At 44.5% G+C, this 60948-nt stretch overlaps 2 long non-coding RNA genes and 1 pseudogene across 2 annotated transcripts; 2 read left to right on the top strand and 1 right to left on the bottom strand.

Annotated features, from left to right (window-relative positions):
- Window positions 1–3619: 3619 nt before the first annotated feature.
- LOC148006763 (uncharacterized) lies at window positions 3620–10195 on the top strand. Its single transcript, XR_015676921.1, has 2 exons — window positions 3620–3670; window positions 8559–10195. It is a non-coding gene; the product is annotated as an uncharacterized LOC148006763 (long non-coding RNA).
- A 962-nt stretch (window positions 10196–11157) lies between these two features.
- On the bottom strand, window positions 11158–35337 carry LOC147996539 (uncharacterized). The gene is made up of 3 exons (XR_015678322.1): window positions 34558–35337; window positions 32938–33009; window positions 11158–12852 (listed from the first exon to the last, which is right to left on the bottom strand). It is a non-coding gene; the product is annotated as an uncharacterized LOC147996539 (long non-coding RNA).
- An 894-nt stretch (window positions 35338–36231) lies between these two features.
- Window positions 36232–36537, top strand: LOC147996540 (large ribosomal subunit protein eL31 pseudogene; annotated as a pseudogene).
- Window positions 36538–60948: the final 24411 nt, after the last annotated feature.

Here is a 60948-nt window from a genome sequence, read left to right on the forward strand (position 1 = left end):
ATACAGTAATCTGGGTTGGCATTTGTGTTCTCTTAGGGTATGTATAACATCAGTCCAGGATCTTCTGGCCTTCATAGTTTCTGGCGAGAAGTCTGGTGTGATTCTGATAGGTCTCCCTTTATATGTTACTTGACTTTTTTCCCTTACTGCTTTTAATATTCTTTCTTTATTTTGTGCGTTTGGTGTTTTGACTATTATGTGACGGGAGGTGTTTCTTTTCTGGTCCAATCTATTTGGAGTTCTGTAGGCTTCTTGTATGTCTATGGGTATCTCTTTTTTTAGGTTAGGGAAGTTTTCTTCTATGATTTTGTTGAAGATATTTACTGGTCCTTTGAGCTGGGAGTCTTCACTCTCTTCTATACCTATTATCCTTAGGTTTGATCTTCTCATTGAGTCCTGGATTTCCTGTATGTTTTGGACCAGTAGCTTTTTCCGCTTTACATTATCTTTGACAGTTGAGTCAATGATTTCTATGGAATCTTCTGCTCCTGAGATTCTCTCTTCCATCTCTTGTATTCTGTTGGTGAAGCTTGTATCTACAGCTCCTTGTCTCTTCTTTTGGTTTTCTATATCCATGGTTGTTTCCATGTGTTCTTTCTTGATTGCTTCTATTTCCATTTTTAATTCCTTCAACTGTTTGATTGTGTTTTCCTGGAATTCTTTCAGGGATTTTTGCGATTCCTCTCTGTAGGCTTTTACTTGTTTATTAATGTTTTCCTGTGCTTCCCTAAGTGTGTTCAGGTCTTTCTTGAAGTCCTCCAGCATCATGATCAAATATGATTTTGAAACTAGATCTTGCTTTTCTGGTGTGTTTGGATATTCCATGTTTGTTTTGGTGGGAGAATTGGGCTCCGATGATGGCATGTAGTCTTGGTTTCTGTTGCTTGGGTTCCTGCGCTTGCCTCTCGCCATCAGATTATCTCTAGTGTTACTTTGTTCTGCTATTTCTGACAGTGGCTAGACTGTCCTATAAGCCTGTGTGTCAGGAGTGCTGTAGACCTGTTTTCCTCTCTTTCAGTCAGTTATGGGGACAGAGTGTTCTGCTTTCGGGCGTGTAGTTTTTCCTCTCTACAGGTCTTCAGCTGTTCCTGTGGGCCTGTGTCTTGAGTTCACCAGGCAGCTTTCTTGCAGCAGAAAATTTGGTCTTACCTGTAATCCCGAGGCTCAAGTTCGCTCGTGGGGTGATGCCCAGGGGCTCTCTGCAGCGGCAGCAACCAGGAAGACCTGTGCCGCCCCTTCCGGGAGCTTCAGTGCACCAGGGTTCCAGATGGTCTTTGGCTTTTTCCTCTGGCGTCCGAGATGTGTGTGCAGGGAGCAGTCTCTTCTGGTTTCCCAGGCCTGTCTGCCTCTCTGAAGGTTTAGCTCTCCCTCCCACGGGATTTGGGTGCAGAGAACTGTTTATCCGGTCTGTTTCCTTCAGGGTCCGGCGGTGTCTCTGGCAGGGGTCCTGCCGCTCCTGGGCCCTCCCCCACGGGAGCCCAGAGGCCTTATACAGTTTCCTCTTGGGCCAGGGATGTGGGCAGGGGTGAGCAGTGTTGGTGGTCTCTTCCGCTCTGCAGCCTCAGGAGCGCCCACCTGACCAGGCAGTTGGGTCTCTCTCTCACCGGGTCTGGGAGCAGAGAGCTGCTGCGGGCCGGGATCCGCGGGTGTGGGACTTCCGGTAAACACAGAACATGCCCGGTCCTAGAGAAATTCTGCTTCCGTGTGTCCCAAGCTCACCAGGCAGCTTTCTTGCAGCAGAAAATTTGGTCTTACCTGTGGTCCCGAGGCTCAGGTTCGCTCGTGGGGTGCTGCCCAGGGGCTCTCTGCAGCGGCAGCAACCAGGAAGACCTGTGCCACCCCTTCCGGGAGCTTCAGTGCACCAGGGTTCCAGATGGTCTTTGGCTTTTTCCTCTGGCGTCCGAGATGTGTGTGCAGGGAGCAGTCTCTTCTGGTTTCCCAGGCCTGTCTGCCTCTCTGAAGGTTTAGCTCTCCCTCCCACGGGATTTGGGTGCAGAGAACTGTTTATCCGGTCTGTTTCCTTCAGGGTCCGGCGGTGTCTCTGGCAGGGGTCCTGCTGCTCCTGGGCCCTCCCCCACGGGAGCCCAGAGGCCTTATACAGTTTCCTCTTGGGCCAGGGATGTGGGCAGGGGTGAGCAGTGTTGGTGGTCTCTTCCGCTCTGCAGCCTCAGGAGTGCCCACCTGACCAGGCGGTTGGGTCTCTCTCTCACCGGGTCTGGGAGCAGAGAGCTGCTGCGGGCCGGGATCCGCGGGGGTCCCACTTCAGTTTTTGTACTATTATCTTACCCTTGGTATTCTCTGGGATCAATCTTCCTAATTTCCTTTACACTCTGTGTTTCTAACAGCCCCCTTATTCCTACGATATTATTACATTTGTTTTAATTTCTAAGATTATTTGGGCAGTTAATTCTAGCACATACATAAGTCCGTTTATTTATTTATTTATTTATTTTTGCCACCTGGCATTTGTATTCTTCAAAACGCTCCTTCTCCTCTTCCCTCAAGGCTCGTTGTGTACCTAGACTTACCTGTGTCTCTACATAAACCTGAGGAGTATGTGTGTGTGTGTGTGTGTGTGTGTGTGTGTGTGTGTGTATTTGTGTGTCAGATATAGAAATAGATACAGATATAGATAAAATACAGACATTGATTTATAGGTTATTGGAGGAAAACAGTTGGGTCCTCTCCCTCTGAGTTGTGTTCTTTGGAAAGCTAGCTACCCCCATTTCAATGGCTTTTACTCTGTGGGTTAGAAGACAAGAAAGACCAGGTGCTTAACTTGAAACAGCACACCCCCTTAGTGCCTTGGAGTCTCCTGCTGTCTGCTGATGTTTAAACTGAAAAGAAAATTATATGAATTCTAGGTTTAAAAATATAAAATGAAAAGAGTTAACCCCAAAAGGCCACAGACCCAGGGCTAAGCCCTGCAGCCAAGACTAGCAGGCCATAAAGATAAAGGAGCACAGGAAACACTGTTCAGGCAGGACTGACAAGCCATAAAAAAAAGGAATGCAGGAACCAGCCTGAGTTAATGGGACTGATTCATGGGACGTCTGGCAGGAAGACATCCCCCCCCAGCTCACTCAGGGCCATCCTCCAGACCCTGATAAGCCCCTACTTGTGCTTTTCAGCCATTGTGTCCTACAGAGAGTATTCCAAGAAACCGGACAGCCCAAGCCTAACCAGAGGTGTTTCAAATACAAATGCTCCATCAGTTTTGACAAACGTTTAAAAATAATGAGGACCTGAAGACCCTACCCTTCTCCTGATTTAGTAGCTCTGTTCCAGGAACCAGGGGGCCATAAAACCTTCTGGCGTCCCCTTATCTCCTGGAGCCATAAAACAATCCTGTAACTTGTGGTACATTCCCCTTTGACATCCCCCATCCCCTGGTGCTCACAGCCTCTGCCTTTAAATACTCTTTTTCCCAGCCTCTCGGGGTCGACACCTCTGTCTCCTGCGTGGGATATGTGTCGGCCCGGAGATCTCTGTAATAGGTCTCCGTAATAAACCTCGCCTTTGCTTATTACATCCAAAATGGTCTCTCTGTGTCTGGGGTCCGCGATTTCCCAAGACTTGAGTAAGGGTCTCTCTGCGTGGGATCTTTCATATTTATGGGGGCTCGTCCGGGATCTGCGCGACTACCCCAGACTCCGAAGACCCCTTGGAGGTGAGTTGGATGTTTGTCTGAGTGTTTCTGTGTGAGCGGCGCCGCATTCGTCAGTCTGTGTCTGTCTCTGTTTTGGTTCCGCCGTGTGTGTATATATGTGTGTCTTAGTACTGGTCAGTGTTAAGAGGGCAGATGGGTATTCCTGCCCTGTGGTAAGAGGGCAGATGTGTGTTCCTGCCTTGTGCTGAGAGGGTGGATGTGTATTCCTGCCCTGTGGTAAGAGGGTGGATGTGTATTCCTGCCCTGTAGGAGAGTGGATGTGTATCCCCACTCAGTGCAGCTGCCTTTGTGGTCCGTGAGGACCCCCTGGCTGCGGAAGGGGGGACGCCCCGGGCCCGCAAGGCTGCAGCCCCTGGAAGACGTTCCACGGGCGGAGAACAGTCGGGAGAGCCCGGCTATGGACAGTCAGGAGGACCTGACTCTGGTTTTCTGGAACAAAGGAGATGGAATGCTCCTTTTACCTAGGCGGGAGTGGACGAGGAATCCCACTCCGTCAGAGGTCGAGTTCGGCTGCCTATTTAAATATAGGCACGGACAAGTGTGCTTAGTCGTTAGGACAAGAGGACACTCTGGAATCCTGTTGGGAGGTGGAATCAGATGGTCCATCTCATCCCAAAAGCAGCTAAGGTTAAGCTGCAGTTTGGGCCACGTACTGAAGGTACCAGGCATCTGTGAAAGTTGGTTATAAGATGCTTTGTCTTGATATTGTTTGTCTGGCTTGTTTTCTGTGGTATTGTCGAGTGTCTTTTTGGCTTTTGTTTCGTTTTTGAATTTTGGACTGACGACTGTGTTTGAATTTTGGACTGACGACTGTGTTTGAATCTTGGACTGACGACTGTGTTTGAAATCATGAAACTGTTTGCTTTGTTCGTCAAAGAGTTTTACTTGGTCCTCTTGGTGCTTAAGTTAAAAGTTAAAAATAATTTGCTTGAGAGAAATTGTTTTCTGCCAGGGAGTTTTGTCTTTCTCTCTTGAGCCTCCTCCCCAAGGAGAGAGACCCCTCCCTTTACTCCCTTTGACCAACCTAGCTGCTGTTAACAGTTGTGTAAACAGACATTAACAAAAGCCTTGAGGAAGAAACCGCTCATAAATAAAAAAGTTCCCCAGATTAGGCCTCCGGTATGAAACAAGTATAGTGAGTAAGAAACTTAATTTTATGGACCCCGCTCTAGTGGCGGTGTGTTGGTTGATAGCCAACGTTAAGTTTTTAAAACATAGTGTTTTATCTGTGCTTGTGCTCGCAACACACAGTAGGGGGGAGCGAAATTAGCTGCGGAGCTGCTACAGCGAGCATGGGGACTTCTCAAGTCTCACCCAATTTTTCTGGCTCTTCAGGAGCTGTTTAAAAGAAAAAGGTTTAGGATAAAAAGAAACACTACAAAGAGATTTCTTAGTGAATTGCTACACCTTGGTTTGCGATCTCTGGGAATCTCATGGTGGACAGCTGAGATAAGCTGGAAAAGGATTTAAATTTTGCTTAGAAACAAAGAATCTTAAAGGTGGAGTTTCAGCCGGTATGACACTTAGTGCATAGCTGCCTAAAAGATCAGAAATGCTGTCAACAGGCTATAAAAAAGGGACAGGCTGTGTTAGAAATGCTACATGAAGAATGATCTAAAAAGGCTAAAAGTGAGGTGGGAGAGGACTCTAAGAAAAACAAGAACAAGAAAAGAATTTCTGCTTTTAGTGGCCAGACCTTCAACTCTTGCTCACAGAAAGAGAGTGCTCATTAGGAGAAGTTCTTTAAGGAGCCTGCCTTATCTGCTGGCCCTATTCCAAGAGAGGAGTCAGTCTCCAGCATTAAATTACTTTTCTCACTGGTCATCATTAGCATGGAGAATGCCTTTGATCCTATCCCCACAGCAGCCAGTTCCTGCCCCTATGGTCGAAATGTCCCAGGTTGGGGGGCAGAGAAGCCCCTAAAATAGTTTCAAAGAATCTACAACAAACTGTAAAGAACTTTGTTTTGTTTTGCCAGTTTGAATTTAGAATTCAGGCTTTGGCTGTGGCCGAGGTCAGGATTAATGTTTTCGTTTCCATGGGCCCTTAGCCCACTGAGACAGTTTGGTAAAGGACTACTACTACAGTCCTGATATTCAGAGACATGGAGAGAGCTATAGTTTTTTTTTATTAAAGGTTGGTACTATAGTATTAACAATCTCTTTATTAGATATAAGAGACAAGAAGCCCCAGGTGAACTGGTTACAATTCTTTTGTCAGCTGCTTAGTATCTAACACTCAGGTTCTATCGTCTCTCCATCCTTTTATTATTAGTTGTTACTGAAAGCCTAGTGCCATTTAGAGGATGGGTCTCTTGAGCGATAAAGCCACTGAGCTGACACTAAAGGAAGGTACTCCTTAAGGGAAAATCTAAGTCCAGAGAGACAACCTGTAACAGATAGACTGCCCCTCTGCTCACTTCTCTGTTTCACAGACACAAGGTCTTTTTGTCCAAGAAAGCCTCCTGGCTTAGCTGTGTGACTAAATGCTATTTGCCCTCTTCAGTGGACCTCTATTCTCAAGATTCCCTTGTTTTCTCACCATCCCATTTGAGATGCTTGTTAGTAACTGTTACAGGTCTTCTTTACCACCGAGGAAAGACAAAATCCTACTAGAGGCCAGAAAAAGTGTTCCAGAGATGGATGGAAGGCCCTCACTTCTGCCTGCTCTTTTCAGACGCCTAAAGGTAGGGAGTGCCAGGTCTGCCGCCAGGCTCCAAGGGTGGGTCTCTGAGGGGCTAAAAAATGCCCCACCAATCTGGCTAAGATAAAGAAAGGATATAAAGAAAAAGTTACAAAAATTTAAAGGGTTAAGTTAAGTTGCTGAGAGTTAATACAAGTTACAGAGAAAGAGGTAAAAAGAACAGAAAGCTAAAAAAAAAAAAGAGACAAAAAGAAGAGGAAGTTAGAGAGATAAAGAGAGATAAAAGACGAGAGAGGAACATATACTGGCCACAGTAGTTAGAGAACCTAGGAAGATAGTACCTGGCAACAGAAGAGAATTCCTGACTAAAGATCAGTGTGCCTAATACGAAGAAAAAGGATATTGGGTCAGGGACTGCCCCAGAAAGAACAAGAGGGGACACTGGAGAGCCTCTTGGTGCTGGCTATACACAGAGATAGAAGGGAAGCCCGCCCAGTTGTTTTGTGGATACAGGGACCCAATGCTCTGTGCTCCTATGCCCCCCTGTGGGCCAATATCCAAAGACCTTGAGTGCAAGGAGCTACTGACAACGAACAATACTTATGGACTGCCCGAAGAACAGTGGACCTTGGCGTGGGCCGGGTAACCCACTAGTTCATAGTCATCCCTGACTGCCCCCATCCCTTGCTCATGAGAAAATTGCTCTCCAAATTGGCTTGCGTGGGCTGAAATGGCTGGATGAGGCCATGTGTATACATATCTATAGACTGTGTATGTGGAGCTTAAGACCTGTCTCAGTACACCAGTAACTGATGCTGGGAGTTGAATGGCTTAGTGCTTTTCTGCCTGAAACACACCGTTCCTGCCAGCATGGCACTAACAATTATCACCCAATCCAGGACTTAAACTGTGATAGAGTGGCTGATAGAGTGTCCCTAAAGATGGGACCACTGGTCAGCTGCCATGGACTAGATTCTCCACCAGTTGGGGACAATCTGGTCACCTTGCTGCCCAATCCGGACCTGGAGCCACCACAGCACGAGTGTCAAACACTGACAGAAGCACATGGGTGGAGGAAAGACCTCTGCGACTGGCTGATTGACCCCTGCTGAAAGCCGAGGACCTTGTCCACAGATGGGAACAGTTCTCTTCATGAATGAAGGTCAGAGACAAGTGGGTGCTGCCATGGTGGACAACACAATGTCATCTAGAATGGCTGAACCTCTACCCCCCCAGCACATCAGCGCCACAGATATCTTTGCCATCTCTTAGATGCCCTGATGAAGCCAACAACTGTGAGTACTATTCATTGCCCAGGAAAACAGGAGGGAAGAGATTCAGTGACATGGGGCAGTGACAAAACAGATAAAGTGGCTCGGGAAATGGCTATACAGGAGCCTATCCTGGTTACAGGCCTGCAAGAGACAGCCACTGAGAACTAGGATTAGACTAAGGGATGGCCTCACTTAGAAAAGGCCCAAATTGCTTAAAAGATAAAGGACAATGGCACACTTGAGGGGAAGCTATACTCCCCAGAGAACAAAGAAAAGACTCACTTTGCCAAATAAAAAAATAGACTCATTTAAGAGATAAGAAGTTTGTCCAAATAGTTAAAATATATGTAATAGACTTTAAGATTTTAGCCAAGAGAGACAGTAAAAAATATAAGATATGTCAGTAAGTGAATGCTTAACAAACAAACAAGACAAAGAGACCTAGAGAGTTTAATAAAAAGTCGAAGTGAACTTCACTGAGATAAAACCAGAAAAATATAATCTCCTAGTGCTTGTAGATACTTTTTCAGAAATAGACAGAAGCTTTCCTCACCAAACGAGAGACGGCCTCTGCAATCATCAAGAAGATACTGAAAGAAATCTTCCCCAGGTCTGGAATGCCCAAGGTAATCTGGTCAGACAACGGCCCTACTTTCGCCGCCAAGGTAAGCCAGGGTGTGGCCAAGTATTTAGAGGTCGATTGAAAATTACATTATATCTACAGACCTCAAAGTTCAGGACAGGTAGAATAAATAAATAAAAATTTAAAAGAGACCCTGAACAAATTGACCATGGAGACTGGCACAGACTGGGTGACACTCCTTCCCTCTTGCTCTCTTCAGAGCAAGAAATACCCCTTCCAGACTCAGCTTTACCCCCTTTGAGATCTTATATGGGGCCTCAGCTCCTCTGACTGTATTAGATGATGTTACTGAACCAACATGTCATAGTAATAATGATTTGTGTGCCAGGCTAAAAGACCTACAGGTGATACAGAAAGAAATCTGCTCACAGCTGACAGCAGCCTATGCCCCGGAGACCCCTGAGACATCCCATCAGTTCCAGGTCGGAAGCAGCTACACTGAGCCCAGACACTCGATCCTCGCTGGAAAGGACCATACCTGGTGCTGCTGACCACCCTGACAGCCGTCAATTCTCAGCCCTCACCAGCCGTGTACTAGCTGTTAGGGCTGAGAGCTGGGACCTAGAGGGAAATTCAGTCATGTTTGTCCTGGGTTCTATCAAGATAGGTGTGGGATAGGCTTGATTTCTATTACAAATGATGTAACATTACATATGTTAATACTCCTAACACTTCTTGGGACTGTGCCTCAGGGATCACAACCTATATAAGTTTAGAAGTTCTGAAAGACAGTCATGACCTTGGTATATAGGTTTAGATAGTGTCCAGATAAAATCCTGATGCTAAAGACTTTTTAGCTGACCTCCAAAAATACCTAACCTCCCTCTCAGAGGTAGTCCTTCAAAATAAGAAAAGATTAGACCTGATATTCCTTAAAGAAGGAGTCTGTGTGCTACACTGAAAGAATGTTGCTTCTATACAGACCATTCAGGAGTAATTAAAGACTCCATAAATAAACTTAGAGAAAGGTTAGACAAAAGACAGACAGAAAAACACATCAGAGATAGTTCGAGAGCTAGTTTAGTAGATCTCCCTAGATGACTACCCTACTCTCTGCTACAGCTGGGCCATTATTAATAATTTTCTTGGTTTTAGTTTTTGGCTCCTGCGTGACAAACAGGTTAATTGCTTTTGTTAAAAATCGAGTGGGTGCTGTGCGGTTGATGGTTGTGAGACAACAGTACCAGTCAGTTAGGACAACTGGTGAGACCAAATACGAGACTTGATATCAAAATTCTAAGATTAGAATTATTTAGTAGGAGAAGACGGGAATGAAAAGAAAATTATATGAATTCTAGGTTTAAAAATATAAAATGAAAAGAGTTAACCCCAAAAGGCCACAGACCCAGGGCTAAGCCCTGCAGCCAAGACTAGCAGGCCATAAAGATAAAGGAGCACAGGAAACACTGTTCAGGCAGGACTGACAAGCCATAAAAAAAAGGAATGCAGGAACCAGCCTGAGTTAATGGGACTGATTCATGGGACGTCTGGCAGGAAGACATCCCCCCCCAGCTCACTCAGGGCCATCCTCCAGACCCTGATAAGCCCCTACTTGTGCTTTTCAGCCATTGTGTCCTACAGAGAGTATTCCAAGAAACCGGACAGCCCAAGCCTAACCAGAGGTGTTTCAAATACAAATGCTCCATCAGTTTTGACAAACGTTTAAAAATAATGAGGACCTGAAGACCCTACCCTTCTCCTGATTTAGTAGCTCTGTTCCAGGAACCAGGGGGCCATAAAACCTTCTGGCGTCCCCTTATCTCCTGGAGCCATAAAACAATCCTGTAACTTGTGGTACATTCCCCTTTGACATCCCCCATCCCCTGGTGCTCACAGCCTCTGCCTTTAAATACTCTTTTTCCCAGCCTCTCGGGGTCGACACCTCTGTCTCCTGCGTGGGATATGTGTCGGCCCGGAGATCTCTGTAATAGGTCTCCGTAATAAACCTCGCCTTTGCTTATTACATCCAAAATGGTCTCTCTGTGTCTGGGGTCCGCGATTTCCCAAGACTTGAGTAAGGGTCTCTCTGCGTGGGATCTTTCAAAACCAACTTTGGTTGCCTTTGGGAGGAAGCTTGGCTGGGACTGTTGCTTTCTGTTTAAAGTATATAAGCATGGCAGTATATAACCTGGTAATTTCCAGACATTATTCAGTCCTTAAACACTCTGTGTCTGTGTGTGTCTATGTGTTTGTCTTTATGTGTCTGTTTGTGTTTGTCTGTGTGTTTATGTGTGTTGTGTCTGTGTCTAAGTCTGTGTGTGTCTGTGTGTGTCTATGTGTGTGTTTGTCTTTGTGCATCTGTGTGTGTTTGTCTGTATTTATGTGTGTGTTTGTGTGTGTCTATGTCTGTGTGTGTCTCTGTGTGTGTTTGTCTTTGTGTCTATCTGTGTCTCTGTGCGTGTCTATGTTTGTGTCTAAGTGTGTCTCTGTGTGTGTCTGTTTGTGTTTATGTGTGTCTCTGTGTGTATTTGTCTGTGTCTGTCTGTGTCTATGTATATGTTTGTCTTCGTGTGTCTGTGTGTTTGTCTGTGTGTTTATGTGTGTGTTTGTGTGTCTATGTCTGTGTGTGTCTGTATGTCTATGTATGTGTCTGTGTCTGTGTCTGTGTGTTTGTGTGTGTCTGTGTGTGTATGCGTGTGCGTGTGTGCATAGAGTACATGTGCACAGGTGTGCTAATGCCTATAGAATCCAGAGGCCAACCCCAGGTGTCATTTCTTAGGCACAATTGCCCTTTTCCTTTTAAAGAAAGTCTCAAGTAGGCTGTGAGCCTGGAAATCAAACTCGTGTCCATAAGATACAAATAAGCATCTCATCAACGGAGCCGTCTCTTGGACCTATGCACTCTCATGTCACTCTAATACCCCAGATGGGCAGCACTTGATAGAAGTTAGACACAGAGTAATGAAAATCTCCTGTCCTCTTTCTTTAACTTTAGAAAGTGCTTTATTTATGTATAAATAATAGTTAGCATTCTGACCATAAATTTTACTTTCCAAAAGTCAGAGTTCCTTTTTGGTTGTTATTTTAAGGTTTTAAAAGAAAATCAAAAATGTTGGATATGATGGTGCATGCCTTAAATCCCAGAACTGGGGAGGCGAGGGCAGGTGGATCTCTGTGAGTTCAAGGCAGCCTGGTCTACAGGTGAGTTTCAGGACAGCCAGAGCTACACAAAGAGATGTCTTTTTAAAAAAGGAGAAGAAGAAGAAGAAGAAGAAGAAGAAGAAGAAGAAGAAGAAGAAGAAGAAGAAGAAGAAGAAGAAGAAGAAGAAGAGGAGGAGGAGGAGGAGGAGGAGGAGGAGGAGGAGGAGGAGGAGGAGGAGGAGGAGGAGGAGGTGGAGGAGGAGGAGGAGGAGGTGGAGGAGGAGGAGGAGGAGGAGGAGGAGGAGGAGGAGGAGGAGGAGGAGGAAAAGAAAGTCGAACACTAAACTTTGAAAGGCACCAAGATTCTTCTGCTTCTAAACCACTGCTGGGCTGGAAGGAGAAGTGAATCTTTTGGGACAGATGTCACAACTTGGCAGCTGAGCATCCTCCAAAGTAAAAACAGTAAAGGTGCCATTTAGGCCAAGTTTATCAACCCGGCCCACCTACACCATCACAGCTGCCTATTAGAACAGCCGAGGCAGGTCAGACAGACCAGCATAATCAACTGTATTGTACGCTGCCATTATGCAACTCTGAGAAGTTACTAAGCATACCCGTCCAGAACAAAAGAGACTCAGGTAGACATGAGAAAGGTCAGTTCCTCACCTGACCTCCATTTCAATAACCCCAATAAGCAGATGATCCCAATGCAAGGAAAATATTACATCATGTCCAATTTCACACTGGAAGACGGTCAGCTCAGCCATGTTTTGCTCACGGTTCATGTCTTCATCCACACACAAACTGTCCTGTTTGCCTGGCATAGCACAGTGAAGCAGAATGCTGAGCCGACACCTAACACCCACAAGGGGAGACTTTACAGCTTGCAACGTTTAGGGGGAGGCACGCTGAATCACCCTTGTCTGAGGGACCTTATGGGACTGACTAATCAATGACTTAGGGGCCGAAAGTCTCCGCTTGACTCCAGTGTGCACAGGGCTGGCTGCAGGCAACACGGTCAGGAAGCGTCCTCCATGTCCATTTTTTTTCCTCCAGCTGCTTCCCTTTGCCTGCAGGCGGAGCCCGAATAAGATGGACGTTCTGCTGGACCTCTTTAAGGTCCTGAACCTTCTGGAGCTCTTGGTTTTTCTTCAACCTGTTCATTCTGAATGTAGCCTGGTACTTCTGTTGGATCTCTTCAACTCTCTTCATTGCATCAATAGTTTGATTCCACAGCTCCCGCCGGTGTTTCAAATTCAAATGACCTATCCACGGCGAGCTCCAGCTACTTTACCTGACCTTGCGTGGGTTCCTCTCCTTCTCCAAGTTTTTAGGACACTTGGATTTGCAGAATCAGAACACCTTGCAGTCATTGTGGACGAACATCATGCCATTGCCTGGGTAGATTGACCCAGAGTAGAAATAACACTCCTCGATCCTCATGTTGACACCGCGTGGGACCCACCTTCCAGCCATGGAGCTTGAGAGGAAGTGGTCTCCTGTCCTCTTCTTAACCCTTCAAAGGCAGTATGGATTCAGTTCTGTAGATGAGGAAAGTGTCATTGAGAGGGAAAGTATGAGGGTTACTGCTCAGGGATCAGTGATACAAGGACTCAGTGCTATTTCTGTCACTCTGCTTTCTAACCTCCGCCACTCTGCTCCACCATGTTCCCTCCCAGAATGCTTTGCGCCAGCCACTGGCGTCTCTCTGAACTCTACCTAGGAGATGGAAATTCTAATTTTTCCCCAGGCTCTCACTGTTCTTCAGGCCCACACCTTTTCAAACTGAGGTCCTTTCTATCTGAACTTCACTACAGTTCACGCGGCCACATTCTCCTCCTAGGCTTTTTATCTGATATCAGATCATGGCAGTAACGCCTCAACTCTCAACTCTCACTCTCAAAACACCCTACCACCTAAAGCATAATACCTAAGGCCTGGCATGGCACGACTTTGCCCCAAACCAGCCATATTTCTGCCCACACTGTGTTCTTCTTACAAACCAAATACTTTATTGTTCTCCCACACACAATTTTGCAACTACAACTTTATAACTGACTATTGTTTCTGCATAAAATGGACTTCTTCTTTTCCTCATGATATCAATCGAACTCATTATTCAATACTTAGTATAAATGTCACCCATCTCACAAATCCTTCCTGCTACCCCCAGGCAGTCCTAGAGACTCTTTGTGAATTTAAATATACCAGTCATAAAGTATATAGCAATTAGAGTGTGAGTCCCTCAAAACTTGAGAAAATTATGCACTTCATAACTTGCCTCAATTATCACCAAAATGGAATGTTCCGTGCCCATTTGATGTGCATAAAAATATTCAAAACTATACTTTAAAAACTTGATTTAAAAAATTTTTTTCATGTTTATCATAAAGAAAATTTCATGGTTTTTCAGGACAGAGTTTCTCTGTGTAACCTGGCTGTCTTAAAACTCTTTTATAGACCAGTCTGGCCTCGAACTCCCAGAAAGCGCCTGCCTCTGCTTCCCAAATGCTGAGATTAAAGGTACGCACCACCACTGCTTGGCCTCCCTCGGTTCCTCCCCGATCCTCCCTATATCCCTACTCACTCAATTTCGCATTCTTTCTTTCACACTCTCTCTCTATAAATAAATAAATACATAAACAAACAAACAAATAAATGTATGCCAGGCAGTGGCGGTGCACACAAAACCAGAAATCAAAATAAACAAACGACTAATAAGACCAAAAGGCCCAAACGGAGCAAACCGAGGCAGAAGTCTACACGAACACCACCAATTTCATTTTATTGTTGGCCAACTACTCCTGACCACAGGTCCTCTTGAAGTGCAACATTCCATTGGAGAAAACTGATTTTTTTTCCCTTTGCCAATGGTTATCAACTGCTGATAGCGTCTTGCGTAGGGATAGGACCCCAAGTCCTCTTCCTTCTCTATCTGGCTTGAACCTGTGCAGGACTTGTGCGTGTTGTTACAGTCTCTGTGAGTTTTATGTGCATCATGCTCGAGCTCGCTGGCACTGGAAAGGGCTTTTGAACAGGACCCCATTAGCTCTAGGACCAACAGTTAGTAAATGGGACCACCACTCGAAGCTGAAAGCTTCTGAACAGCACAGGACACCATCATTTGAGCAAAACGGCAGCAACCTACAAAATAGGGAAAGATCTTTACCAACCACACACTCACTAGTTAATATTATCATCAATATTTATATCTAGAATATATAAAAAGCTGGAAAAAAAATCAAGAAAAATAGCCTAATTTAAAATGGGGTACAGAGCACAAAAGCTACCAAAAAATAAAATGGCTAAGAAACACTTAAAGAATACTTAGCCAGCAGAGAAATGCACAACAAAACTACGTTGAGATGGTATATTACCCCAGTCAGAATGGTCAAAATCAATAAAACTAATGACAGTGCACGCTGGCGAGGAGGGGAGGGGGAGCACTTGCCTGTGCAAGTACCAGTTGTTACAGCTACTGTCGAGAGGATTCCTAGGGTATTGAGGGGAAGCATCACCTGTCAATTGAAAGCTGATGGCCAATGAGCTGAGGCAGGATTAGAAGGTGGGACATCAGCAGAGAGAGAGAGGAACTCTGGGAAAAGTCAGGCATGGAAAGATGTCTGCCTGGACTCAGAGGAAATGGACGTATGAAACCGAGGAGAGATAACTAACCATGTGACCCATGTAGAATAGACTAAAGAGGTGATTGTATAAGTTATGAGCTGGTTGGGGAACAAGCCCCAGCTTATGGCCTAGGCATTTACTCGTGCATACACAGCCCCTGAGTTGTTATTTGGGAACTGGAGCATGGTTACAAACTACTAAGGAAATCAGTATGGAGTCTCCTCAGGAAGCTGGAAATGGGTCTATCTCAGCAAACAATTCTACCATTCATGGGCATGTACAAGAAGGACTCTACTGTAGAGATGCTTACCCATGTTCACTGAGGCTCTAGTCACAATCACCAGTCATAATTGGCACCAACCTATATACCTATCAACTGATGAATGATAATGAAAACAGGGTCCCTTACACAAGGAATATTAAACTGTTAAGAAAAATAAAGCTATGACATTCACAGGTAAATGGAGAGATATCATCCTCACAGGAGACCACCAGGAAAATGATTCTTCTTTTACAATGACTGATTACCCCCGGAACTCTCTGTGTCATTGAGAAGCTTTCTTTCCCCAAGTCTTGCCTGCATCATGTTTAATTAGCACTCATTTGATTGAGTTTTGTATGTCAATAAACAAGAGTTTAGGAAGTAAAAACAATGGAATAAATTTTATTTCATAGCTGACAGCATGTTTAATACCCTCTAGATCAAACCAAGGAGCTGTCAGAGAAGGAATGAGTCGGTGCGTTATTCTTATTTGGTATAAAATGCTGGTTTGGTTTGGTTTGGTTTGGTTCTGATTTGTTCCTTTCTCTGTTTTTGTTTGAGGTGGTGGTTATTGAGACAGGCTTTTACTATGTAGTCCAGGCTGACCTCGAACTCATGGAAATCATTCTGTCTCACCCTTCCAAGTCCTGGGGTAACAGGAATGCACCACCACACCTGGCTCTATGTTAAAACCTCTTAACTGATTAATTGCATACCTTTGACTAAAACAAACTAATTTTTTTTTCTTTTTTCTTTTTTCTTTTTTTTTTTTCAAAGCTGGGGACAAACTAATTTTTTTTAAAGACTATTACTCTCCGCTGACTTCCAAGTCTACTTGTAATTAAACCTCTGATCAGTCATGAATGTCTTAGACCCCTAAAGATTTTCTAGCCTGAAACCCATCCCTTTCAAGCTAATATCTGAGGTGATAAACCACTGAAAAGAGGGAAAATAAACAATGTCCTGAGGGAGTTAACAGTTTTCCTACTATTTCCGAAAATAGCATTGCGTGCTGGTCACCAACCAAGCCAGTGTTTTGGATTTTCCATAGCTGTATACATTCATTAATTTGACACATTAAGAATTGTCTGCTTCGGCTCTTGTGTCACAGTAAAACTGGAGTAAACTCTACATAGAAATATTTGGGGTAGAGAGTTATTTGTTTGTTTTGCTTCTTCAGTGTCTCGCTATGTAGCCCTGGATGCCCCAGAACTTGCCATGTAAGCCAGGCTGTCTTCAAACTCATGTATATCCACCTGCCTTCACTTGCTAAATACTAGAATTACAGGCATGAAGCACTGCACCCAGAGAGTCTATAGACTATTAAATAAAAATAAACAAACAAACAACCCCCTGAGTCCAATTTATTCTGGACTTCTTCTCTCCCCTGGAGCTGGGGACCGAACCCAGGGCCTTGCACTTGCTAGGCAAGCGCTCTACCACTGAGCTAAATACCCAACCCCTGCCAGCATTATTCTCATGGCTGTGGGGCTGTCCTCTGGGGTGTGATTGACCTTATAAGGGTCATACCCTTAATGAAAAATGACTCTTCTTACCCTTGGAGTCATTAACCGTCATTAGCTTCTCGGTTCAGGTGAGAACTTGTGAGCCCATCTCCCTCTTCCTAGAATGCTGACTGGCTTGATCTGGTGCTGGTCAGGTTAGGCAACCACAGCTATTGTGAGTTCCTGAGTACCAGGTCTTGAGATGTTGGTAAGATACTGATGAGTTCCTCCTGTCCCCAACCTCTGGCTCTTACAGTTTGCCCCCTTTTCTGAGATGGTCTCTGAGCCTTGGGGTAGGGGTTGGAAGCGATATGGTTGTCCCATTTGTGGCTAAGCACTATACTGACACTTATTCTCTGAGCACAGCTCATTGGTGAGTTTCATTGTGAACCAATATCGACAGAACAAAGGAAGTTCTTGGATAAGGTCTGAGCCACACTTGTCTATTGGTATACAGAGAGAAAGCCTCTCTTTTGCCTGATGTATTCTAATATTCAGTCTTCTAATTATGTTCCTTCTTTCTTTTTCATTTGTTGACTCTTTAAACTCTGAGGTTCCAGTTTGGTTCCTTTCTAGGATCCATGTTACTTTGTTAAATTTCACATCTGCGTTTCATATAGGAGTTGTGTGATTTCGTTGAATTATCAATCATCGAATGTACTTTGATGCTTTCATTTTTGAGCTATTCTTTTGGACAACTCATCAGTTTGCTTTCCTTTGAGATTCGGTAAAACCATGTTGCCTTGTGTCGTCATGCTCTGCATATCTCCACACTGCTGCATGTACATCTGACAGTGCAGTGGCTTGCACTGAGAGGTGGTTTTCCGAGTTAAAAGCTGACCTGATGGATGTGTCTTTGTGTAATGTTTTGAGGCTGTGGTACCAGGCAGATACTCAGTGTGTGTGCCTTAGCTTTTTTAGCTGTAACCAATGGTAGTGATGTTCACAGATGGTCCAGCGACACAGACAGCAAGACCGTGGCTTTACAACACCAAGTGTGATACAGCAGTTTTGCTGATCGATCTGGGTACAACTACACAGATGAGTGTGTGGGTGTAGGACCTCTGTCCAGATCCAGCATGTTGGGAAGGGGTGGGGCCATCCCACTGTGTCCAGGTAGACTTGTCACTTGGTAATAGGGCAGGGTTTCTGATAGCATCTGAGTGTCACAGAGGAACTAGGCCGCATTACTGGAGCCAGATGAAATGACATTCCGTGGCCAACAGTTGCATGGGTGACTCTGTGGTGTCTTCAACTGCTGAGTTTCTCAGGATAGTCTGCCTGTGTGTTCTGAGAGGAGGCATTTGAAACTGTTTCTTGAAGCTTCGGAGAATGGTTAGAACCATGCAAACACTTTTTGGATGCATCATGGAGCCGGGACACTGAGGGCTGTCTACCAGCTGTTTTTCAGGGTCTTGTATAGGCAAGTGTGGCCAAGCCATTCAGAAAACAATACCCAGGTGCTGCCCAGGGCCTTGAGGAAGTGAGAGCTTCTGCCTGAGGCTCACAGGCTGGTTCACAGAAGTATACTAGCTACTTCACGAGTCTTTATACATGTGTGGTCTCGATGGCACTGTGCAACTGGTTAAAGGGAGGTCTCAACTTAGGTTGAGTTCTTTTTCCACAGTATCATGGCAGTAAAAAAAAAAACAAAAAAAACAAAAAAACAAAAACAAAAACCCCCCATAGTTTCCTGCTTTGAGCTCAAGGCCCTTGAGAGCCCCCCCCCCCACCTCCGTCCGGTTCTCTAGCAGCAAACATTGGCATTTTGTCTAGGCTCTGCCCCCAGTTACCTGGCAACATCCAGGTATGCCTGACTCACTATAAAAGGGGCTGCTTGCCCCCTCCTCTTTCTCTTGCCTTCTTGCTCTATCCTCTTGCTTTTGCGTTCTCTCTCTCTCTCTCTCTCTCTCTCTCTCTCTCTCTCTCTCTCTCTCTCTCTCTCTCTCTCTGTCTTTCCCCCACCTCTCCATGTGCTTGTGGCCAGCCTCTACGCCCCTACTCCTCTACTCTCTCTCTTTCTCTTTGCCTTTCTCTGTCTCCTGGTCCCTCAGGGAGAAGGGATGCCTTAGCATGGCCCTGCAGACACATCCCCTTCCCTGACACCTGTTTGCACATCCACCAAACATATTCCTTCTCTCCTTTATTTTTATAAAAACACAACAGCAAATATGTCAGATGTCAAACAACACAAGAGGGGACAGATGAACACCTGTATGAAGAAGTGCTCCTGGTTGAAGAGTAATCTTGAGAGACAGGTGTGTAAACGCTGTGTGTTTAGTTCCCTTTTTAATAAGGCCACCATAGATCTCTGTTTGGATAGTCTTTGGCACTTCTCATCATCAATGACAATCTGCCCCCAACACTCTGGTGAAATAATGTTTGTTCCTCCCTGTTTTCTTCTCCTTCGTAGTGAAGGAAGACGCAGCCTAGATGCCTCTCTAGTCATCCCCCTCGATAAAATTAATCCAATAGCGTAATTGTAATATTCAGAAACCTGTGCTAGTGACCATCTTTTTCATGATTCTCCTATAAATCTGTATCATGGCTGTTTTTCACATGTGTTCAAGATGGGAGTTTTGGGCAGGAGAGATTGCTCGGTAGTTAAGAACACCTGTTGTTCTTCCAGAGGATCCAAGTTTGATTCCCAACACCCACATGCTGGTTTACAACCATTCATAACCCCAGTTCTAGGAGATGCCAACGCCCTCTTCTGACCTCCAAGGACACCAAGCAAGCATGTAATGAGGCATAAAGATACAAAATAAAATGAAAGCTTTTAAGACAGGAATCCATTGGCTTGTGGCAGACAGCAGGAACTAGATTTTAGGTAAACATTTGAGTAGGCACTCAGTCCTTCTCTAATCCGTTCTTAATCCTTATTTTTTTAAGGTTTAGATTGGTCAGGCGATGGTGGTGCACACCGTTAAACTCAGCACTCATAAAGCAGAGGCAGATGGATTTCTATGAGTTTGAAACCAGCCTGGTCTACAGAGTGAGTTCCAGGCCAGCCAGGGCTACACAGAGAAAGCCTGCTGAATAACAATAACAGTAAACAAGCTTTAGAACAGTGGCTCTCAACCTTCCTAATGTCGTGACACTTTAGTACAGTTCTTCAGGTTGTGGTGAGACACAACCATAGAATAGCTGTGATTTTGCTGCTGTTATGAATTATAATGTAAATATCTGATATACAGGTTATCTGATATTTGACATGCCCCTCAGAGGGATCACAACCCAGAGGTTGAGAACCACTGCTTTAGTGTAGCATAATGAAGGTTCCTCTTGTTTGTTAACTTGACTAGAGTTAGAATCACCCAGGAAGCACACAAGGAAGGTGTCTATGGGAAGTGTTTCCAGAGATGGGACAAGACTCACCCCAAGCATGTCAGCACCTTTCAACAGGTAACCCAGATATTAAAAAGGTGGGGTTAAAGGCACGTGCCTGCATTTGCTTTCCTTTCTTTCCGACGAGTACGTCTGCCATGGCTGCTTTGATCTTGCACTGACATTGAACCACAACTCTTCAGCCTTCCAACACAGACCCAATGCTAGCAACTCTTCAGAGGACCTTGAGGTTTTCAGCAGCAAACTGCAACTGCAATCTAAAGTCTCTAGCTTCTTGGACTGGGCAGTTTGTAAGTTCTGTGCCTTTCCAGCATACAGATGGCTACATATGCACACACACACATGCACACGCGCACACACACACGCACATGCACACACACACACACACACACATGCATGCACACAGAGTCTATTGGGTCTATTCCTCTAAAGAACCCTGTCTGAAATATTTGCTTGCTCTGTAATAGGTCAGAGCGTTACTCTAAACAGAGAGTGACATTTATTTGATGCAGATATTTCTGGTTCATTTTAAAGGGAATTGTTGTTGACTTAATCCAAGTTAAGAAAAAAAGTCAACAGATTGTTGATGCAAAAAAAAAAAAAAAAGCTCTCTCTTCAAAGAGAATAAGAAATAATTTATTCTGGGGGTGACCTTGAGTGACCCTGGCCTGGGACGGTATATTCAGGTCTTCCTAAATGCAACATTCCAACACAGAGGTAGCTTTGTGGAGTGTTTATAGCATAGAACAAAGAGAGTTATAAAGGAAGGCAATTTGAAGATGTGATGGTGGGAAGATAGAACGAACAGTTACAGCAGGGTAGAGGAATCTCAACTATAGGCTTCAGCTTCATCTCGGAGCCTTCGTGATTCTTCCATTGATGGAGAATTAGGTTTTGTGTTAAGATACTACATACCAAAGGTTCTGTTAGAATGTTAGACCTGATACAGAGGTGGGCAAGGAATGGCTCCCAAGGAGGCTGAAGATAGACAAAAAGAAAATGTAGTCAGTCATCTTAGGGTTTTACTGTTGTGAACAGGCGCCATGACCAAGGCAACTCTTATAAAGGACAACATTTAATTGAGGCTGGCTTGCAGGTTCAGAGGTTCAGTCCATTATCATCAAGCCAGGAGCATGGCATAGCCCAGGCAGACATAGTACAGCTGGAGCTGAGAATTCTATATCTTCGTTTGAAGGCTGCTAGCAGAATATTGGCTTCCAGGCAGTTAGGATGAGGGTCTTCAAGTCCGTAGCCACAGTGACACACCTATTTCAACAAGGCCACACCCACCCCGGCAAGGCCACACCTTCTAATAGTGCCACTACCTGGGCCAAGCATACACAAACCACCACACTAGTCTGTCAGATCAGTAACATTCCAAACTCTCCCCAGTCATCAAAGTGTCCACCAGTCGATCAACCTGTGTAGACAGCTCACTGTATTCCAGTCCAAAGACCCTGTGAGTTTGGAATGCTTTTTACTCATATCCTCTAGAAATTTCTGCAGGAGGAATTATTTATTTAGTTTGGTCATTCTCTGTCTTTCGTAAGCCTCTGTACCAATCAAAATGATGCATCTAGAGCCGGGGGTTCTTGGTGAGCAGTTTGCTGTGTAAGCATGAGAGTCAACATCAACAAAGAAATCCTGGGATCCCAGCACTGGCAGGAAGATGAGAAAAGATCCACATTAAGTCTGAGGCAGGGGGTTGGGGATTTAGCTCAGTGGTAGAGCACTTGCCTAGCAAGCGCAAGGCCCTGGGTTCGGTCCCCAGCTCTGAAAAAAAGAAAAAAGAAAAAAAGAAGAAAAAAAAGTATGAGGCCAGTGTGGGCTACATAGATGCTATGTCGGAAGGAAGGAAGGAAGGAAGGAAGGAAGGGAGTGAAGGAGGGAGGGAGGGAGTGAAAAAGGAAGGAAGGAACAAAGAAAGAGCAAACTAACAGTTCATGCAAGACAATCACACAACCCTTTCCTTTATACTGCATGCTCAGAAATAAATAATTTCATTTAGAATTAAATGTCTTCTTTTTGGCCACCACAGTTCTAAATCTCTGTTACGGTAACACCTGCTTCTCTAAAAATGGGCAGTCTCTGGGCTCTTGATTTCTGAACATAAAATGAACAGGAAGCCACACCATGGTGCAAACTTCCGTTTAGCCCTTGGTGTGTGGTTAAAGAAGATCAGGACTTCTATAGCTCAGCTGCATAGAAAGTTTGAGGCTGGCTGAGGCTACATGCAACCTTGTCTCCAACTAACAAAATGAACAGGATGTGTGTGGAAGTCCTTAGCTACTTAGACTCCAGCAAACCCATAGTACTCTGTCCCAAAGGCTTATCGTCTTGGAGGTCTATGGTGGAACCCAGTCTATGCTTATCAAACAGCTAGCTAGGGTTCAGATTTACTCAAGGCAAAATAAGCAACTTTCGATCTTTCCTTGACTTCCTGAAGCAGCAAGCTTAGGGCAGGGTGACCTCAGCCAGCTTACCCATGGCTGCTCAGGTTGCCCCCACATCTCATCCACGCTGAGCTTTTCTGTACCACACCATGAAAAGAAAGTCTATGGAGGCATGGTGAAATTTTAAAGAGTTAATTTGGTGAGAAATGACTCATGCATTCGGGAGTATCAGGCAAAAAGAGGCTTAATCTGTTGAAACCAAAGCACCAGAGGCAGGGGTTGCTAGGGAGATTACAAAATTCAAATACAGAGGTCTCACTTCCTATGCTGGTGCATGCTTGTATTCAGCACTGTTGAAGCAGAGGCAAGAGGACTGTTGCAAGTTCAAGGCCAGCCAGATATACTTAGTGAGATCTGTTCTGCCTGGGTGATATGGTAAGATTCTCTCTCAGGAAGGGAATGGAGGTGAATTTTTAGACTGGTTGCTATATGCTGTTGGTCAGCATCCTGTTGTTGTGACAAAATACCTATAGACTCAATTTGCATAAGCACACAGTGGGTACACAATGGGCACACAGTGGGCTGCCTTCATGAGTTTCACATCCTCAGATTTAAAGAACCACAAACTAAACTTTCCTTTTTTAAAAATTGCATTTGGACCAAACATACACCAAGCTCCCTGTCCCCAACATATTTTGGTTTAGGTTTTTTGAAGGATTTTTTGTTGTTGTTTTGGTTTTTGGTTTTTCTTTTTTTGTTGTTGTTTATTTAGCTAGTTTTTTTTAAAGGAAGATTCTGTGACAAGTTTTCTTAGAGCTGTAAAGTGGAGAGTTCAATGCCAGCTTTGGCTAGATAGTGAGTTTGAATCCATCCTGGGCTACACGAGGCTCTACTTAGAATTCGATTAATTAATTAATTAAAATAAAAAATAATAAAAAAAGAAAAGAAAGGTGTAAGTGAAGGCTGTGGATCTCATACAAACATCTAAGTGTTGGCATTGCACGTGCAAATGTCCATTAACTTCGAAACACGGATAAATGCTCATATTGAATGAGTTGACAAGCAAGTCAAACATTTCATTTTTAATGTAAATATAATCCCCTGAGTTAAAATGCAAACCAAAACCAAAAGGAAAACCATCCACCCTCCTCGTGAGCTGCTTTTCTTTCTGGAGACCGCGTCTGTTCTTTGGCGCGGTCCCTCGGCTCTAATCCTAGTCCGGGTAACTCTCTGCCCACTTATGAGAGTCCGGGGGTTGGGGATTTAGCTCAGCGGTAGAGCGCTTGCCTAGGAAGCTCAAGGCCCTGGGTTCGGTCCCCAGCTCCGGAAAAAAAAAAAAAAAAAGAGAGTCCGTTATGGCAGCCAAGGTTTACAAGCCGGGGACCATGTTCTTCACATTCTAAGATGGGGTTCCAACGAACTTCAACTCTAGGCCCCATTTTTTGAACGAGAGAAACAGAGATCGGCGTGAAGGGGTGCATGCGTAGACACAGCACCACCACTGGCCGGCCGGTGCCCCGGGACACAGCACTCTTGTTTTGCAGTTCTCTTCCGGGCCTGGTGCAGGGACCAGACTCCAACAGTGGTCATCTCAGGAGTGTATTTGCTCGGATCACCATTGATTGTGCTCGTCCTACCTAGGCAGAGCCCCCTATCCCCCCAGAATCTGTATCCTAGGTTGCCTGCTGATGAATGGATAAGACTTGTGCCTTCCAACTCGGCACTGAACTCCTGTCAGAGTTGCTTTAGCCATGAGAGGGCCACTCAGACCCACACTGTTTCTTGGTGGGAAGACCTCTTTCCACTTTGGTCTGGGCAGGGTTTTTTTTTCTGTCATAAAGGACTTTTAATTGAAATGTTTCCTTGTGTATGCTATGCTTTTAAACCTAAACAGTCTATGACACATTACTTTCTTTGTACAAGAATACACTAGCCTGACACTAGCAAAAGTGAATTGTCATAATGTGTTCTAATAAACTTGAGCTTTGCTGGCGTGTGTGTGTGTGTGTGTGTGTGTGTGTGTGTTTCTTGGGGGGTTGGGGATTTAGCTCAGTGGTAGAGGGCTTGCCTAGCAAGCACAAGGCCCTGGGTTCAGTTCCCAGCTCCGGAAAAAAAAGAAAAAAAAAAAAGAAAGGATCAATAAGTTTCTTGGGCTGGAGAGATGGCTCAGTGGTTAAGAGCACTGACTGCTCTTCCAGAGGTCCTGAGTTCAAATCCAAGCAACCGCATGGTGGCTCACAACCATCTGTAATGAGATCTGATGCCCTCTTCTGGTGCATTTGAAGACAGTGTACTTATATATAATAAGTAAATCTTTAAAAAGAAAAGTTTCTTAACCAATAGCCAGCAGTCAAGATCAATTATATTTCCTACCTGCCACTCCTACTGGTTGTCTCACTTAGGGATCTATTACTGTGAAGAAGCATGTGATGTTTTCCTGGCCTGGATGCCCAAAAAGACTCAAGTATAACCCAATGGACTGCAGATGATGCTGTGGCCTTGGTTCACCTTGCTGGTCTTTGTTGGGCTTCAGTGAGCTGGTCTTCACTGCTGGCCCTCTGGCATTTGGTCACCTTGCTTTCTTCTCTGATCTTCACTTGTGAGAGGCAAACACAACAAACAGCCTCTGGTGGTGCTCTGGTTGCTTGCTGCTTCGTGCTGCTCAGCGGAGCCTTGCGGTTTCTTCTGGATCTAGCTGCTGTTGCCGATTCAAGTTTGATGTTTTGCTAGAGGACTGGACTGAAAGCAGGAAGATTAGACTCACTCCCAAAGAACTACTTCTAAACAGGTCCGTAGCCCCCTTGTCCTATTAACTGTCTTCCTCCGCTACCTTTGGTTGATGGGCTATAAAGGAGGTTGAAATGTTTAAGAACCCTTATTAAAGAAGGTTTTGAAAAAAATCTAAGCCTACACACACACACACACACACACACACACACACACACACACACAGAGAGAGAGAGAGAGAGAGGGGAGGGGGAGAATAATATGTGATAAAATAGGCTGCTCTTTATCAGCGAAGCAAGAGAGGACAATCTCTAAGTCTGCCCCACAAATTCCCTTCTGCCCTCAGGGCCCAGCATAATAAATCTTTGAGGATCCTGGCATCAAAACAGACACCACATGTGCTTCTGGTATGACTGAGAAGAAAATTCTAGACTTTGTTCTTGTCAACAGTCTCTGAACACCACACTAAAGAATTACCTACATGGTGATTGTACTTTCTTAGGCAATGAAAGCCAACTAATGGTAGCTTAGAGTACAGGAAGATGTGTACAATTTATGCGGGCATCTGACATGCATGCAGGCAAAACGTCATCCACATAAAACAATTTAAATAAATAGTTATCACCAAGTATCACGGTGCGTGCTTGTGATCAGTGCACTCAATGACTGAGGGAGGAAGACCAGGAATTTGATAGCTTCCTGGGATACATAGAAAATCTTGTCTGTGGGGATGGGGATTTAGCTCAGCGGTAGAGCACTTGCCTAGCAAGCTCAAGGCCCTGGGTTCAGTCCCCAGCTCTGAAAAAAAGAAAAAAGAGAAAAAAAAAAAGAAAAAAAGAAAAAAAGAAAACCTTGTCTGTGAAGGGCAGGAGAGACTGCCAGTACTGCTCACTCTTGCCCACATCCCTGGCCCAAGAGGAAACTATATAGGGCCTCTGGGAACAGGAAGATAGGGGCACTCAAGCTGCAGGAGCCCTGCGGTCCAGACCTCGCCCGGATCTGAAGATACCCGGTCAAACAGCTCCCTGCACCCAAATCCCGTGGGAGAGACAGCTAGACCTTCAGAGGGGCAGACACGTCTGAGAAGCCAGAGGAGACTACTCTCTGCCCACATTTCTGACTCTAGAGGAAAATGCCTAGCGCCATCTGGGCCCCCTGTGTACAGGGACCCCAGAGAAGGCAGGGCAGGCCCTTCTGGTTGCTGCCCTCACAGAGAGCTGAAACGCAGCCCCAAGGAGCATCATCAGGCCCGAGACCAAAGGTAAGACCACCATTTCTGCTCCAAGTGACCTGCCTGGTGGACTCAGGACACACACCCACAGGAACAGTTAAAGACAAGTAGACAGGAATGACTACACGCCTGAAAGCAGAACACTCTGTTCCCATAACTGACTGAAAGAAAACAGGAAAACAGGTCTACAGCACTCCTGACACACAGGCCTGTAGGATGGTCTAGCCACTGTCAGAAATAGCAGAACAAGGTAACACCAGAGACAACCTGATGGCAAGAGACAAGCGCAGAAACCCAAGCAACAGAAACCAAGACTACATGGCATCATCGGAGCCCAATTCTCCCACCAAAGCAAACACTGAATATCCAAACACACCAGAAAAGCAAGATCTAGATTTAAAATCACAATTGATCATGATGCTGGAGGACTTCAAGAAAGACATAAAGAACTCCCTTGGAGAAATGCAGGAAAACACAAATAAACAAGCAGAAGCCTATAGAGAGGAAACACAAAAATCCCTGAAAGAATTACAGGAAAACACAATCAAACCGGTGAAGGTATTAAAAATGGAAATAGAAGCAATAAAGAAAGCACACGGGAGACAACCCAAAGGAAGAGACAAGGAGCCGTAGATACAAGCATCACCAACAGAATACAAGCGATAGAAGAGAGAATCTCAGGAGCAGAAGATTCCATAGAAATCATCAACACAGCTGTCAAAGAAAATGGAAAATGGAAAAAACCACTGGCCCAAAGCATACAGGAAATCCGGGACACAATGAGAAGATCAAACCTAAGGATAATAGGTATAGATTTTAAATCTATATCTATTCACAGAACTGAAACAGATGGAGCTCTACCAAATTCCTTCTACGAAGCCACAATTACTCTTATACCTAAACCACACAAAGACCCAAAAAAGAAAGAGAACTTCAGACCAATTTCCCTTATGAATATCGATGCAAAAATACTCAATAAAATTCTGGCAAACCGAATCCAAGAGCACATCAAAACAATCATCCACCATGATCAAGTAGGCTTCATCCCAGGCATGCAGGGATGGTTTAATATATGGAAAACCATCAACGTGATCCATTATATAAACAAACTGAAAGAACAAAACCACATGATCATTTCATTAGATGCTGAGAAAGCATTTGACAAAATTCAACACCCCTTCATGATAAAAGTCCTGGAAAGAATAGGAATTAAAGGCCATACCTAAACATAGTAAAAGCCATATACAGCAAACCAGTAGCTAACATTAAACTAAATGGAGAGAAACTTGCAGCAATCCCACTAAAATCAGGAACTAGATAAGGCTGCCCACTCTCTCTCTACTTATTCAATATAGTTCTCAAAGTCCTAGCCAGAGCAATCAGATAACAGAAGGAGAGCAAAGGGATACAGATTGGAAAGGAAGAAGTCAAAATATCACTATTTGCAGTTGATATGATAGTATATTTAAGTGATCCCAAAAGTTCCACCAGAGAACTACATAACCTGATAAATACCTTCAGCAAAGTGACTGGGTATAAAATTAAGTCAAATAAATCAGTAGCCTTCCTCTACACAAAAGAGAAACAAGCTGAGACAGAAATTAGGGAAAGGACACCCTTCATAATAGTCCCAAATAATATAAAATACCTCAGTGTGACTTTAACCAAGCAACTGAAAGATCTGTATGATAAGAACTTCAAGCCTCTAAAGAAAGAAATCGAAGAAGATCTCAGAAGATGGAATGATCTCCCATGCTCATGGATTGGCAGGATTAACATAGTAATGATGGCCACTTTACCTAAAGTGACCTACAGATTCAATGCAATCCCCATCAAAATTCCAATCCAATTCTTTAGAATGTTAGACAGAACAATTTGCAAATTCATCTGGAATAACAAAAAACCCAGGATAGCTAAAACTATCCTTAACAATAAAAGGTCTTGGGGCGGGGGACACCACTATCCCTGAACTCAAGCAGTATTACAGAGCAGTAGTGATAAAAACTGTATGGTATTGGTACAGAGACAGGCAGATAGACCAGTGGAATAGAATTGAAGACCCAGAAATGAACCCACAAACCTATGGTCACTTGATTTTTGACAAAGGAGCCAAAACCATCCAATGGAAAAAAGATAGCATTTTCAACAAATGGTGCTGGTTCAACTGGAAGTCAACATGTAGAAGAATGCAGATTGACCCATGCTTATCACCCTGTACAAAGCTTAAGTCCAAGTGGATCAAGGACCTCCACATCAAACCAGATACACTTAAATTAATAGAAGAAAAATGGGGAAGAATCTCGAACACTTTGGCCCTGGAGAAAATTCCCTGAACAGAACACCAATGGTTTATGCTCTAAGATCAAGAACCGACAAATGAGATCTCATAAAACTACAAAGCTTCTGTAAGGCAAAGGACACTGTGGTTAGGACAAAACGGCAACCAACAGATTGGGAAAAGGTCTTTACCAATCCTACAACTGATAGAGGGCTCATATCCAAAATATACGAAGAACTCATGAAGTTAGCCTGCAGGGAGACAAATAACCCTATTAAAAATGGGGTTCAGAGCTAAACAAAGAATTTACAGCTGAGGAATGCCGAGTGGCTGAGAAACACCTAAAGAAATGTTCAACATCTTTAGTCATAAGAGAAATGCAAATCAAAACAACACTGAGATTCCACCTCACACCAGTCAGAATGGCTAAGATCAAAAACTCAGGTGACAGCAGATGCTGGCGAGGATGCGGAGAAAGAGGAACACTCCTCCATTGTTGGTGGGGTTGCAGACTGGTACGACCATTTTGGAAATCAGTCTGGCGGTTCCTCAGAAAATTGGACATTGCACTACCTGAGGACCCAGGTATACCTCTCGAGCATATACCCAAAAGATGCCCCAACATGTAACAAAGACACATGCGCCACTATGTTCAGAGCAGCCTTATTTATAATAGCCAGAAGCTGGAAAGAACCCAGATGCTCTTCAACAGAGGAATAGATACAGAAAATGTGGTACATCTACACAATGGAATATTACTCAGCTATCAAAAACAATGACTTCATGAAATTCATAGGCAAATGGATGGAACTGGAAAAAATCATCCTGAGTGAGGTAACCCAATCACAGAAAAACACACATGGTATGCACTCATTGATAAGTGGATATTAGCCCAAATGCTCAAATTACCTTAAATGTACAGAACACATGAAACTCAAGAAGGATGACTAAAATGCGGATGCTTCACTTCTTTAAAAGGGGAAGAAGAATACCCTTAGGAGGGGATAGGGAGGCAAAGTTTAGTACAGGGGCTGAAGGAACACCCATTCCGAGCCTGCCCCACATGTGGCACATACATAAACAGCCACCAAACTAGATAAGATGGATGAAGCAAAGAAGTGCAGGCTGACAGGAACTGGATGTAGATCTCTCCTGAGAGACACAGCCAGAATACGGCAAATACATAGGCGAATGCCAGCAGCAAACCACGGAACTGAGAACAGGACCCCTGTTGAAGGAATCAGAGAAAAGGACTGGAAGAGCTTGAAGGGGCTTGAGACCCCATATGAACAACAATGCCAACCAACCAGAGCTTCCAGGGACTAAGACACTACCCAAAGACTATACATGGACTGACCCTGGACTCTAACCTCATAGGTAGCAATGAATATCCTAGTAAGAGCACCAGTGGAAGGGGAAGCCCTGGGTCCTGCTAAGACTGAATCCCCAGTGAACGTGATTGTTGGGGGGAGGGCAATAATGGGGGGAGGATGGGGAGAGAACACCCATATAGAAGGGGAGCAGGAGGGGTTGGGGGATGTTGGCCTGGAAACCGGGAAAGGGTTAACAATTTTAATGTAAATAAGAAACACCCAATTTAATAAAGATGGAGAGAAAAAAGAAGAAGAAGAAAGTGTTCTGTCCTCGTACCAAATGGCTGCACTTTAGATTTCCTGAAGATTGACAATCCTTTCAGGGAAGAAAACATTCAAATCGTCCATGAATTCCCCATCTGCTTGTGTAAGAACATCTGCAGGAATGTGGACTTTCCTAAATTAAATGCCAGTAATGCGTCTACTAGTAAAATTATCCTCTTCAGTGTGCCACAAAGATCAACTTCAAAATGGCAATTGTATTCAGATGTTCAAATGCAGCCATATTGAAAGACTCATTCAACACTGGTAACACTTACCTGATGTTGAAAATATTTCCGCACCATACTTAATTACTAACAAGTCTATTTTGGTTTCTTATGATTGTATTTTAAAGCTTAAATTGATCCTATTTTATATAAATTTTATAATGATGCCCAAACAAATAACAATGTACTGAATATGTGAATATGCTGTCATAAAGCAGTTTGTATCATAAACATTAATATAATTTTTAAATACTAAAAAAAGAAAACCTTGTCGATAGATAGATAGATAGATAGATAGATAGATAGAGAAAGGAAGGAAGGAGGAAAGAAAGAGAGAGAGAGAGAGAGAGAGAGAGAGAGAGAGAGAGAGAGAGAAAGCAAGCAAGCAAAGTCCCAAGGGACTGTCATGGTCACTAGCTGTACCCCAGGGTTTTCATAACCCTGAATATGTCGCCCTCACTCTCTACAGTTTTTGCCTCAGTCCCTGGGTCAAAGCTTTTCACTTTGATAGTTACTGACAGAGAGTTGTCAAGGTCAAGAGAAGAAGTTTGCCTTTACCCTTGGGCACACGAGGGCCTCTGCAAAAGAAGTCAAGCAATAAAGTGTTTGCGTTTGGTGCTTATGTATTCCGACGCAACCCCCCGGCCACTGCTCTCAATATATATATTCAACATACGAAGTTCCTCTAGGTTGCAAAAGTATTTGTGATCTATGTGAGCACAAAGACCAGCCTTTGATAACGAAAGCAGATGCCTCTGCTCTGGTATTAAGATCTTAGAGCCCCTGCAGAACAATGGGGCACTAGCACCAGAAGGGAAGCCTTGGGAGATACTTCTGCTCTGTTGGTGAAACCTCTCTCTGTGTGTCTCTGTCTCTCTGTGTGTCTCTGTCTCTCTGTCTCTGTCTGTCTCTGTGTGTGTGTGTGTGTGTGCGCGCGCGCACGCGCGAGCGTGCTTTGAGGAGCTTCCCCTCATGCATTTGTTCATCATTATCCATACTGATAGAAAAGAGGAGGTACATGAACCATCTAATAATGAATAGATTCATTTTTGAGTGTGACCCCTGGGCCAGCAAGATGGATGGGCAGGTGAAGGAGTTTCTGCCAAGCGTGATGACTTGAGTTCAACCTCCTGAACCCACAGGGTGGAAGAGGAGAGCTATTCTCACAAGTTGTCATCTGACTTGCCTGTGAGTTGTGGTAAGTGGGCATGTGCACACACACACACACACACACACACACACACACACACAAACAAATAAATAAATGTTTAAAAATGTACTTGAAGGCCAATGTGGTGGTTCACAGCTTTAATCTCACCACTTGGAAGGTGGATCTCTAAATTCGAAGCCAGCCTGGTCTACAGAGACTTCTAAGAAAGCCACATTAGCCTTCAAGTACATTTTTAAACATTTCATGTCAAAGGCATTAAAAGTTATACTAATATTAATATTGGAATGAGTATCTTACTTTTGTAAGGTAGGAGGCTATTTTAGAGAGCTGACAGAAATGGTAAAAGTCACAGAATAGGACAATATATGAAAATTTTATCACCATGTGTATCTGGATAAATTAGTTTAAAAGATACGAAATGCGGCCTTGCCTACTGCCCTGACCACAGTGGACTCTTCATTTCTGTTTAGACACACAAGGATTTACTTGCCACTGATCTCTTCTTCACCTGTTTAGGTCTCTAAAGAATGCCAAACAAAGTTTAAAATCTTTGTTTTCAACTCTCTGTTTGTGCCTCTGTCTCTCTGTCTCTCTCTGATGTCCCCCCACCTCCCTGACAAGGCCTTGCTATTATAGTTCAAGTTGGCCTCAAACTTGTTATCCTCCTGCCTCAGCCTTTCTGATGTTAGGATTATAGGCACTTAGAACCATGCCTGACAAGATATTCTTTTTTTTTTTTTTTTGGATCTTTTTTTCGGAGCTGGGGACTGAACCCAGGGCCTTGCACTTCCTAGGCAAGCGCTCTACCACTGAGCTAAATCCCCAACCCCTAAGATATTCTTAAAGATAAAGGCCTCCCAAGAGGTCTCTGAGGGAACCATCTGCCAAGGGGTGGCTCAGCCGTCACTGGGCCCCTCTGCCTAAATCATTAACCAAAAATGCCCTACATGTAGGACAATCTGAAAATGCCTGTACATAGACATTTGTAGAGAGAAATTGCTCTTCCCATATAATCTTAGCTTGTGTGGAAGTGACCAGGACTAGACAGCACATCTGGACATGGGTCCTCTGTCAGTCTGACTGGCAGAAGTCTTCTCCCATTTTATAGGCTGCCTCTCCACTGGGCTCAACTGTTTCTTCTGCTGGAGAGAGTCTTTTACTTCCATGATGTCCCTCTGCCCGTTGTTGGTCTTTCCCTGGAACTTTATTTAGAAAGTGCTTACCTGACCCTTGGCTTTCAGTCTCTGCTGTCTTCTCTAGCTGTTTCAGAGCTTTGATCCATTTGGGGCTGGTTTCTGTGTGGGTCGAGAAATAAGGATCTAATATCATTTTTCTAAATGTAAAAGTGCTGTCTGCCCAGTGCCACTTGTTAAAGAGGTTGTCCTTTCTCAATGCATACTTTTGACATATTTGTAGGAAGGAAGGAAGGAAAGAAGGAAGGAAGGAAGGAAGGAGTTGTTTACAGGTTTGGGAGAGAGATAGGAGAGATTTGAATGAGAGCAAGCAAAGGCATTAATTACTTGTATAAATTGTCAAAGAACAGATTTAAGAAAGATGGCTTTAAAAGTAAATGCGTGGGCCTGGAGAGATGGCTCAACGGTTAAGAGCACCGACTGCTCTTCTAGAGGTCCTGAATTCAATTCCCAGCAACCACATGGTGGCTCACAACCATCTGAAATGGGATCTGGTGCCCTCTTCTGGTGGGTCTGAAGACAGCAACAGTGTGCTCATATACATTAAATAAATAATTTTTAAAAAAAAAAGTAAATGCGTGTAACCGCGAGGGCTTGTCTATGTCCCTTTTATTCTAGTCCATTCAAAAAGGGGACTTCAAGCTTGGGCTGTGTAGGCAGTGATCGCCTTGATCATCTGTCCCTGTGATACATCCTTCAGAGACAGCTGTGAGCTTCTGTATCAGACGAAAAGCACACTGTGAGGGACCTTGAACAGCGTTAAGGCAGGGGAGGGTGGGGGATTAGACCTGAGAGCAACGCATTGCCTTAAAAGTGCAAGTTTTGCCAGAGTTTGCGAGAACTATTGAGTGGCGATGGGAGCGAAGTAAGCTTCTTCGTTACTTTTCTCGTCACTGTGACAAAACACATTTTAAAAAAGTGTGAGGAAGGGTTTCTTCCCACTTCCGGTTTCAAGGTACAGTCATTAAACAGATGGAAATGCTCAGGAAAATCCAGCATGAAACTGTGCAACACACGAAAATTTCAATGTCAGGTGAAAAGCTCAGAGGAAAGCCAGGTAAGACCAATCACATCGGGACACATCGGGACCTGAAGCCAGCGTAAGATGGTCTGCACTGTTCAGACAAAGGCTACAGGGTCTGAAGAATTCTTGTGCCTGCAAAGAAGGTTCAACTAGAATTGGGAACCCTGGCCCCAAAACATGTAGTTTATGGCAATTGTTAAGGATCTTCCACTGAGAATACTTAGGAAGTAGAAGCTTATTTTACAGCGGGGAGGGACTTTGGAACTATTCCTCTGAAGTGATTGTGAAGCCTTACCTAAGGCCTTTGGGGTTTCCCAGGCAGTTTGTTGGGAGCGTAGGAAATGGGGCTGGGAACTAAGCAACCGGAAGCAAAAGCCATGCCACTATTCGGGGTGTCGGTTGGCTCAGTTATTTCCCGGAGAATAGGGCCGTCTTTTGGATGAGGCTGTCAATACATAATGGTGAGATGGCTAATCTTGGTTGTCAACTTGATTGCACCTCAATCAACTAAAATACAAGCAGTGGGCATTCCTACGAGGGCTTTTCTAGAACAGATTATTGGCAGTGGGAAGATCCACACATCCATGTGGTTAGATGTTCTAGGAAAGGGAAAGAGAAGACTTTACCTTCGCCTGTTGCCTTTCACTCCTTCTGGCGAGGTTTGTCAAACCCGTTGGTGCAGGATTCCATCACCAGTATTAAAACCAGCCTCTTTGAGCTTCCAACAAGACTGAAGATGAGGAATCTTCCAGAGCTTTGATACCAGATCGAGATTGCTGAAGCATCCAACCTTGTGAACAACTCCTGGATTCTCGGCCTCTCCCACGTGAAGCAACCATTGCTGTACCATATATATTTTGTATTTTATCTTTCATATACTTTTACATAGTCCTTCTATCAGTTCCGTTCCTTTAGAAAATCCTAATACAAGTGGCTCGGTTGGGTGGCAGGTGGCTTCTGGCAGAGCCAAAAGTTGTTTGATCAGAGTATTATAAGTCATAAGGAAGCCCCCTTTTCCTCCAAATAGATACACAAGAGCGGGCACAAGAGACACACAAGCCAAGTCCACATCTAAGTCTCAGTACTAAGTCCCATTCCTGTCTCTGAAGATCCCTATGAAGAACAATTAGTTCCGTATTGGAGGCCAACATGAAATTATCTACGGAGGGCCCAGATCCCATGACCTCTGTGTGTGTACTACTGTATACCTGAAGAGTCCATGCCCTCCCCTCTTTGAATCTGGTACTGTCTGTAAGATAGCCAGTCTCTGATTGAACAAGTAGGAAATGTTGTAAATCTGGTCTAGCAGTTCAGGTAGAGTCAATTGTCTCTGCCCAGGAATGCTGTCGAGAGGCCTCAGGATTAGGAGCTGGCTTTTGGTAACATGACTGAAAGTTTGGCATAGTGTTCTGGTAACCCCTGGAGCTTGTGAGACAAGAGTTGTGAGACTCAAAACCCTCAAGTTGAGAGTTTCCTGGGCCTGCTGGGACACGTAAGTCATTTACTCTAAGTACGCCCCAGAGTTTATTTAGAGGCCTTTCAACCAAGAGAGCCACAGCTGCCAGTGTCCCGAGGCAAGGAACCAAACCTCGTGCCACAAAGCTAATGACTTGGAAACATAGGCACCTGAGTATTTAAAGGGCCCCAACAGGCAGATTTAAACTGATGTGACTCCATTTTACTCGTGTACACACAGAGACAAGCATTTAGGAAGAACAGGGAGAGCTAATGCAGAGGTGGAAGTAAATATCTGTTTTCAGAGGTCCAGGGTCCTTGTCACTCCAGGGTTCCAATCTAATGACTTTTATTCTGGTCTTCTTGAGACAAAAAGGGGACTTATGGTCAGCTGAAGTGGGGAACTCAGATTCTGCAGAATCCCCTTCTGTCTAGGAAAGACCCTCATTGTTCCTATGCCTGGGACCCTGCTAGGTGGAATGAGGTCTATGTGGACACTAGAATGGCTTCTTATGCTATGCTTAGCTCAAGTTCGAAAACCTGGACATTTCACAGGAAGATTCTTGCCTCTGATGGAGAAACATTATGTCCACATAAGGCAAGTTTTTGAAAAACTAGGACACTGTTTTGATCTGCACTGGGTTCCAGGCTAATAAATCATACTGACTGACTGAGGAAAGCTACTCCAGGGGGAAATTTAGGACATGTCCTTGCCCAAGGCCTGTCCAAACGATGTGTGGGGGATGCTCTCTCAGGCCGTTTGAAGGCAAACAAGGAGTGTTTGAGTGAATGTGACTACAAAAGAAAATACCCTTAACTTCCTTTCCAACTTGGGCCTTGGCAGAATGGCTCCCTCAAAGAAGGGTGGTAAGAAGAATGACCATCCTTCCATCAACAAGGTGGTGACCCGAGAATACACCATCAACATTCATAAGCGCATCCATGGAGTGGGCTTCAAGAAGCGTGCTCCTCGGGCACTCAAAGAAATTTGGAAATTTGCCATGAAGGAAATGGGGACTCCAGATGTGCACATAGATACCAGGCTCAATAAAGCCATCTGGGCCAAGGGAATAAGGAATATTCCGTACCGCATCAGCTACTCGTGGCAGAAAGAGGACAGATTCCTTGGAAACTTGTGTTATCTCCTATAACTTGTTATAATTAATGCATTTAACATCAGTCATTTTCACCTCCTTTAATAAACAGGTAATCATAAGATTCTAGCAGGTTCCCCACCCTGACCCCATAATCTCTTATGTCTGTGACCTGATATGACGAGCTAGGTTCCATAGCGGGACCAGCAAGGAAGTCTGGCCTGACTCTTTTATGAGTCTGAATGTCTCAATGTAGTCACACACTGAACACCAGAGACAGGACACCTCCTTATGCCTGAGCAGCTCACTGGGACAGTAGCATTATCCTGACAGATTACATCCCAAGTTACCTGGAGTCCTTTGGATTCCTTAATGAAGGTTGAGGTGGCCTGGCTAACCAACTCCACTTTGGATTGTATGTGAGGTGCATCAGACATGTAAGTAAATGGTGCCGATGTCCCTATATCTACCCCAGAAGGGGAAGACTGCTTTGTGAGGTGAAGGTTTTTAACGTGCCATTTCTAAGAGTAAGTGTGAGAGTATGTATGCCGGTAATCCGGTAATCCGGCAATCCGGTAATCCGGTAATCCGGTAATCCGGCAATCCGGCAATCCGGAGGGGTAGTCAGGAGGAAGGAGGAAGTGGAGGAAACATTGGAGAACAAGGGAGAGGTGGGAGCAGAGTTGCCAGGTGGGGGCTTGGGTGGTGGAGGAGATGTTTGAGGTTGAGCAGGGGCTTGAACGTGCACAAAAGAGGGATCATCAGAGATCGGATCTGGGGCTCAGTTTAGGGGAAATTTGGTTGGGGAAAGAGAATCTAATGAGGCAAAACAGGACACCCCCCCCCAGCATCCCTTACAGCTGAGGATAATGGGAGAAGACACAAAGGCTTCAGACACAAAGGCTGAGTATAAAATATCTGAGTCCTTACCTAAATCACAAGGTATTTAATTATGGGATGCAATCAGAGTTTATTGTGCCTGGAGGTAGCTAGCATTCTAGATCAGGTAGAGGATAAAAAGAACGAATTTTGTTACAAATGAAAGTAAGTGTTGGGCTGGGGAGAATGCTGAGAGGTTAAGGGCACTGGCTGCTCTTCCAGAGGTCTCAGGTTCAATTCCCAGCACCGGCGTGACCACTCACAATAGTCGTGACTCCACTACCAGGAGATCTGACATCCACACACAGACAAGCATCAGACAAAACTCCAATGCACATAAAGATAAATGAACCTAAGAGAAGAATAGAGAAAGAAAAGAAGCGTTTTCTTTGTGAGACTGTGAGGAGAAAATGTATAGATAAAATAAAAGATGGGTCAGATGAAATAAAAGTATGTTCTCCCCATGGGTCTTACAAGAGGTGTGTCCTTCACCCAGAATGCATCCCTTGAGAGCAAAGGCCTCCCTAGTGTGGGGATGGGTAAAAGGGGAAGCTTGGTCTCATCACACTGGCTTGTCTGCAACCTGCTCTATCTGGTTCCGCTCAGAAGCCAAACCTGTTTGGTTAGTCAGGCCAGACCAACCTCAAATGGAAAGCTTCCAAACCAAAAAATGGCCACTAATCAGTCACGAGAAGAAAAAGAGAGGCTTGCTGCCTTGGAGGGAGCAAAAACCTGGCCGGACCAAGAGAGTGGTGGACATGTATACCATCAACCACACGCTATACTCCTCAGATGCTAGGGAGGAGTGAAGGAGGAGGATGCTGGTGGAGAAGAGAGATGGGAAAGGGCAGAGTCCTAACAACACATGTTGACTTATCTTCTCAAGCTCTTTCTGCTACCCACACTGCCCATAGAGTAGGCTTGCAGAACACCAAAGTGGCCCCTTCCCCTTAAAGAATACAGGAAGCTGACCTCCTCTTCCCAGGGTTTACAAGCCCTGCCAAAGCATAACCTTGCCCAGAGTCTTTCGGTGGCAAACAAGTTAGGCTTTCACAGATGCCTGGAAAGAGCTCCTGGGTTTGTGCCTTTACAAGCAACACAACCCCACAGTCACAGGCAGAAGGACTCTCGAGTCTTACTGGAGAAGCAAAGACCCAGTCAAAGCCTTCAGAGTCTTATCAGATAACCAGCCACGAGGTCCAGAGACAAGATTTACCAAGCAAGGCAAAGAGAGAGCTTCTTATATGGGTCGCCAAAATGTCATGCCAAAAGTGATTGTGACAAGCCAAAGGGGAAGAGGTTAAAAAACATTACTTAACAGAACAAAACAGATATGGAGAGATTTATTGTGGAAAACTTATGGCTACAGATATGGCTTTGCTGATGGCGAATGCCTGTTGCCAAGTCCGATACATAAGTTCAGTCTCTGGGACACATGGGGGAAGGAAAGAACTGACTCCCATCAGATGTCCTCTGACCCCCACACATGCACCTGGAAAACACACACACACACACACACACACGCACACACAGATACACACACACACACGCACAGACATACACACACAGACACACACACACACATACACGCACACACACGCACACACATGCACACACACACACACACACACACACACACACACACACACACACCACACAGTTCCAGGGACTTTCTGGCAAACCAGTGTAGCTGAATGAGAGAGCTAGACATTCAGAAGCAGAGTATATAAAAAATAAATAAAATAAAATAAAGATGGAGAGTGAGGGAGGGAGATGAACAGCATTGACCCCTGGTCTCCTTGGCACAAACACCTTCACACCCACGAGTGCATATAGATGTGTGGACACGCACAGAAAGAATTTTTTTTAATTGAAGAAAATATGCTACAAAGATGTATGACTGGTTCTCAGAAAGAAAAACAATCCTTTTGGGAGAGCATGGGAGTGTTCATGCAGAGGTAAGGGAAGTTGCTTTTGGTTTTGGGTGGGTTCACATCCGGACAAATGAGTGGGCATAGCATGTCCAGTAGGAAGCTTACAGACCTGGTTCTTCTTTCTCCTTTCTTTAAATTGAGTTTATTTCAGTCTTCCTGTAAGTATATATTGTATATGGGGCATATCCCCCATCCCTGCAAGCTGTTCCTTTTCCATGCCCCCTCCTGTTAGATCCCCATTGCCGTCCTACACGGTTTTATCTCTGTTTTCCTGTCACATATACAGTCAGTTTTATACAAAAATCTGGAAGCCACAAAGAAAATAGCCAATATTTGCTTTCCTGACACTTGCTTTCCTGACAAATTCACTGAGTGAGATCTCGAGTTGCATCTATTTTTCTGCAAATGACGTAGACTCATTCTTACCTGGGGTAGAAAGCAATTGCATCGTGCATACAATTCATGGTTGTTGTTGTTGTTGTTTTTAATCTGTTCCTCTCACGGGGCACCTGGGCCAGCTCCATGCACGTTTCTTTCTTGAGGCTGACTGACCATTTGAGATAAGGTTATTAGGAGATAGTTTCTAGATGCTTCTCCAATACATTGCAAGTAACTGGAGCGAGACTCCAAGTGCTCAGAGGGGGAATAGTTGCTTTTATTTTTGGTCTTTTTGTCTTCTGTCTGTCCATCCATCCTTCTGTCCATCTATCTACCTACCCTCCAGCCAGCCAAGTCTCTATCTTCTATCATCTATTTCCTCCCTCCTTCTCTCCCTTCTTTTCAAACCCAAGAGCCAAACCTTCAACAATCGCTCCCATGATTCCCTCATCAGGCACCTGCGTACAGCATGACCCGACCGCCCCAAGTCTGTGGGTGGCTGGAGACATCCTATCACTACAGTGATGGATAAAATGGGATTGGTAGAGGGAGCTTGCATAACCCTGAATGTTGACAGGGACCTGAACTGGCCCTGGGGTCCAAAGAGATCTTTGCTTATCTCTTCACTTGCTCTGACTTCTCCCGTCCTTTATTACCCGCCTTAAGAGTTCAACTTGTCCATTACTTTAACTGTGACCATGCCCTAGCTTCTACACTCAAAGATCTCCATGTTGAAAGTGTGAGAAGGGGTTGGGGATTTAGCTCAGCGGTAGAGAGCTTGCCGAGCGAGCGCAAGGCCCTGGGTTCGGTCCCCAGCTCCGAAAAAAAAAGGAAAAAAAAAGGTGTGAGAAAATGCAAATTAATCTAGCCACAAACAGATGTGAAGGTAAAAATAGACATTTTGAAATGACAAATTAAATTCCGTTACATAAGTTTCTCTTGAGTCACTACTGATTCTTTAAATGTGTAGTCTAAAGTGGAAATTTCTGGATTCTTTTTGGAGATTTGGTTGTGTCATGTGATATTTTTCTGGATACCCTCTCATGAGAGGATGTTTTGCTGAGAACAAACATGTGCTGTTTTTCTGGAAGCTGCCTGGGAAGGGCACATGTGGCGCTTTGCTACAGCAGATGCTTGGAAAGGGTGTAAGTACAACCCAACAGACAGTGGACGATGCTGTTGCATTGGTTCACATTGCCACTCTTTGCTGGTCTTTGTCTGTCATGACTTCATAGAGAGAAACACACCAAAGCACTTCTTGAGACTTCTGCTGACTGGGGCCAGTTGGTAGAGCCTTGAGGTTTCTTCTGTATAGAACTGCCATTGCTGATTCGAGAATGTTTGTTTGTGAGTGGATCGAGCTATTACTGCTGATTCGTGTGAACTCAACTGTTGATCAAAGACAAAGAAGATTGAATTCATCTGAAAGAACTATTTCTAAACAGGTCCACATCCTCCTTTTCCCTATTAACCTTTCCTTTCCACAACCTCTGGTGGATGGTGGGCTAGAAGGGAGGTTAAAGCATTTAAGAACCCTTATTAAAATAGGTTTTGAAAAATCTACCTACAGTAATCTGTGAAACAAAATATGTGATTCTATTTCGGTTTTCGTTTGCTTTTAAATTTGTATATGTATAAGGATTTTTTTTTTTTTAGATTTATTTATTATATATAAGTACACTGTAGCTGTCTTCAGATACACCAGAAGAGGGCATCAGATCTCTTTACAGATGGTTGTGAGCCACCATGTGGTTGCTGGGATTTGAACTCAGGACCTCTGGAAGAGCTGTCGGTGCTCTTAACCACTAAGCCATCTCTCCAGCCCATGTATAAGGATTTGCCTGGATGTCCTAGAACTTGCTCTGTAGACCAGGCTGGCCTCAAACTCAGAAATCTACCTGCCTCTGCTTCGATGGTGTTTGGATTAAAGGAGTGTGTGTCAGTACCTTTAGAAGGTGTTCGGAGGTGTCATTTGGTTTGGTTTTGTTTTATTTATTGTTTTCTCTTGTTTTTGTTTCTTTGTTTGTTGCTGTTTTTATTTTTCTGGACAGCCTTTCTCTAGATGTCCCTGGCTGTCCCAGAACTCATTCTGCAGACCAGGCTGGCCTCAAACTCAGAGATCCTCGTGCTTCTGCCTTCCTTGAGGCACTGCACAATTTTTCATCTTGATTTTAGAGATAGAATTTCAGTCCATGATCCTAGCCGCCTCAGACTGCTGACAGTTCCCTGCCCAGCCTTCGCCCTTCCAGGCATTAGGATTATGGCTATGAGAAAACACAATCCTGATATAAGGGTTTTCTTGATGAGCCACTGCCTGGCAATAGACAGAAACATGGGAGAGAAAGCGGGTGGTTGGGGAAGGAAAAGAAAGAGGGGGACCTAAGAAGAGGGGAGAGGTAAACAAGTAAGAGAGAAAGACAAAGAGGTGTAATAATGAGACTGAAGGGAAGGCGGGTAATGGTGGGGAGGAGACCAAACCTGTTCTTTCATCAAAAACTCACTCACTCCTACGGTAGCATTCGTTACTTTGTGCATAAGGAGAAAGCAGCCTCTCATAGACTTATCACCTCCTAAAAGCCCTACTTCTCAATGTAACTTTGGGGGTCACATTTTCAACACTTGGATTTTGAGGGACACACTGAAGCCACAGTGACAGCTAACCCACCCAGCCAACCCAGCTACTAAAATAGAATGATGTACGGACTCTTTACAGTGTCATGGGCTTGGCCCAAGGGTATCTACCCCAAAAGAGGTAAGCAGTGGGCCATGAGGGTAAGAGGTTCAGAGGAAGTGGCACAAACAAGATTTGCAGTAAGAGAGGAACCTCTGGTACAACATTCCTTGTTGAGAAATTATATCGAAAGACATGACTTAGAACTGTCTCCTGGTGGCTCCTCTCTCTTTTTAAAATTCTCTCTCTCTCTCTCTCTCTCTCTCTCTCTCTCTCAAACACACACACACACACAGAGAGAGAGAGAGAGAGAGAGAGAGAGAGAGAGAGAGAGAGAGAGAGAGAGAGACTGCCCAACTATGCCAGGCGCAGACAACAACTTGTGGGAGTTGGTTCTTATCTTATGGTTCCCAGAGATCAAGCTCAGATAATTTTGACAGTAAGCACCTTTTATCCACTAAGCAATCTCTCTAGCCCCATGGCTCCTCCTCCTGGTTGTGGCTCTTTGGACAACTAGAAAAACAGTAGTTCACCGTGTCTCAGAATTCCGTCAGCTAGCACCTTACACATATTGTCTTACTTAATATTCACAACCGCTCCATGGCCTGGGCTGTGTTGATATTTCCAGGGCATGTGTAAAGAACAAGGAAGGATTAGGCGCCTCGTGTTTACACAGCCAGTAAAGGGAAGGCTTGACATGAAGCAACTTCTAGAAACAACACTTTAAGTCAGTATTAAGTTCTAGTTCTCCTGCCTCTACTAATGTCTCTAGAAATGAGGTCAGCATGGTGCCTGGGATGAAAGCCAGGTACATGACCCATGCTGTTGTTCTCTCAGAACTGATGGAGGCATAGGGCAAAATCCAGGCCAACCTTTCCATCGATGAAGACATTGTGAGTGCTGGGGTGCTTGTGTGGCTTATGAAAGGGATTTCGTTCTTGTGTCTTTGTCCATTTAGAGGGATGCAAAGCCTCCTACTTGTAGATTATTCACTAATGATAACAACCCAAAGATCAATAAGTCAGCCAGGTGTCAGCTGTTAACCAAGGGAACATCTCCTATCTGTCCATCTTCAGAGCTTGGAGACTAATCTAGATCATTAGATCCATGAGTTACACAAATATGTGTCCTTAAATAAAATAAGCAAACAAAACTCACTTTTTAATTTAAAGTTACTCCCGTTTTATGTGTAGGGATACCTGTGTGTACAAAGGTAAGACTTGTACATCATGCGCAGGCCTCGTGTCTAGGGACGCCAGAAGAGGGGTTGCGATCCCCTCGAACTGGAGTTACAGATGGCGGTGAGCCATCCAGGTCAGTGCTAGGAACAAAAAGCAGATTCCCTGCAAGAGCAGCAAGTCTCTTAATAGTTGAACTATTGGGGTTGGGGATTTAGCTCAGTGGTAGAGCGCTTGCCTAGCAAGCACAAGGCCCTGGGTTCGGTCCCCAGCTCCGAAAAAAAAAATAGTTGAACTATTTCTCCAGCCTCAAACTCACAGTTTTATTGTAAATTAAGATAACACAATTAAATGACCTTTTTTTTCTATACTGGTGATTTCCCTGAACTAGGGCCTCATGCATGCTAGTCAGGGGCTTTGCCACCAAGCTATGTCAGCTGCTGTATGTTAAGCTCTTATTAGGAGACAAGGCCTCAACCGCTGGCCAGTTTTTGGTTTGTTTTTGTTTTTGAGATGGGGTAAAAGCTGGCCTGGAATTTCAGATTATCCTGCACATACACTTTCTGAGTACTGCGATCTCAGGCGTAAGTTTTATGTGGTGCCTGAGGCAGAAGCTAGGACCTTTTGAATGGAAAAACCTCCACTCTATCCACTGAACCCCAGAGCCCCTGCCGACCTCAGCCACAGAACCATGAGGGTTACAGACCTACGGTACCGGAACCGGCTTTGGTATACACGTTTGTTTTAAGGGGTGAGGCGAGGATACCATTCACACAGTGTCCCTGAGTCCACTCACCAGTTGGATGACCTGGGTGAAATATTTGTCTCTCTGAGCCTCAGTAACAGCATCTACCTTGTAAAGTGGTTACAAGGATTAAATGTGCGATTATTTGTGAAAACACACACACAAAAAGCAATTTCTAACCTGAAGAAAACAGCACCCTTCAAAGACATGGAGGTGCAGTTATGAGAAGTGTTAGGATTTGGATTGGAAAAGTCCCCAGAGCTTGGTGGATTTAAAGGTTGGCTCCTACCCCTTGGTGCTGCTAGGCAGTGGCAGAGTTTCCGAGCAGATGGGCCCAGGGAAGAGGTCAGTGGGATGTGCCTCTGCAGCCTGTAGTTGGTCCCCTGCTTTCTTTCTTGGTCCCCTTCCATTCTTACTCTATTGCTCTGGCTATCATGACGGGGGGAGTCTTGTTCCTTCACACTTGTGTTAGCCACCATGATGCTCTCTCTGTCTTGCTCCGGGCCCAGAAGCAACAGTCAAATGACCTCAGACTAAATACTCTGCAACAGGAAGCCAAAAGACCACTTCCCTCCTTGACGTTGACTTCCCTTAGTTTGTCCCAGCTCTGGAAAGCTTATTGTCACAGCAACAGTCACCATGCACTAGATACAGGGAGTGTGCCACATGCTTTGTACGCAGTCCCGTGCACATAGAAATATGGAAATATCTCCACCAATGGTGCATCCCACGCACAAGGTTGTCTTGTAAGATTGTAATGAAAGCTGGACATGGTGGCGTATGCTTGTCATCCCAGCATTCAGGAGGCTAAGGCAAGAGGATTGTGAGTTCAAGGCTTCAAAATAAATGAATAATCCAGTATTATAGCTTGTCCTTGTTCCTGTTAACTTTTGACACAATACCAAACACCGGAGACGTAGGGAATGGCCGACTCTTGGCTCACGGTTTTTGGACTTTTTTGTCTATGAGGGTTTGGTCTTACGGCTTTAGGACTGTGGCTGCATCATCACCAGTGCAAAGCTGCTCATCTCATTTCACTCACATAAAAGGAGAGTGAGGAGGGGCCTAGAATCACACAGCCACTTTCATGGGCAGCAAACACCCCCAAGGAACCAAAGGCCTCCCACAAGGCTCTTAAAGGTTCTGCCATGACTGCTGCCCCAGTAAGGCCCAAACATGTAGCCCTGGCAGAGGTGGATGTTCAAAATGCAAACTGCGGCCTGAGAAACCCTGGCCCTCTACCCTGGGTAGCCCTCCAGCTCAGAGCTCGCCATGCTGCTCCCAAGTTGTGGGGGCACCGGTGTCAATGCCTGTTGTGCCGGCAGCCATGAACATACTCAGGGCTCTGTAAAGACGGCAGACAGCAGTCACTGGATTATGTATTCATCACATCTGCTTCTCTTTTCTTCCTTCCTTTCTTTCTTAAGAATTTATTTGTTTATATTTATGTCTGGATCTGCTTGCATGACCCTCAGGGAGTCAGAGGGCTTCCTCCCCTGGAACTGAAGTTAAAAGTAGTTGTGATCCGATGTGGGTGCTGGGAACTGAACCCAGTCCTCTGCAAGAACTTCAGTGCTCTAACCACTGGCCCATCTCTCCAGCCTCTCACATCCTGCTTTTATAGCTGCTTTAGAGTGTACACTTCTGCTTATAAATTTACTGTAAATGAGTATGTCATGCCAGGCTGTAGTTGAATTTCAGTTCATGTTCTTTTGTTCATCATCCCCTAAGGGCAACAGTCTATCACACATACATACATACATACATACATACATACACACATACATGCATGCATACATACACACATACATGCATGCATACATACATACACACATACATGCATGCATATATACATAATACATGTATACATAAATAATATATCTATATGTACAGATATATAATGTTTATGAATTCCCAAAGGTTCTTTCTGTTATTGATTTCATAACAATATAACTAGAAATACTACTTGATATGACTTCAATCTTCTTGGATTTCCGGAGGCTTGTCTTCTGTCCCAATATTGGGTCTGTATGTGAGAATATTTGATACCTGCTAGAACTCTACAACTGTGGGATGGGAGGTTTTATGTGTCCTTAGGATCATGTTCTAACGTGACATTGGAATCCAGCATCCTTCGCATATGTTCTGTCGGAATGATATAACCATTGTGGGAAGTGGGTTACTGAAGTCGCCTACTATGTGCTGTCCATGTTTCTACCATGTTTCTCTGTGTCCTTCTTTTGTCTTACATGTTCAGGGGCTCCAGTTTAGGCTCCTGTGTGTTTGCATGTGTTGTATCAACCTGATCGACTGGATCTTTCATCACTAATTAATGACTATCTTTTGTCTCTAAGAATTTAATTTAATTTAATTGCCAGACTTGTTTACAGTAATTTGTTCTCTCTTTCTTTGTGTGTGTGTGTGTGTGTGTGTGTGTGTGTGTGTGTGTGAGCGCGCGTGCATGCACATTCGTGAGCGCATACACACTTGTGCCATGGCATGCATATCAAAGGCCAGCTTGTGGGATTTGGTTCAACTCCGTGTGCCACGCTTGGCAGCAAGCTCTTTTAGTCACTGCACCGTTTCACTCCAGCACTCTTTGATGTGAAGCTCATTTTATCTCATTTAAGTTTATATTCTCTTTTAAAAATGGAATATCTTCTGTCTTTCACTGTCTTATTTATTTAGTGCCTGTGTGCTACAGTGTGCGCGTATCTATCAAAGGACTGCGTGTAGGAGTTGGCTCTCTCCTTCCAGTGTGTGCTTCTTGGGACGAGCTCAGAGCACTGGGTGTGGTAGCAGCTGCCTTTACTCACTGAGCCATCTTGTTGACCTCTACCCTTACCCTTTGTTTTCAATTTACTGCATTATTAACACTGAACTGGGTCTCTTACACAATTGGATTCTGTTGTCCATAATAAAGTTCTTTAAATTTAACTTCTCACTTCTCTCTCTCTCTCTCTCTCTCTCTCTCTCTCTCTCTCTGAGAGACAGACAGACAGACAGACGGACAGACACAGAGAATGTGTGAGTGTGGCATATGTGGTATGTGTGCACATGTATGTGCAGGTATACTTTCCTACGTGCCCACATTGAGGAAACTCGCTACGGTAAAAATAAAAACAAAAAGACAGAACCGGTTCCCGCATGTACCCTGGCGGTTGCTAGTTCCACCTCCAACGGGCCACTGGAACTAACGCTAATTCACCTCAGATTAGTATCTCTCCAGGCGGCTCTCTGATAGCCTCGAACTCTCTGGTTCCAGCTACCTGGGAAAATCAAGACTCAACAAACTGTAACCCAACGATCAGATTTACATGTTAAATTCTCAATTCATAATACATCTACACAATAAACTTACAATCAATTGATAAGGATATAAACTGCCCGCCTAGATAAGATATAATTTGCCCATCTAGACAACACAAAATCCTGTACACATTCATCCCTTAAGAATAGTCATAACCTGTAATATCTGCAGAGAGGAATCTTAATATCTGCCACCATGTTCTCTTGGCTGCCTCCTTGTTCCAGCCTCTTCTGTCTCTCTAAAACTTTTCTCCTGCCCATCCTTCCTTCTTGTCTGACGACAGGCCTCGTTCTATCCCGAACCTCCCTTCACCTGCATAACAACATCAACCTACAGAAACTAGGATGGGGTGTAGACTGACTGTAACGGCTATTCCTGGTTGTCAACTTGACTATATCTGGAATGAACTCCAATCCAGAATTGGAAGGCTCACCTGTGATCCAGATCTTGAGGCTGGGAGATACAAGTTTCTGACCTGGATCTTGGCATGGAGATCTTGAGGCAAAGTGGCTATGAATCCCAGGAGACTAAGGCAAGGAGGTCTCTGAGTTCAAGATCACTGGGACAAAGCAAATCCCAGATCCAGGTAAGGTGGTACACACTGTTAATCTGGGCCACACCTTGTGCTGGAGACCTACATAAGGACATTGGAAGAAGGACGATTTTCTCTTCTTCACCTGCTTGCCTTGTAGGATTGAGCAACTGCTAGATCCTTGGATTTCCATTCACAGTTACTGCTGACCATTGGGGAATTGGACTGTAGACTGTAAGTCATCAACAAATTCCCTTACTGTATAGAGACTACCCATAAGTTCTGTGACTCTAGAGAACCCTGACTAATATAGCGGGCGACCCTACTCTATTACCCTCTCACATCTTCTATTTTTTTTCCTTTTCTTTTTTTCGGAGCTGGGGACTGAACTCAGGGCCTTGCGCTTGCTAGGCAAGTGCTCTACCACTGAGCTAAATCCCCAACCCCTTCACATCTTCTTTTGAGATAGTGTTTCTAATTGAACCTCAGCTAGGCTGGTAGGCAGCAAGCCACAAGCAATTCTTTTATGTCTATACCCTACAGCACTGGAAATATAGGCACCTCCACACACATACACACACACACACACACACACACACACACACACACACACACACACACCCCACTGCCTAGAATTTTACATGGATGCTTAGATCACAACTTAGGTCCTGATGCTTGCTTGGCAAGTGCTCTCCCAAGTGTTGAGCCATTTCCAATTCCAGACTTCAACTGTTTAACCCATACTTTCGAGAAACCCTTTTGATACCTATTTCTACATGCAAATATAGTATTACATAACTGTTTACACTCCTATTTCCATGAAACATCTTATATTTTATATTTACCCCAATCTCCTCTGAAATCAATAAGGAAGCTTATTGATATGACTGTCAGGGTTTAGATTTGCAGAGTTATTGGAGTTCAGCCCCCAGCAGGTGGTGCTCTTGTGGGAAGTTAGGAGGTGGGTCTATACTGGCTGGTTTTGTGTGTCCACTTGATACAAGCTGTAATTATCATAGAGAAAGGAGCCTCCATTGAGGAAATGCCTCCATGAGACCCAGCTGTAAGGCATTTTCTCAACTAGTGATCAAGGGGGGAGGGACCAGCCCATTGTGGGTGGTGCCATCCCTGGGCTGGTGGTCTTGGGTTCTATAAGAGAGCAAGCTAAGCAAGCCAGGGGGAGCAATCCAGTAAGTATCATCCCTCCATGGCCTCTGCATCAGCTCCTGCTTCCTGACCTGCTTGAGTTCCAGTCCTGACTTCCTTTGGTGATGAACAGCAGTGTGGAAGTGTAAGCTGAATAAACCCTTTCCTCCCCACCTTGCTTCTTGGTCATGATGCTTGTGCAGGAATAGAAACCCTGACTAAGACAGGGTCCAAACTTACACAAGCAGTTCACTAAGGGCAGGTTCTGGAACTCCCTTTGGTAACTCAGGCTGGCCTCAAACTCACAGAGATCCACTTTCCTCCCTGCCAAGTGCTAGGATTAGAGGCATGTGCCATCACTGCCCAGTTCCCTTTCTCCTTATCCTCTGTGGCCTGAAGGAGCTTACCCACCACCCACTCACATAGCCACAAGTCCAGGGACCAAGTAGCCACAGAATGAATCACTTGGAGCCATGAGCCAAGAGAATTCTTTCTTCCTGCTGTTTAGACCAGCCATTCTGTCACAGAATTATAAAAGCAAACTCACTCAACTATCTTTAGGACGGGTTCAGTTGTATCTCTACCAATGTATATTGAGCAGGAGTATGGCAATTAGGGTCCAGCCTCATTGAGAGTTCACTCTGCCGATTAGGAGCTAGCTTGCACACTAGACACAAGGATGATGCTCCCAATTCACCTATGCAGTGACAACTGTAAAGTTTGTGCCACACGAGTGGGTAAAGGGTATATATAGTAATTATCCACAAGGGGTTTTTTAGTTTTGTTTTTTGAGACAGGGTATTATGTAACCTTGAACTCTGGTCCTTTTGTTTCTATCTCCCTTGTACTCGGATTACAGGCCCACAGCACCACATCTGGTTTTATGCAGTGTTGGGTGCCAGACCCTCTGCTTTATAGATGCTCCGTGGATTCGTTGCTTCCCTGTTGCTGTGATAAACACTGTGACCTTTCTTCATTCATTCATTCATTCATTCATTCATTCATTCATTCATTGTCTATACCTCTTCCTGCCTGCATATATGCCTATAGGCCAGAAGGGGGCACCAGATCTCATTATAGATGGTTTTGAGCCACTGAATGGTTGCTGGGAACTGAACTCTGGACTTCTGGAAGAGTAGCCAGTGCTTTTAACATCCGAGCCATCTCTCCAGATCACCGTGACCTTTCTTAAGAAGAAAGAGTTCCAGAAGAATAAATAAATCCATCATGCCAGGAGGCGGGTGCAAGAAATAGGCTTAGTGACAGGGACAGGAAGCTAACAGCTTGCACCATCAAATGCAAGTGTTAAGCAGAGAGCGAACCGGACCATGACAACTTCCTTTAGGTGGGCAGCACCTCCTGTACCTCCCTGAAACAGCGCCACCAACTGGTGACCAAGTATTCAGATGTCCGAAACTTTCTCATTTAAACCCACGACACCAACTGAACCACATCCCCAGCCTGTGACAAATGGAGCCAAGTACTTCATTAAGAAAAGATCAGGGGTTGGGGATTTAGCTCAGTGGCAGAGCGCTTGCCTAGGAAGCGCAAGGCCCTGGGTTCGGTCCCCAGCTCCGAAAAAAAGAAAAAAAAAAAAAGAAAAGATCAGCTGAGCATGGTGGCCAGCACAACTGTTAACGTGTGACGTCACCACGTGGAAGACTGGGGCAGAAGGAACGGGAGTTTGGGGTCAGCCTGAGCAAGCAAGGTCTTGCTTCAACAACAAAAAGTGGCTCAGAGTCGGGGAGAAGAAGGGGGAAAGGGAAGAAAACTTCATGTCTTTATTTATTCTTCTGTCATATGTCCTGATGTATCCTGACTGCAGTTTCCCCTTCTTCCTCTCCTCGCAGGGCCCACCCTGCACCCCATCTCCCCTCTCCCACACATTGACTCCTCCTTCTGAGAAGAAGACATTCCAGGCCTCCCAACGAAGCACAGCATATCACGTTGCAACGAGACTAGGCACACCCCTCATATTAAGGCTGGACGAGGCAACCCACTAGGAGGAAACAAATTTCAAAAGCAGGCAAAAGAGTCAGGGACAGGCCCTCTCCCACAGTTAGGAGTCCATAAGAACACCAAGATACACAACCATCCCATAGGTGCAGAGGACTTGGGTCAGACCCATACCAGTTCTCTGATCGTCAGTTCAGTTTCTGCGAGCCCCTGTGAGCCCTGGTTTGTTGATTCTGTGAGCCATTTTCTTGCGGTGTCCTTGACCACTCTACCTCCTACCACCACCCTTCTTCCCCCCTCTTCCTCAGGATTCCCTGAGCTCCACCTAATGTTTGGCCATGGTTCTCGAATTCTGCTCCCATCAGCAGCTGGATGAAGCTTCTCCAATGATGATGATGATGATGGTCCCAGCCTCCGGTCCACAAGGATAGTAGAGTATAAATAGGAATCATTTCATCAACTTTTTACTTTTACTTTTTTTAAATATTTAATTTATTTCCTTATTTGCCAGTCCTGCTTGCTTCTATCCTAGGTCTCTGGGCTGCCTGGTCTCTGGACTATCTAGCCTCCGATTCTTGGTCCTCCAGGCAGTGTCAGACGTGGGCTCCCTTCCACTGCTTGGATCTCAAGTTGGACCAGTCACTGGTTGGCCACTCTCACAAGTTTTATGTCACCTTTGTCCCAGCACACCTTACGGGCAGAACAGGTAGGTGGAGAGTTTTACGCTTAGTTGGTGTCTCAATCCCTCCACTGGAAGCCTTGTCAGGTTACAGAAGATGGCCAATTCAGGCTCCGCATCCCTAGATATACTGGTTTTCCCTAAAGTCACCTTCATCAATTCCTGGAAGTTCCAATCACACTCGTTTCTACCTTGCTCTTGAAATGCCCTCCAAACTCCAGTTGACTCTCTCTCGGTTCTCTCTCTCCCTCTCTCTCCTCTCCTCTTCTCTCCTCTCCTCCTCTCTCTCTCTCTCTCTCTCTCTCTCTCTCCCCATCCTCCAAGTAGTTTCTCCTGTTCCCATTCCCACCTGCCTCCAGTTCATCCACAAAATCTATTCTAGTTCCCACTCCCAGGGAGATCCATGTATCCCCTGCTTGAGCCCTCCTTGTTACTTAACGTCTCTGCGTCTGTGGCTGTCCAATGATCACCCTTTGCTTTACAGCTCATATCCACTCATAAGTGAGTACATTCTATGCTTGGCTTTATGGGTCTGAATCGCCTCACTCAGGATGATTTTTTTTCTAGTCCTGCCCATTTGCCTGTACATCTCATGATGTTATTCTCTTTTTAACAGCTGAGTAATACTCCACAACACCCTTCACGATAGCCACACATAATCTAAAACATCTTGGGGGTAACTCTAACCAAGAAAATCCAAGACCTGAATGACAAGAACTTCAAGTCTTTGAAGAAAGAAATTGAGGAAGATATCAGAAGATGGAAAGATTTCCCATGCTTATGGATCAGTGGGATTAATATAGTAAAAATGGTCATTTTATACCAAAAGCAATTCGTCAATTCAATGCGATCCCCATTAAAATTTCAACACAATTCTTTACAGTTCTTGAAAAACAATTCTCGGGATTGGGAATTTAGCTCAGTGGTAGAGCACTTGCCTAGCAAGTGCAAGGCCCTGGGTTCGATCCTCAGCTCCGAAAAACAAAAACAAAAACAAAAACAAAAACAAAAAAAAAAGAAAAGAAAAACAATTCTCAACTTCATATGAAAAAACATACAGCTAAAACAATAGAAGAACTTCCAGAGGGGCTCACCATCCATGATTTCTGTACCACAAAGCTATAGTTACAAAAACTTAAATTGGCATAAAAACTGACAAGTTTATTAATGGAATTGAATCAAAGATTCAGACATATTCCACACAACTATGGACACATGATTTTTGATAAAGAAGCCAGGTATATACAATGGAAAAAAGAAAACCTCTTGAACAAAGGTGCCAGTCTAACTAGATGTGGGAAGTGGAAGAATCCAAACAGATCCGTATCGATTGCCCTGCACAAAACTCAAGTCCAAGTGAATCAAAGACCTCAACAGAAAACCAGATGCACTGAACCTGGTAGAAAATAGCCTTGAGCACATTGGCACAGGAGACAGCTTCCCGAACAAAGCAGAACACAGACTCAGGCACTAAGATCAACGATTGATAAATGGGACCTCATGAAACTGAAAAGCTTTTGCAAGACAAAGTACACTGTCGATAGGACAAAACAGCGACGTACAGAATAGGGAAAGATTTTCTCCACTTCCGTCACAGCTGATAGAGGGCTAATATCCCAAATATATAAAGAACCCAAGAAACTAGACAGCAACGAGCCAAATGTACAGCCAAAATGGGGTACAGATTCAAACAGAAATCTCAACAGAGGAATCTCAAATGGCTGAGAACCACTTAAAGAACTGTTTTGACATCTTAAGCCATTAGGGAGATGCAAATCAAAAGGACTCCGAGATTCTATCTCGCACCTGTCAAAATGGCTAAGATCAATAACACAAGTGACAGCTCATACTGGGGAGGATGTGGAGCAAAGGGAAAACACCCCTACATTGCTGTTGGGAGAGCAAACCTGTACAGCCACTTTGGAAATCAATATGGCAGTTTCTCATCGGTGTCCCACTTTGGGCATCCACACAAAGGGCATCCTACCCACCCCACCACAAAGACATCTACTTATCTATGTTCACAGCAGCTTCATTCATAAAGCAAAGAAAACTTTAAATCACTCACACTTCAAGTCCAGGCAGTCCCTCCTCGTTCCTATGGGTTACAATTCGGTGGAGAGGCAGAGGTGGGGACAGCTGCTTGGAGGAAGGCCTAAGCGTGGGAGGTAGACTCATTTTGTTAACACCCACTTTGAGAAACTAGCTCACTCCACACAGCCAACGCTAATCCCCTCCATAATGGGGCCTCACAATCTAATCCAATAGGCCTGCCTCTTACAGGCTCCCTCACCTCTCAACACCACCACCCTGGGGATTAAGTGTCCAACCCATGAACTTTTGCCACGAATTCAAGACATATCAAACAAGGGGAGAGATGTCCCGAGAAACAAATCAAGATTAGAGGCCTGACCCAAGCAGGCAGAAAACTGGACAATTCTTATCATTCTCAAGCTTCTTTTCTCACCTATTAAATGGAAATCAAAAGCCTTATCTTGGGACTGGAGAAAGGACTCAGAAGTTAGGAGCGCTCACTACATCTGCAAAAGGTGAGGTTTTGGTTCCCGGAAACAACATGGCTGGTCACGACCATCTGTAATTCTTCTTCTGGGGGATCCTACACCTTCTTCTGATCTCCCTGGGTACCAGGCACATGCCTGGTGCACGTGCAGACATGTGATACAATGTACGCCGTGCACACAAAATTGTCAAAGGAATAAAATAAAACGTCTTTTAAAAAGTCTTCCCTCGGGCTGGAGAGATGGCTCAGTGGTTAAGAGCACCCGACTACTCTTCCAGAGGTCCTGAGTTCAATTTCCAGCAACCACATGGTGGCTCACAACCATCTGTAAAGAGATCCGATGCCCTCTTCTGGTGTGTCTGAAGACAGCTACAGTGTACTTATATATAATAAATAAATAAATCTTTAAAAAAAATAAAATAAAAAGTCTTCCCTCATGAAGTTGTTACAAAAATGTCTAAATAATACTTAAAGTCAATGTAGAAGGTATATTAGACAGGACATATAACATTTTTATTGTTTCTCTTAAGGTTAATATGTATTTTCTTTAATGATTATCTCACTGGAGACTTTTGTTTTTGTTTTTCAAGACAGGGTTTCTCCATGTAGCCCTGGCTGTCCTGAAACTCTCTCCGTAGACCAGGCTGGCTTCTAAGTCACAGAGATTCTCCTGCTTCTGCTTCTGCTTCCTGAGTGCTGGGATTAAGGGTGTGTGGCCCCACTGTCAGGTTTAAGATGCTGTTTTAACATTTTTCTTTTTATTCATTTGTTGGGATGATAAAAAAAATGTCTTCTCAATTTATAGATATTTTTTATTTATTTAAGACATCTAGTTCTCTGCCACATGACTTAAAAATATCTTATTCTCTAGCAAAAATTTTGTGGCCTCTAATAAGCCTATTTGTTGACTATCACAGTCCCAGAGTTAAATTAGATGTAGAAGCTACTCTAGGGCAACAGAGACCAGCCCTACACAGAGTTAAAAAAGAAAACCTCTTAGTTGGGCATGTTGACATATGCCCTAATCCTAGTTCTGGGCCAGCCTGGTCTACAGAGTGGGTTCCAGGACAGCCAGGACTATATACACAAAGAAACTCTGTTTGGAAAACAAATAAACAAACCAAAAAAGGAAGAAGAAAATAAAGGGAAAAAATTCCCCCTCCCCAAAAAGATAGCCTCTTTAGAAATGTCCGGTTGGCCAATGGTCCCCTGAACAATATGAATAGGAAAGAAACACAGGTAGACTATGTTCAGTTGTCTAAAGTAAGGGGAGTTGCCTCTTTGGGGATCACCAGGCATGTTCTCTGGATGGGGAAAGGGAGGAGGAATCATGTGTACAGGAGTGTCCAAACTCTGACTTTATAACTAAAGAGCTGAGAGTTCTTAGGAATGCTGCTATGTGTCACCATGTTGGAATGACACTGGAATCATTCATAAGCAGAAACCAGAAGGAAGGAGGGATCCTGCAAAGCTATAACCGATGGATTGGGTTGTAGTTTTACTGCAATAAGAATGTTGCCTTATTTAGAGGAAAGCCACTGCAGACATAACTGCAAAAGAATTACCCAACAAGCACAAGACTATAAAGGATAGGAGAAGGTGACACGTGGAGATGGAGAAGCTAAATCTGAAGACAAGACAGTGTCAATAAGGCAGGAATACCAGATGGCTGGCAGCCACCAAATGTTAGGAGTCAGGAATGGGATGGTTCCCTAACACAGGCTCCAGAGGGAAACCACCCCACTGACCCTTGATCTCAGACTTGGAGGTTCTCGACTTTTTATCCCATTCATCTGCCATGTTTGTGGTTTGAAAGCGGTAGGAAGCAGAATGGAGTCACTTGTGTCACCGTCTAGCAAAAATAAGCAGAAGAAGGCAGATTGCGAAGGAAGGAAACCTCCACACATGCGTCTGTGCACAAGAACTGCCACTATGTGTGCAGCCTTCTACAAAGCCCACAGCAACTTGACACAGAAAACATGAACGTGAGGACATCTGCCCAGTAAGGGCTTATTCAACCATAGACTCATGTCACCTACTTACTGAGTCCTGTAACCAAAGAGGATCGTTTCAAACCATATGGAACTCTCCTCACCACCTTGGAAACCCTTAACTTTCTGAATATACCCGTAGTTTCCCTACAACACCCCGACTCTTCAACCCACATTAAACACATATCTTTGGCAAATTTCTCTTGTTTAGCTTAGCCATAGCCAGGCATCCTTAGATAATGTCTCAATCAGAGGTCATATTATATGCAAGCAAACCCATAATGTCCGACATAGGCCAAATGAGTCAAGAGTGGCGACAGCTGAATCCAGAAGAGCTGTGCCAACAAAAACTTCACGAGTTTAGGAACCAAAAGAAGGAGGTCTTTGTGACCAGGGAAGGCTTTGGGTAAAGTGTACCTCGGAGGAACCCACAAAATGGACTGAATCTACAGGCAGAAATGGGAGGCAGAGTCAAGAGGGAAGGAGATTCCAAGCAGAGGATGACAGGGAAGCAAAGTCAGAGGGAGGAAAAGCGTGGGTTGCTCTGAGATGCCAAGTCGCCCAGCTTGGTTCCTTGTTAGAAGTTCCCAGGTGCAACATATGCACATTAAAATGTACTCCTGTGCTAGATAAAGTCTGAGCTAGCAGCAACACCATCCCTCTGAGTTCCGTTTCGTCTTTCTTTCTTTCTTTTTTTTTTTTTTTTTTTGGTTCTTTTTTTCGGAGCTGGGGACCGAACCCAGGGCCTTGTGCTTCCTAGGCAAGCGCTCTACTACTGAGTTAAATCCCCAACCTCCCGTTTCGTCTTTCTTAAGATATAGATATGGAAATTAAAGAATTCATTTATGTTCCCTAAGGTCAAAAAGCTAGGTATGTAATAGAGATGAGACTAAATTCTGAATCTTTTGTGGAACAGCCTGTGTGTGTGTGTGTGTGTGTGTGTGTGTGTGTGTGTGTGTGTGTACAGAGAATTTCAGAGAATTTCGATGGGCTGGTGAGGTTGCATAGCCGGCAAAAGCAATCAGTGCTCAAGCCCAATTCCTGGGACCAAAGTAAGGGTGAAAGGAAAGAACTGACTCCTCAAAGTTGCCCTCAGACCTACACACACACACACACACACACACACACACACACACACACACACACACACACACACCATGAACCACTCACAAAATAATAACAGCTTAATATTTTCAAGAAAATAAATAGGTTCAATTTTCTTTTTTAAAGATGTATTTGTTTATTTAATGTACACAAGGGCTCCATCTGCATATACACCTACACGCCAGAAGAGGGCATCAGATCACACTATAGATGGTTGTGAGCCACCATGAATCTGGTTGTTGGGGATTGAACTCAGGACCTCTGGAAAAACAAACTGTGCTCTTAACCACTAAGCCATCTCTCCAGCCCCAGGTTCAGTTTTTAAAACTTTAATGCCAACTATAATCTGCCAGTTATGTTGGACACCAGCTACGCATATTCAATATTAACCAGTCATCTGGTTATGTGTTAGGAACGAACACACAAGAAAGCTTTTCATAATGATTCTTACTCGCACTCTGGGCTTTCTCCCAGCATCCTTTTCCATGTTTCCCACCCACTGGGGACCAAGCACTCCAATGGCCAAACCTACAGGGGGCAGTCTTATTCAAAACACTATATATTACAAAAACCTTGCTGGCCTTGGAATGTTAAATAAGTCTGGAAAACACCAGACTGTGGTGGCGCACTCCTTTAATCCCAGCACTTTGGGAAGCAGAGGTGGGCGGATCTCTATGAGTTCAAGACCAGCCTGGTCTACAAAGTAAGTTCCAGGACAGTTAGGGCTGTTGAATGCAGAAATCCTGCCCTGTAACAAACAAAAACAAACAAGCACGACCATTTTAAATGTTTTATTCCTAAAATTATGTTACATATAAAAGCTTTTGGTATTTCTTTTTTAGGTAGATAAGTGTCTCATTATTTTCTCTACTGCCCAACTAATTTCTGTTGATTTTTTTTTAAATGAAATACAAGTACTTTGGACAATTCAAGTAGTGAAGCAAAATAAACAGTGGGAACGTTACATAAGAACTCCGATAGACAGTCTGCTTCCTGCTCTGCACCAAATATGTAAAGCCACAGCAAATCACTGTGGCTTTTGTTTGTTGCGAGTAGCACAGGTTAGCCCCCAAGCTCACTAGGTAACTGAAATTACCTGTCTGGAATTTCTGATCCTTCCGTCTCTTACTCCCCAGGGCTAAGATTGCAGGCATATATATACCATCACACTTGGCAAATCTGGGGGTTTTCTTTAGAAAAAAAAAAAAAGAATACGCACAGTAGGTCACCCTGCCCCCATCTTTCTTTCTATCCAGACGGGGTCTGTCTATGTCATCTAGGCTGCAAGCTGTACAAGAATTTGCTTGTGTCTGTACCTCAGGCTTGCCTTGAATGTATGCTCCTCTCATCTTACTCTCTGGAAGGCTGGCATTATTACCCCGTGACTCTCACACCAGGCCTGTGTCACGTCTTCATCTTCCTTACACATGCAGCGGAAGCTAGGCCCGATGGTGTACACCTGTGACCTTAGCTACTCTGTAAACTGAGGCAGGAAGATCCCAGCTTCTTTTTTTTTTTTTTTGTTTTGTTTTGCTTTGTTCTTTTCAAGGCACAATTTCTGTGTAGCCCTGACTGTTCTAGAACTCCCTCTGTAGACCAGGGTGGCCTTGAACTCAGAGATCTGCCTTCCAGTGCTGGGATTAAAGGTCCGTGTTACCACCGCCCGGGCAGGAGGATCACGACTTCAAGGCAAGTTTATGTATTTGAGTGAAACCATCCTCAAAATGAATATTAAAACCACACAAGATCCTTCCTCATCTGAACATGCTTTCAGTGCCTCTGCCCACCCCCCACCGCTGCATCGTAGTTAGACGAGATCTCAATATCTTAGTTCATTTAGGTCCCAAGGTTAGGACCTCTCCATTCTCCAGTCATATCACCCACGGGTGGGTGGCTCTGTTAGGGCACTGGTTGATATGACACTCCTGGTCCTATAATATATTCTTTATCAATAACCTGACAGCATTTCATCCTCAATCCTGCAAATTCAAAGTAATCAATTGCTTTCATTTTTGGAGACCAGGTACCGTTTATATCTTATTCTGACTAGAAACTGCTATGTGAGCCAAGGGGTGGTGATGCAGGCCTTTAATCCCAGCCCTCAGGAGGCAGAGGCAGGTGGGTCGCTGCGAGTTTCAGGCCGGCTTGGTGTACAGAGTGAGCTCCAGGAAAGCCAGGGTTACTGGGTGAAACCAGTATCTCGAAAAACAAACAAAAACAAAAGCTATGTGCGAACCCTCTACCCCCTTTATCAGTATCACAGGGCTTTTGCATTTGGTCCCCGTAAAACTGTAGCAGGTGGGTGGCTCTATGTTAGGGCACCTATCTGGGTCGATAGGGCATTCCTGGTTCTGTGCAGTATGCTGTTTAATTTTAATCTTTGTGTTTCACTCTAGAAACTCTCAACAGTAGGCAGCAGCTGGAAGCTTACATCATTGAAGTTGGGCAAAGAGCAAAGAGAAGTTGAAGTGGTACAGAGTCTTTAAACTTTCAAAGCAGACCTCCAGGAACACACTGCCCCAACAAGGCCAGGATCCTAAGACTCCCCGAAACAACACCACCAACTGGGGACCAAGCACTCCAAAGGCCAAACCTACAGGGGCATTCGAATCACTATATATTACATAAACCTTGCTGGCCTGAAGCTCTCTCTGCTTGTAGGCAGGCCTCAGGCTAGTGGTGATCTGGCCTCTGCCTTCCTAGGGCTGGGATTACATTGGCCGAGCCTGGCTTTAGTTCCTTTTCCCACTCTTCTGGTGTCTCCCTCACTCAATCATCCAATCACTTTACCAACAAGCAAGACGGCTCAGGCCCTGGCATTAGGCTGAAGTCTTTCTTTCATCAGCCACCTCCACCTTTCAGACTGATTTTGCCAAGTGTTCAGTCTTGGGCCTTCTTCAAAGTCATTCAGGGTGACCTGACACATGGCCCTGTAAGGGCAATCCCTACCCAAAGAGATAAGGGAATCTTTACATGGAATCTTTGAGGTTTGTCAGGGGACACTAATGCCCTAATCATCAACCAGACCTCTGCCTGATGTAATACTCTACAGGATTTCTTTTAATGCTGATTTATTTATTTACTCTGTATGTCTGTGTCCTCTCTCTCTCTCTCTCTCTCTCTCTCTCTCTCTCTCTGTGTGTGTGTGTGTGTGTGTGTGTGTGTGTGTGTGTGTAGGCAGGGTTGCTTCCTTGTGCAGGGGAGCAGGTGCATGTGGCCGAGGCCAGAGCTACAATGGAGTGTGCCATTCTCAAGACGACTCCCTCTTCATTTTAGAGACAAGGTCTACTGATCTCAAAGCTCCTATTTTACATTTGCCTGGCTGACCAGCAAGCATCAGGAACTTCCTGTCTCAGCCTCAAGGATAGCCTTACAGGCAGAAGCTACCCTTAGCTAGCCTTTTGTAGGTTCTAGGAATCTGAACTTGAGTCCTCATGCTGAGCC

Source organism: Rattus norvegicus, chromosome 2 (assembly GCF_021556685.1).
Source record: "Rattus norvegicus strain SHRSP/BbbUtx chromosome 2, alternate assembly SHRSP_T2T, whole genome shotgun sequence".
NCBI classification, from domain to species: domain Eukaryota; kingdom Metazoa; phylum Chordata; class Mammalia; order Rodentia; family Muridae; genus Rattus; species Rattus norvegicus.